The sequence below is a fragment of the Sceloporus occidentalis genome, unplaced genomic scaffold, assembly GCF_023333645.1.
Source record: "Sceloporus occidentalis isolate IW3139 unplaced genomic scaffold, rSceOcc1.0.p SCAF_2, whole genome shotgun sequence".
Lineage (NCBI taxonomy): Eukaryota > Metazoa > Chordata > Lepidosauria > Squamata > Phrynosomatidae > Sceloporus > Sceloporus occidentalis.
The window spans coordinates 253,659,080-253,730,263 of NW_028316982.1; the positions used below are offsets into that span (position 1 = coordinate 253,659,080).

General features: G+C 39.6%; 2 protein-coding genes across 4 annotated transcripts; both read left to right on the top strand.

The window, feature by feature from the left end:
• The first annotated feature begins 266 nt into the window (after positions 1–266).
• Positions 267–25,772, top strand: LOC149320008 (matrix metalloproteinase-27-like). Of its 3 annotated transcripts, XR_016279910.1 has the most exons (12): positions 267–388; positions 2,809–3,047; positions 5,313–5,458; positions 5,560–5,688; positions 7,498–7,614; positions 8,284–8,445; positions 9,231–9,351; positions 12,045–12,175; positions 13,725–13,884; positions 15,865–15,968; positions 17,294–18,245; positions 25,678–25,772. XR_016279910.1 is itself a non-coding variant. In XM_089508253.1 (11 exons), the coding sequence occupies exons 1-11, from the start codon at positions 287–289 to the stop codon at positions 17,392–17,394; spliced, it is 1,512 nt and encodes a 503-aa protein (XP_089364379.1). In that variant the 5' UTR covers positions 267–286; the 3' UTR covers positions 17,395–18,429. The 3 variants fall into 3 exon arrangements, 2 of the variants coding, with proteins under 2 accessions (XP_089364379.1, XP_089364380.1); XM_089508253.1 differs by lacking the exon at positions 25,678–25,772 and having other exon boundaries at positions 17,294–18,429; XM_089508254.1 differs by lacking the exons at positions 5,560–5,688; positions 7,498–7,614; positions 25,678–25,772 and having other exon boundaries at positions 17,294–18,429.
• Positions 25,773–30,922: 5,150 nt separating this feature from the next.
• On the top strand, positions 30,923–57,912 carry LOC149320009 (matrix metalloproteinase-20-like). Its single transcript, XM_089508255.1, has 9 exons — positions 30,923–31,089; positions 41,142–41,290; positions 42,997–43,122; positions 45,181–45,381; positions 48,786–48,912; positions 50,690–50,826; positions 52,888–53,044; positions 55,451–55,554; positions 57,812–57,912. The coding sequence occupies exons 1-9, from the start codon at positions 30,938–30,940 to the stop codon at positions 57,910–57,912; spliced, it is 1,254 nt and encodes a 417-aa protein (XP_089364381.1). The 5' UTR covers positions 30,923–30,937.
• Positions 57,913–71,184: the final 13,272 nt, after the last annotated feature.

Below are 71,184 nucleotides of genomic sequence, written 5' to 3' on the forward strand. Positions count from 1 at the left end.
ACTCCTAAAGTAGGAGTGCAAACATTATAAACCAGAAAAAATATTTTGGAAATCAAAATTACTTACAGGCTGCAAGGGATTACAAAATCAGAGTTTACTCGCATTGTGACACCATCTCCTGATGCTTATGCTTTCTGTTGCTAATCAGAGCATGATAAACTGTGAGTCAGTCCACAGCTGGCTCTATGAAACATAAAGCAGAAAGAAACTCAAAAGTCAAAATTACTTCAGTAACAGACCACAAGGCTTCCCTGCTTGCATTGGACAAGAGGATCCCCATTCTACAATGAAAAGCCTTCCATTTTTCCTATTGTGTGTTGGAGTTTCCTATGGACTCCCTGTCTTTTCACAGGAAAGAAGTTATGATCAAGATATACAGCGTGCACAGGTAATAATTCAGATGGTTGAACGCCTTTCCAATTCTATGATTATCTAATGCCAGGGCCACATTTTTTTCTTCAGACTGAGGATGGGGACTATGTTTTAAGATATTTCTGGTAGTTCATGGGGGGAAATGGCAAGAATTTCAAAGCTGAGAAGCAATTGGACTTATTTTGTTGCAAGCTAAGAGACTGAGCTAAAGGTATTTGGTTTGAGGGTTGCCTCTGTCACAGACTTGCTGGTTGGTTTCTGGTAAACTAGTCTTCCTGAGCCTCAAGCTAGGGTTGCCAGAGTCAAACTGGAGAGGGTCCCTATTGCCTTTAATGGTTGTAGAGAAGAAGGGTTTCAGTAGGTGTTGCTGTTACAGGATCCCACTCCAGTTTTCAATCTGGCACTTCCTCCAGTACTAACATGGAAATTAAGGTTGCCATGTGTCAGGGCACTGGCTGAAATCTAACAGAATGGCTCTGACTCTCTGGGCTTCCAGGTAGGAAGACAAGCTTGGGACATAGGACACTGGAGAGGCAACATTTGATTTTTCTATGTGAAGTGGCCTTAAAGTCTGAGGACCCATCTCCACCTGTCCCCAACTGAGCATAAAGCTTGGTACTGTACTGTATGTGGGTAATGTCACTACTTCAAAAAGCAAAGAATGAGGAGGAAGGGAATAGAGAGAAAGAAGATGGCCCTCCTTGTACTATTTGGAACAAGGCCAGGAGTAGAGCACTATCCCTGAAACTTGTGAGAGTTCTTGTTGTTTTATCTGGCAAGTGGCTTGGTTCCTGAAGGAAAAAAAACCTCTCTGGAGGCTGTTGTCCCCAACAACAACAGCATAAAGCCTGGGAAAACTCCCAGTGCATCACATTTGCTGTGGGTAAGGCCATATGAGTAGCAGGAGTGTGAGTATCTGCTGTAGCTACTGGGAAGATTTTGCTGCCTGTTGAGCTATCTAATATCTCTCTCCACAGCTCTTGCTCTGGGTTGCCATATAATCTAGCTAGCCAAATTCTCGGCCCATTTACCTGAATTAGCTTTATGTCCATTTCCATAGCATCTGAACCAGAAGCAGTCTCAGCTCATGAATTATCCATGTGATATCAAAGGACCCACCCCTGGTCTCAGATTTGGGCTCTGCATTTGCAGGGAATAGGATTTTGTTGATCTGGTAATCTTATTGGATACTAGCAATAATAATTTACCTGTAAGGGTTAGTGAAGCAAGTATGCTACACATGCAAAATACTTTGAATACTTAAAAATGCAATATAAACATAAAGAATTATGGTTGTTATGCAGGAAAATGTGGTAGAGCTATCTAGAACAGAATGTTAAGAACTTTGGTAAACTACATATCCAGAGCTTGGAGTTACAAATATTGTAACAAGTAATGAGTCACAAATATTATTGTTACTCAGAACTAGTTACTGCTGGATAATTAAGGTTAAGAATGATTAATTTTTAAGCAGTGTAATAAGTAGGTACAAAATTTCTTTATTGATGTCTAAGTCACAGTTTCTAATTATTTTCAAAAGTTATTTTAAGAACTTTTCAAGAATAATTTTGTCAGGTTTTGAATACTGTTGCTGTTGTTGTTGTTGTTAATTTCATTTATATCCCACCTTTGTCCCAATAATAGGACTCAAGACAGCTAGCTACATATTTAAAACAATACAAATTAAAAACAAAACAGAAGCATCAATAAAAGTGTAAATATTGTATAAGATTTTTAAAAACAATTTAACAATTCATGAGGTTAAAACATTTATCATTTGAAATAGTACAATCCATTAATAGACTATATCAAAACCTTAAAAATAGCACCACACAAAAGCCTCAGTTTAGTAATCTGGAATTCAGGCTTGATTTATTCTAAAACCCATTCATTTGTCTTTTTAGCAGTCCATGGCTTTTATAGAACTCTTCTTCCAAGATGCTTATCTTAAGAATAGAGAGGGAGGCACCTCCAGCCCTGTCACAAATATACTATTTTCTATTTTCATAAGCACAAAACTGCTGTAGTTACAACTCCAATATATTGCCAACTGTGTCTGTGTTTGCAAGCATGTAATAGCCACATAAAATGAAACCTGATATGAGTTAATAAGAATAAAATTGGTTAGAAAGAAATCAAAATATAGTTTTAAATGTTCAAAAGGCAAAAAGAAATTATTGCAGGCAGAAATAGAGACAGAACAAATATCCAGATAATTACTCCATTTTAAAAAAACTGATAGTTCTAATTGGTAGCTCCCCACAAAGAAGGAAAACACCTTAAATTAGTGAAAGCCAGTGCTTCTTGTAAACCATTCAACACATGGGACTCCAGTATAGTGGAGTTACAACTGCAAGTTCTTGTGTTAATAAAATTTATACTTTGTCTTTCATTAACTGTTATCCCCGCCTGTTTGTAATGTTCTATTTTTATCAGAAATATCTAAATCAGTTTTATGAGCAAGAACATGGACCAGGCCAGCGAGGCTGGAAAAGCAACAATTACTCCTTTGTGAACAAAATTCAACAAATGCAAAGATTTTTTAAACTGAATGTCACTGGAAAAGTAGATGCTGACACACTGAAAGTTATACAGCAACCAAGATGTGGAGTTCCTGATGTTGGGCAGTTTGTCTTGGCTTCTCCTGGATGGAAGAAAACCAAGCTTACATATAGGTAATTAATAATATGGTTCAATGATAAATACATTAAGGTAATCCTAAACTTCTATGCATTTATTGAAAATAAACACTCAACTCATAGAGAATTTGGATTTCCTTTGCAGTAAACAGGTATTATTGTTGTTGTGTACCTGCACGTCATTTCCAACTTATGGAAACCCTAAGGCAAACCTATCACAAGGTTTTCTTGGCATCATTTATACAGAGGCCTTCCTCTGAGGCTGAGAAAGTGTGAATTTCTTTTTTATATATAAATTTTTATTAAATTTTAAAACACAGCCAACAAAGAGACAACAATACAAAAAACATGTACATATACCATTCACATACATTACAATACATACACAAAATAACTTTCAATTAAAAAGACTTCCGAAGTCACCTAATAGCTGATTCATAAATCCTGTATCTTAGCTGTATATCTTTTTTTAACTTTGTTCATACCTTAATGCACACCCTTCAACTATATATGATCTTTTTAATGTATTTGTAATATTTATATCACATTCCATAATATAATACAAAATGATACAAGCTTCTCTTTCAAAGTCTTTATAGCTATACATGTTCGATATGCTTTAGAAAATATTACAAAATATTGCAGCTTCATCCAAATTTTGTTCTATTTCTCAGTAATTTTCCATGTGTTCTATACCAGAGTCTTTTCTTAGAAAGTGTGAATTTCTCAAGTTCACCCAGTGGGTTTTCATGCCTGAGTGAAGATTCAAACCCTAGTTCAACTATTCAAGTTCTAGTTCAACACTCAAACTGTTAAACCATGCTGGTTTTTAAAACAGACATAGGATACACTTTTTAGAATAATGAAATCTATGACTTGTGCATGGAAGACATGGGGAACATGTGGCCTTCCAGATGTTGATGTACTACTATTTCAATCATCTCACATGACTGGCTCTTTTGACTGGGGCTGATGAGAGTTGCATTTCAATCTGGAGGGTTGTACATTAGGGATGAAAAGAATTTGCAAAGACTCAAGAAAAGAAAACAAAACAGGAAAGGTGACTGGAAATGCTGACAAAGAGAATCCTCCTCAAGCCCCTTTCTCATTTTTTCCAGTTATAGACTCAAGGGCTACTGCCAACCCTACAGCACAGATTCATCTATTTTCTATCGCTTCCCAAAGTGGAGGAGACCAGCACTGCAAGGAAGATGGTTGTGGGTTGTGTTCCAATAGCCAGCACACAATTATGTTTTCTGCATTTTCATGAACAGTGGCATCACTAGGGTTGGCATCACTCAGTATGGTAACTCATAGTGTTACCCTATTAACTTCCTCCCATACCACACCATACAGAAACTTCAGCAATATCCATTCTCGGGACTTCCAAGTTGGAGCCATCTTTAAATTTGGGAAGCAGCTTGTCTCTGTACATAGAGATAGCTTTCAGAAATAACATCATCTTCTGCTCTGTTTCCAGACTGGCCCTGTCTGGCCAGCATATTTTAAGCATTAATGAACCACCAGGTTGTTGCAACTAGGGTCTAGGGTCTAATTTGCACTGCAGAAATAATGCAGTTTGACACCAGCCATGGCTCAATGCTATGTAATTCTGAGATGTGTAGTTTGTTGTGGCACTAGAACTCTCTGACAGAGAAGGCTAAATATTTCACAAAACTACAAATCTCAGAATTCCATAGCATTGAGCTGTGGCAGTAAAAGTGGTGTCAAACTGCATTAATTCTGCAGTGCACATTAGATCCTGGTGAAAGAGAAGATAAATCTCTTGTATAGAAGAAGTGATGGCAGATGTAACCTGGAGGAAAAGCTCTTCTACACAAATATTTAAGCCTCTTCACCACATGTACTGTGGCCACAATCCAGCTCATACTCACTATTGAGTAAAAATACCATTTGAAGGAACTGCATACTATTCATTCAACATAATGTGACTGTTCTTACCCAGACTATCTGTTCTTATTCACTGTCTGGATTCCTTTGACTATGGCTTTCATGGTGGAGTCATCACAAGTGGACGTTTTCAGTGGATTTTGATACACACACACACACACACACACACACGGTACTGTGAGTACATCTGTAGGCACTTCAGCCTACACACTGAAAAAAGTAATGACCTCAAATTCTTTGCATTGGTGAAAAATTAAAATCTTCCTCCTGACCACTTCTGATCTCTGATTTTGCATACAATTTCCAGGTGCATGGCCTTAGTAGTCATTACAGTGATGACAATGATGGAGGCAAGGGTAAATTTTTCACCCTTACATTTTATAATTTTAGGATCGTGAATTACACACCTGACATGAGACAAGATGATGTGGACACATCCATCCAAAAGGCATTTGAAGTCTGGAGTACAGTGACTCCTCTGACTTTCAAAAGGGTTCATGGGAGAGCAGACATCATGATTGAGTTTGCAACTAGAGGTAGTATCCTAATATTAACCAATTTTAAAATGTAAGGAAAATATACTCCTTATGTTGCTCTAATGTTGTGAATGATGAGTTCTCCCTGTGGTGTTGTTTAGTGCATGGCCACTGTCCTCGACATTTTGATGGGCCTCTGGGAGTTCTCGGACATGCCTTCCCCCCCAACCATCCCTTACGTGGCAATGTCCACTTGGATGAGGATGAAAAGTGGACTGCCAGCTTAGCCGGTAAGCAGTGATGCAGTTGCAGTGTTTGAAAATTCATATGTACATACACACAGTCTCATGTTGGACTCTTGCACTCAGTGCTGGGAAACATCAGCTTTTTTGTACTAAAGCTTCCCAATTCATCCATCCAGCATGGCCAGTGTTCATATTGGCTGGAGGATTCTGGGAACTATAGTCCAAAAGGAGTAATTTGTCTGAGTGTAAAAGTTCAACATGCAAGTGTGTATTATTATTATTATTATTTACCCCACCTTCCTGCCAGTACAGAGACTCAAGGAGGCTAACAAATCTAAAACAGTCCAAGTTAAAACACTATAAAATATGTGAAATACAGGTTTAAAAAACAATTAAACAATTCAAACAATTAAAAACATTATATTATTAAAATTTAAAGTTTAAAACTTTTAAAAACAAAAGCAAAACAGCATCCATGTCATGCTTGGCGGCATAAAAATGTATTTACCTGCAGCTGGAAGGACAGCAGGGATGGAGCCACCTTGGCCTCCCTAGAGAGGGAGTTCCAGAGCAGCCACTGAAAAGGCCTTTTCTCTTGTTCCCACCAAAAGCACCTGAGAGGATAGGAGGGCAGAGATAAGGGCCTCTCCCAATGACCTCAATATTCTGGGGGGATCATACAGGGAGATACGGTCCTTCAAATAGCCTGGATCCAAGCCATATAGGGCTTTATAGGTCAAAATCAGCACTTTGAATTGTTCCCGGAAATGGACTGGCAGCCAATGGAGCTGTTGCAACAAGGGAGTTGTATGCTCCCTGTAGCCAGATCCAGTCAACAGCCTGGCTGCAGCTATTTGGACCAGCTGAAATTTCTGAGCATTTTTCAAAGGCAGCCCCATGTAGAGCACATTACAGTAATCAAAATGGGATTACAGTGTAAGTGTGTGCACATATCATCATTATATAGTATAATGCCCAACTTCTTAGGATGTGCATGATTCCAGTCCTATAGTTACTGGGCAATAAGTTACCTAAAGTACTACTTTTTCCCATATCAGCCTGCCTGAAATATAAGTACTGACAAAGAGCCCTTTCTCTGTGTTTCAAGTATGTTGATGGCACAAGTGATCAAGAAAAGAAAAAAGAGCTTTCTTGCTTAGTTTTTTGTGGGGTTTTTGGGGCTATGTGGCCATGTTCTAGAACATGACCATATAGCCTGAAAACCCCACAAAAAACTATGGATGCTGGCCATGAAAGCCTTCAACTTCACAGCTTTCTTGCTGGTTGCACGAAAACCTTGAAAATCCCTGTCCCAAGATACTAGGCCAGTATTCTCTTTGTCTTCCTTTTCCCAGACCTGAAGATTTGGGTTTGATGTAATAGTGTATTTGTATCATCTGTTTTTATTATACTTTGTCATTTTTATTATATTTTATGTCACTGATTTATTTTTTGCTTTTAATCTCTATTAATCACACTGTCTGATCCATCAACACCAGAAGAGCAGAAGAGAAGTTTTTATGGCATTTAAAAAAAAACTGAAGTCAGTAGTGCTTGCTTCTGACATCATACATTCAGCTTGTAAAACACATTGAGCTTTAACAAAAGATCTTCAGCCAGCTGAAATGCAACAGTTGGCTGCTCCTTATAAATGCAAGCAATCTTGGAAAAGTATGTTACCACTTTCACTTCTAGCCTGAAGTAGGAACCTTATTGGAGAAAAAAGAAAGGAAAGAAGCAGCCATTGTTTGAGTTTTCTGCCTTCCAGTGTGAAAGTTCCGGAGTTCATTCTCAGCCTTCCAGTGTGCTAAAATGTCAAACAACAGTAAAACTTATTGCCTTTTTAATTGTCAGCTCAAAGAAGGACTGTGAATTACCATGGCATGCTAGCAGAAGATATCATCAATCCTACTGTAAAAAAGGTCCCAGAACCTCACTCTCCCATGTTCCCTATCCATTACACCACAATAGGTAAGTTTGGGGGGGGGGGGATGCTTTGCAGCAATTATAGTTTAGTGCAAACTGGATTGATATTGAAGACTGGTCAGTATTGCATAGGTATGTGCCTTCATGTCACCCGTTGACTTATGGAGACCCCATGAATTTCATAAGGGTTTCTGAGGCAAAGAATACTCAGAGGTTAGTTTGACATTGCCTTACTCTGAAACACAGCCTACAGCACCTGGTATGCCTTGGTGGTCTCTCATCCAAGTACTAACCAAGCATGACCATAGTGCTTAGCTTCCAAGGTCAGAAAGAATGTGGTGCTTTCAGGATATTAAGGCTTAGAGAAGCTGTATTACCACATTAAACAAAGAAGACAGGAGACATTCTATTGAGCAAAAGTGAAGTTGTGGCATTTTGAGCACTCTAGCTTAATATGTTACTAGTGGCTTTCAATATGGCACCAGTAGTTGGAAACCTGGGGTTTATTTGTCTGAGTAAATTGTTTTATATTCTTTTTAAAGTAATGTACTTGACTGTATGTCTCCTTGAGAAAAGTTTAAATAAATAAGTAAATATATTTATTAATTTTTTAGAATTTTTTAGGTGCATGAAACTCAATGAAGCTTGCTTCTGATTACATATCAGGGTCCATGCATAATATGTGTTTGTTCACCTATTCCCTTACCTATTTAGAGTTCAATTTATGGCTGGTTGCTGCTCATGAGATTGGCCATGCACTTGGCCTTGCACATTCCGATGACCCAAGAGCACTGATGTTCCCAAATTATAAACCCATTGACCCTGAGGATTTTCCACTCTCCCAAGATGATATTGATGGCATTCAGGCCATCTATGGTAAGAAGAAACAAGTACTGTACTTTTTAAAAAAAATGAAAGAAAATAATGAAGAACAAACATCAAAAGAGTCCATTACTACCAATTAAATAAGCATCTTTGTTACTATAAATTACCTTTGGAAGTAAATCTCATAGATGACCATTCCAGTCATAGTCTCTGCAAGTCTTCTGATTGGTACCAAGAATGTTCTAATGCAGAGCTCAACTTAATGGGAGAAGAAGCTTGAGGAAGCTAAAAAGAGGCAGAATTTGGAAATATATGCTGAGAGATCTTGTAGCACCTTTGAGACTAACTGAAAGAAAGAAGTTGGCAACATGAGCTTTTGTAGACTTCAGTCTACTTCCTCAGATGCTTTTACAAAAGCTCATGCTGTCAACATCTTTCTTTCAGTTAATCTCAAAAGTGCAACAAGATCTCTCTGCATACTGAGTCTACAGATTGACATAGCTATATCTTTGAATTCTACCAGAATTTGGAAATGTTGCTTGTTCTACTCTGACTCCATCTGGATGGATGATTATGGGATCTACAAAATTCTAGACTCTAAAAAGGTGTGTAAACTAGAGTCCTCCTTCCAGTTAAGTGGAAAGACAGAGAGGGAAGGTCTGATTTGGTGGGCATCCCATCTTCCTCATGCATATCACAGCTCACCTTCTGAACAAGGAGGAGGACCTGATGTGGGGAAGATGAACTAGGCCAGCCCAGTGGCACATGCCTAATTATGAATCCAAGCCATTGTTAATCAGAGAATAGAAGATTTCTCTTCATCTTCTTTTTTTTAGGACCATCACTAAATCCACCAAAGAAGCCTATGAAACCAACACTACCAAAAGCCTGTGATCCTAAGATATCATTTGATGCTATCACTACACTGCGAAGAGAAATCCTCTTTTTGAAGGGCAGGTAAGCACAAGTCCATTTTAAAACAATACTTTTAACACTGGAACCTAGATTGCTGTGAGGGGGAAACCCACTCTGTATCCTGCTATTCGCTGGCTTTCATTAGTTTGCCACATTTTGATATGGCAGGTAAGTTTTAGGAATAGGAGAGCATTTTTAAATAGTCAACTAGAAGTCATAAATAGGGGTCCTGGGAGCCTGAAGAAGTACAGAGGGCTATGTAGACCACTGGCTGCACTTTACCTGCTCCTGTTCTAGTGCCTGTTTACATTCTATGGTTGTGTTTTCTGCCCTGCCTGAACATCTCTTGCTTCTTTACATTGACTGCTAGATCAATACCTGTAAAAATGCTTCTACTGTTGCTTGTTATCACTGATACCGATTTTATGCTTATTACTAAATGGCCATGATTATAAAGGTCTGGAAACCATGTCCTATGAGGAGGGTTTTAGGGGGCTGGATATGTTTACCCTGGAGAAGAGAAGGTTTAGAGGTGATATGACAACCCTGTTTAAATATTTGAAGGAATGTCATATTGAGGATTGAGCAAGCTTGTTTTCTGCTGCTCCAGAGACTAGGACATGGAGCAATGGATGCAAGGTTCAGGAAAAGTAGTAAATATTAGGAAGAACTTCCTGACAGTAAGAGTTTTCAACAGTGGAATATACTCCCTCAGAGTGTGGTGGAGTCTCCTTCTTTGGAGGTTTTAAAATAAAGGCTGGATGGCCATCTGTTGGGGATGCTTTGATTGTGTGTTCCTGCATGGCAGAGGGTTGGACTGTTTGGCCCATGATATCTCTTTCAACTGTATGATTTTATGATTCTGTATTGAATGTGAGGGAGGTGACACGTGTGTGTTGCAAGCATCCCCAGAGATAGCCTATCACAGTGGTGGCGAACCTATGGCACATGTGCCAGAGGTGGCACTCAGAGCCCTCTCTGTGGGACGCATGCTGTTGCCCCAGCACAGAGTTTGCCAGAGTTCATTATTAGAAAGCCTGAAGGACATGGCACTTTGTGATAAATAAGTGCAGTTTGGGCACTCAGTCTGTAAAAGGTTTGCCATCACTGTCCTATCAGGTCATCAGTTCCCATGGTGCCACTCTCATCAGCTCTACCCAGCATAGGCAATGATGAGGAAGGAGAGAATTTTCTTCCCCTTTTCTCCACTATATCACTAGGATTTAGAGGTAATCTAATTAGGCACGTATTGATCTTCTCCTTTTGCAGGTGAACTGAAGCACAGAGAAATTCATGGGGCAGAGAAAAGTTGAACCAGCCACTTGAAAAATCATTCTTATTTGTATATAGTGTGTTGCATAAGGGAAACTTTAGACTTGTTTCAGCTCAAAATTATGTAAAGCAGAACCTTTTCAAATGGACCTTGGCAATGCTGAGGAACCTCTGCATCAGAAAAGGAGGATATACATTTGATAAATAAATAAAGATATTAATTTGTTGTTCTGTGCCTTCAAAGTTGTTTTTAACTTATGGCAACCCTAGGGTGAACCTATCATGGGATTTTCTTAGTAAGATTTGTTCAGAGGGGGTTTTCCAATGCCTTTCTCTGAGGCTGAGAGAGTGTGACTTGCCCAAGGCCACCCAGTGGGTTTCTTTGGCTGAGCAGGGATTTGAACCCTGCTCTCCAGGAGTCCTCTTCCAACACTTAAACCACTGCACCACATTGGTTCCTACAAGATTTAAATGTTGATTCTCAAATGCTACCATGTAAAATGTTTATTATACTGAAAGCACAGGAGAGGCAGGGTGGCACAGTGGTTTGAATGTTGGACTACAACTCTGGAGACCAGAGGTCAATTCCTAGCTAGGCCACAAACCCCACTGGGTGACCTTGGGCAAGTCACATGCTCTCAGCCTTAGGGGAAGGCAATGGCAAACCTCCTCTGAACATACAGAAAATGCCATGATAGGTTTTCCTTTGGGTCACCATAAAATGGAAACAGCAATAAACCACTGAATAAGTGATGTGCTTCATATTAAACATCTATAGCAGTGGTTCCCAAACTTTGGTCCTCCAGGTGTTTTGGATTTCAGCTCCCAGAATTTCTGGCTGTTGGCCAAGCTGACTGGCCCTTCTGGGAGTTGAAGTCCAAACCATTTGGAGGATCAAAGACTGGGAACCACTGATTTTATAGCATTGTGCTGAAAATATCCTAAAGTCACTGTTTACCTTTATAACATTATAACTGTGTAAGTTTCAATGTTCTGCTCTTGGTCATCCAAATTAATTACATGAGTACAGCAAATTAATAATACCAAATTAATTATATTCATGCAGTGAGCTCATGGCTTCCATGTCAGTAGGATGGTGACTCCACTCCAGATTCTAGTCTAGCCTTTAAAGGAGCTAGTCAAGACTCAAATTTATATTGGGAATAGGATTCCAAGCTTGGATAGCTCCTTTAAAGTACATATTAAAAATCAGAGTGGATTAAAGCCATGGGCTCACTGCATGAATAGTCAAAGTATTAGGTAGACCCTCCCTATCAGTCAGATTAATAGCAGATATGTCATATTGTTCAGATATGTTTTGTTCAGGGAAATCTTCAAAAACCTACTATAGGACTCTGGAAGACTGATGTATATTAACACCAAATATTTGTATTATCTAGCATCTTTTAAAAAGCCACTTCTATTGATATATTGCAATGCAAAATGTATTATATTAATTTCAGGCACCTCTGGAGAGTGTACCCTACTCACTCAGAAGTTGATCTTGAATTAATATCAACCTTTTGGTCTTTTCTACCATCCAACATCCAAGCAGCTTATGAAAATATGAATGATCAAGTTTTCTTTTTCAAAGGTAATACACTACTCTTTGTAATGTTTGAATCAAAGGTTTAAAAGAGGGATGGGCAAAAAAAAAATATTCAGCTGCAGGAGAGAAGTGGATAGATTCCTAAGATGTGTTGTTGCTCAGCAAAGTTGAGGTCAGGCTCAGCATGTACTGGGTATGTGTGTGTTAATCTGTGTACAGCTCCCTCATGTGGCAAACAATTAGACCTAAAGTTGTGTTTGCCATTAAAATATTGCCTGGCATGGCCTGACTCAGGAGTGTCATACAAGGCAGTAAATCAGAATTAAAGCAAGATATTGGTGTATTTGGCTAGTACTTAGCACACTGTGTTGTGTCTATTCAGTTGCTGTTTCATATTTCCTTTGATTCTATGATGCACCTTTTCATTGACAGGGAATCAATTGGGTCGTAACATCACTGCTGTTCCATTAGTTTCTCTCATACAAAAGGTCCCTTCCATGGTGGTAAAATTGATGGCTATCACATGGAATGAGGGGGCATTATTCTTCTCCTCTCCCCTCTCCCCCTCACTATTTCCAAGGGCCAAGGTTGTTTTTACTCAATACCTTTCAGATTTGTTTTGTTTTTGTTTTTGCTGTGATTGCATAATTACCCAAAAGGGTAATCAAAAACCCAAAAGGAATGGAGTAAAAACCACCTCAGCAGAGACACTCATGTACTGAAAGGCATAGAAGGCAGGTTACAGAGCTAATGTGGAAGGGACCATGGATTGTTAAAGTATCTTACTTGTGTGATTGAAGAGAAGTGTGATGCTGAATGATTTCAAACCAGTATGTTCCCATTTTCTTCACTAATATGATTTTTTTTTGTGAGAAAAAAATCTGGAGTTATAAAGTCCTCACTCTCCTTGTGTATATATCTATCAAGTTGCCTGTCACAGGGTTTTCATAGGCAAGGAACACTCAGGGGTGACTGGCCAATGTCTTTCTCTGAAATATAGTCTACAGCAACAGGTATTCTTTTGCAGTCTTCCATCCAGGTACTAACAAGGATTAATCCTGTTTAATTTCCAAGATCAGAATGAATCTGAATCATTCTGGGAATTTAGGCATTTCTGAACTGACTCTGCTTAATGACAAAATCCTGGGCAGAAGAAGTGTGAAGCTTCTTGTAGAGCCTTTCCTGAGCAGCAAAGTCATTCTCACTCAAGCTGCACAAGTATTTGTCTTGGGAAGCCAAAATGAAAGCTTAGAATGATGGAGATTATAAATCAACTCTCACTCAGCATCCTCCAAACGTGCCTTCCCCATCTCTTCTTAGCTAAGATGTGAAGCGTAGGGAGGTGTCTTTTTCTCCTCATCTTTGGCTCATTGCACTGGCTAGCAGCCTATCTGGGTACGTGGACTGAGAATTAGTCCTCCAAAGGTGTCCTATTCCTTATCTGTTTTAAAGCTGGAGTAAGTTGTTCCACTTAGATGATCAAAGACTTGAGTTCAGGCTGATCTGCAGTAAAGAGATCCACATGGAGCTTGCTAAAAGGGGGAAAAAAAGAAACTCTTTCACACAAGGACCTTTTATTTTCCTGTTTCAACAGATAATCATTTCTGGATGATTAGTGGCTTTGAGATGCATCCCGGTTACCCCAAAACTATTGACCATTTTGGCTTCCCACAAAATATTAAGAAAATTGATGCTGCTGTTTTTGACAAAAATAGTGGAAAAACCTATTTCTTTGTTGGTACCAAATACTGGAGGTAAGAGCTGGCATCCTGTTAGTTATAGTTAGCATTTGAACTGCTGGTTATGATATTTAAAGCCCTACAGGGCTTGGGTCCAGAGATTCTGAAGACACTATCTCCCCATATGAGCCTGGTGGAGCTTTAAGATCTACAGAGGAGGGCCTTCTCTTGGTCCCACCCTCATCATAGGCACATTTGGTGAGGACATGAGAGAGACCCTTCTAGGTGGCAGTCTCCAGGTTGTGGAATTCCTTTCCACAGGAGATCCAGTTGATTCCCTTTTCTGTGGGCAAGTAAAGATGTCTTTATTTAAGCAGACATTTAGTTTTTAATTAGTTGCAACAAATGCTGCTTTGAATGGGGTGTTGTGTTTCTATTTTATGATGCTTTAAATGTGCTTTTGAATCTAGCTTTAAATAGTATTTTTAACTTGTATGTTTTAAATAGAGCTCTGGTTTCTTTTTTTTAAAAATTGTATTAATAATTTTTAAAATTGCATTTTGTTTTTTAATGGAAGTGAGCCACTCTGAATCCCATGCTTGGAGAAAGCAGGACATAAATTAATCTAATAAAATAAACAGTTACTTTAATTCATGTATAAATCCCTCTTCAGAAACAGATAGATAATTTTGTCCAAAGTGGGAATCTCTATTCATCTGAAGAGTACAGCAGCAGAGTTGTACATGTGATGCCACTACACATTGTACATGCAGGTTCACATTGTGAATGTCATATGCAGGTGTATACAGTGTACTGTGTATTTCACATCTGTTTGCACATTTCATTATGCAGTGCAGTTTTGTTGTTGAACAACCTCACTTAAGTTTTGTGTGTAAAGTTATCTTCATCTCATAGATGAAGGCAGTTGGAACATTGGGTTTTGATAGAGTATTTGGAAAGATGGCTCAGCCACTGTAGGGTATATAAAATGTTAAGACACCCATTTCATCTAAAAATAGTGTAGCAGACCTACATCATGTTCAGCAGGTACACTTACTACAACAGATATGACACAAGACATGCTCCTCATGAGGTTAAAAACTAGCAGAATTAGTCTGACTTTGAGATAAATTTCATTCTGTAAAAAGAAATTCCTAGAAAATCTTTCACTGATGGTTTTCGTTCATTGGGGAGATGTTGTCAAAACTTCATTTTGAACTGACTAGCGTTTCTGAATAATAATAATAATAATAATATGATTTGTATTTCATATTATAAATTATATTATATTATATATCATCATAATTTTCCCAGCCTATGATTTTGGGAACTGTAATCCCTAAATGCATCTTTTACTACCTTAAGGTAAATGATTAATATAAGATTGCAGGCTTAGACTTCTTTCCATATCATTAATGAGTTTCTGTGGAAGGGCCAGTTTTTTGGAATATCTCATGCAAATGCCATCATGCCTTGTGTTTGATAATAATAGACATAGGGGCTCTACAGCCCGCTCCTTTCCTGGCCAGATCAGGACTGCAGCAACCTCACACCGTGGCCCTGATCCAGCCTCTGGAGGGCACAAAAAGGAGCCATAAAAAGTGACTCTTTTTTGTGGCCTCCAAAGGACATTATAGTTGTGACGGTACGGCTGTATGGCATCCCTTTGGCACTGCATCATTTGGACGCAGCGCCGGAGGCATACCATGATGCCGCACGGCATCTGGAGTGGCATGCAGCATCATGGCACCCTGGTGGTGGCATCATGGCATGTGTCATCAGGACATTGCACCCCAACTTTCAGGCCAGTCTGTATAGGGCCTCAGTTCCCCGATCACTGACATACAACATTATTAAGAGAATTGTGTTTTCTTGCCATAGTTGTGGAGGCAGGGATAAAAATGAGGATGAGAGGAATGGTGTCAAATAGCACCCTTTTAAAAATGCTACAGATACATTGTTCTTTCAGCATCATCTGTAATGTATGTTGAACTTAAATTTGGGCAATTCAGTTTCCTCAGTTGTAAAGTCACTATCTCAAATGATATTATTCAGGTATGATGAAAATAATCAATCCATGGATGTGGGGTACCCACGAAAAATAAAAGATGATTTTCCTGCAATTAGCCAGCAGGTAGATGCAGCTTTTCAGCACAATGGTAAGTGTAAACTGAATTTTCTTATCAGTTAACACATATCAGAGATTTGGATCATGGAGTCAGATCCTGCTTTTTTTCCTTCTTTCAATAGCAGCATAACTAGATCCAACACTGCAATGTCCCCTATGCACCAGCATAACAGAACATTTTCTCTCTTCTCCCCAAAGCCCGCAGGTCTCCACCTGGAAACTGGGTCCAGAGGGTTTTCCAATCTTCTAGACCAGTGGTTCCCAAACTGTGGTCTTCCAGGTGTTTTTGGACCATCTCCCAGAATTCCTGACTGTTAGTCAAAGTTGTTGGGGCTTCTGGGTACTGAAGTCCAAAACGCCTGGAAGACCAAAGTTTGGGAACCACTGCTCTAGACCAAGTTTGGGGGATGTACAAGAAGGTTACAAAGGTATCATACTCCCATTGGTTTTACTGATGGAATTAGTGGTAACACCATACATGATGAATCTGACAAAATGATGAAAAATGTCCTATCTGATTCAAGCTCTTTCACACACTACTTTATGGTAACTGAAAACATCACCACACAATGGCCCGAAACACACCGGCTAAATAAGGTGGCTTACACTTTAGGGGCGTGGCATTCAAATGACAAATGCCGCAAAGCAACTGGAAGCCATTCTGATGCTGCACTGCGGTCCAAAGGACTGGAGCAAAAAGAAGCAGGAAAAATCCAGCTTCTGGCCACACAGCTGGGGCTTGTGGTGGTAACCCACTTTGGAAGCAGGCCATGTGGTCACCACAATCCCAGCCCAGTCATGACTGGAAGGCACTCCTTCCGAGCTGTCTGTTCTGCACCAATGGGGGAAAAGCTGACCTTCTAAATCCATCAATATTTTCCTGTACTAGCTCCAAAGCTCAAAGATAAATACATCATACATTAGTATGAACACCTGGATCAGAACTGTGTATGTGTGAGTCTGTGTGTATGTGTGGCAGGAAAAGGAGAGTGGACCCAAGGAAATTAAACACATCCACACTTACATTTGTACCTTCAATTAGCACTGTCTAAACGAACCTGAGAAAAGTTTAGTTTCATTTTTACAAAATCCTGGCTCTGCTTTATACTCAAACCAAAGATTCCTGCTTGAAGCCCTGATGGTGCAGTGGTTAAATGGCAGTACTGAAGCCACTCACAGCCACAAGGTTGTGAGTTCAAACCCAAGCAGGACTCCAGGGTCCACTCAGCCTTCCATCCTTTCATAGTTTGGTAAAATGAGTACCCATGGAGTGCTAGTTCACTAATGTTCATTTAATGCAAAATCTCTCAGGAAAATAAATCTTGCTCTAATTAATGCAATCTCTTTTGTTTCTAGGATTATTCTATTTTTTCCATGGCTCCAAGCAGTGGGAATTTGATCCAAATGAGAAAAGAGTGATTCGTGCAATGGGAAGCAACAGCTGGTTTAACTGTTAGAATTTATACAAACACAAATACCTCTTTAAAACCCTCTTTTAAAAAAGGGAAATTATTTAAGTATATTTCTGTCAAGACACCAATAGCAAAGCAATCCAATGCCCTGTAGCTGCCAGCCAAAATGTATTTAAGTTGTCTGTATTTAATCAATACTTAGTGTATTGATCAGTTAGCAAAACTGATGTTTTCCTGGCCATTAAAAAAAAATTGGTACCAGATGTAGAAATGACATTAAAAGAATAGGGATGTGTTCCTAACTCACAAAAAGAAGAGCAGTTCAACATGTTTAGCAAATTCTTTATTCAAATCTAGCAATATGCACAGGTGAAAGGAAACACCCAGGTCAGGTAAGCTTTGACATAAATAAAAAGAAACATTTTGAAGCTTGCAGAGACCCCTTAAAGCTTCTTCCAAAATACATAATTTACTAGCCTCCACTTTCTATATGATTTCCATTTTGGTGGCCAGACCTCTAGACCAATGCTTCATTCACATGTTGGAAGTAGTTGGTGAGGCGGGCTTATCAGTTTCCTACTTTTCTCTGTTTTATTGCTCACATACTCAATAAGGGATTCTGGAGGCCTTGCCTATTGCAGGCAGACATATACAGCTACAAGAGAATCGGCTAGAGGACAATCCCACTTTTTCCCAGGTCAATCTTTGTTTATTGCATTGTTTACTGCAGACACACTGGTGGAACCTGACACCTGAAGTCTGTGTTTCTGCAGCCCTCCTTCCCCCAGTGTTGATCCTGCTTTTGCAAAGGCCAGCTAAAAAAAGGATGAGAAGGGAAGAAAAGACTTTATAAAAAGGAGGCTCTTATTAGAGACTTTGTTAACTGAGGTATTCCGGTACGTACTCAACAAAAAAACTGTGCCAAGATTTTCAGTATCTTTTTTATAACAGAATTAACACATTTTCTTCAGATGTGGAATGCAAATCTGTACATGGCTACTTAGGCGCAAGCCCCATTTAATTCAATGTGCCTGACTTCCATGTGTGGGGTTGCAGTTCTAATGTTTTAAGTTATGAATGAGCATGCAATAAAGTATCTATTCATTGATACAACTTGTGTTTAAAAGTTTTTATATGGTATTTGTGTATAGTGGGATGGGGCAAAACTGAAATAGTTAAATTCCGATCACATGTAACAGCAGGGGTGAGAGTGGTACAGCCCTTCATATATTGCTGAACTGTAACTCCCAGCATTCTTCACCAGTGGCTATGCTGCAGGGAATTGCAGTTCAACAACAGTTATTGCATGATTTCCATTCCTGCATTACACAGTAATTTTTAACATGAAGTTTAGCATCCATGACTAACATATAAGAAATGTTATCGGAAAAAGACTACAACTTATAGGAAGTTGTTTCTTGCGGTGACCTAAGCTATAGGCAGTAAGATCTGTATTAAGAAACAGTAGTGGTGAAGAAAAAGAAAAGGATGGAACTACAGACTACCATAAAATACTGTGTATTCCTGCATAGCAAGGGATTGGACTGGATGACCCTTGTGGTCTCTTCCAACTCTATGATTCAAACCCCATAACGTAGGCCAGGCTGAAATGCACTGACTTTCAAGGCTCATTGGGGAGCAGAACCCGGGTCTCTCAAGTAAGACTGAGTTAACGTGGTTGGGGCCCTGAATCAGTTCCCAAATTAGGGCCCCTTTCATGCCCATGTGTGAGTTGTTTTAGGAGCAATGGCACAAGAAATCAAATAAAACAATGCCAACAAAAAAATCTTCACACATTACCGTATATACTCATCTATAAGTAAAAAAAATTGTGGGGGAAAATTGACCCCCCAAAATTGGGTCGACATACACAGGTCAATATGGTAACTTCCCCAGCCCAAAGGGGCAGCCAGGCTGCGGAGGAGGAGGTGGCTCTGCCCCCCCCCCCCCCACAGAGCCTCATCCCCAGCCTAGCTGCCCCTTGGAGGACAACCAGGTTGGGGAATAGAATGAAAGCCAAGGAGGATGGAGAGCAAGTGTTGCCCCTCCCAAGCCTTGTCCCCATCTTGGTTGTCCCTCAGAGGAAAACCAGGGTGGGGAGGAGGGAGGGAGGGCAAGCACTTGCCTCGAAGCCTCATCCCCAGCCCAGCTGTCTCCCAAGGGGATAGCTGAGGAAGGGTGCTGAGAATCTATGTTTTATCCTCAACTTATCCCTGGTTCGTATAAAAATCCCTTATTTTAGCCCCAATACCTGCCCTCAATTTGTAGATGAGGCGGTAGCTTATATTCAACCTTGTAACTTCAGTGAGATTATCAGCCTGATCCCATATATTTCTACTCAGCTACTCAACTAGTATATAAAATGCTGGTCACAGAAATATTGAGAGATTCAGGAAATGACTGGGGAAGAAGAATAAGCAAGTGATACCTTTTCCTTTCAGCACTGAATCCCTGGCCAATGAAAAGCCTGGTGAATGATAGATAATCCAGACCTGCTGCCAAGTTCCAGTGCAACAGTCTAACCACTATGTCACACCAGCCAGTGGCGTTCCCATGTGTGGTGACACCCGATGCAGGGGGTGGGGCTTCAGGGGGTGGGCTTCGAGCCCCAGACTTCGAGTGGGGTTTCCAAGGCATGGGGAGCACCAAGGAACTCCTCACACCAGGCAGAGAAGGCCTCCAAAGCCTCTGTGCCAGGTGAGGAAGGCCCTCAAAGCCCCTGCTCCAGACCCAGGAGGCCAGAAATACCGATGTGTCAGGACTTGGTGTCACCCCCCTTCTTGGGTGTTGCCCCCAGTGTGGTCCACACACCCCGCACCTCTTCGGTGATGCTACTCACACCAGCTCTTTTGCTTTTAGATTGTACATTCTTTAAGGTTTTATATATTTTCCATGGGAGCCTTTAATATGCTTGTGACATTGTAAAAAATATCAATTATAAATCCATTGCTTTCAAAACGAATTCATCATCACTGACTGTATCTGGATTGGGCCTGGAGGCTGTAACGTGGAAACTACCTACTGGGTTTCGTATACTGGAGGGTGTTGGTTTTCCTGTGATTTTCACTGATTCATCTTAGTGTGTCCAGAGGGCACTGCTTATAGCACTGGGTCGGTTTATCAGTAACACCCACATTTACAACCTTGAGACAGAGATTGCTGATAAGTGGATGTCTGAGAGTGGGAGTTCATTGAACTGTCATCAGATCCTTGGGAAGGAAACTATTTCATAGAGGCATGATGGTATCTCCTATTACATTTCCTCAAACATAAAAGAAAAAATTAATACAGCTAAGGTACAGTAATTTCTAATTGCAAAGGGAAATGTCATCCTGCCCAAATACCATTGCTTGCCTTATGTAATCAAAGCTATTAGTTCATTTATATGCAGAGATAGGAAAGTTACTATTAAGGGATCAACATTTAATATGGTTTAATTACATATCCAATGAAAGGGGCACATTTTAACCATTTACTTGGTGTTACATTAATGCTACTTTACAATAGGTTTTTAGAATTATGGTAAAAAGCCGCATCCAAACATTCTCTTTCTCCAGTGCCTGTTTTGAGCTTTGAGAAAAGAAACAGCTGCACAAGGTGTGTGGTTTTTGTTGTTGTTGTTGTTGTTTTAAAAATCATTTCTCATCTGTTTCACAAATAAACCCTCATTTTGTTTTTCCTTTTATCCCTTTTTGGTGCTTTATAGACAGGGCCTTTTGGCAACTGTCGTTACGCGCGAGGGGTGGCGCTTCCTGATGCACCTTGCCCCTCACACATTATGAGGGCGTAAAAATGGCGGCGCCCTATACATGCCTAGCGTCTGCACGTCGCAGCGCCTTGATGATGCCACAAGTGCACCATTGGCGCCTTGCAGCATCATAACAGCACCGGAAAAAGAAGCTGATTTTTACGGCTTTTTTTGCTGCACAGGGGAGCCATGCAGTTTGTCTGCTGCAGCTCCCTTTTGGGCGGTCAGTAAAGCACCATAATCTCATCTCCAAAGTCTACCTTCAATTTTAGTTTTAAGGCCTTCAAAATTCAGTTTCCTGGGAGAGAAGACAAATTTCTATGTGATGTCTAGAACACAAAAAGACATCAATCTTCAAAGAAGGCCATTACCTATTTCTAAGATTATCTTACTACGCGTTGGTTTAGAATCTTTAAATCTTGAAATTAATAAAACAAATATACTGGAATCATGAACTAAAATAAACAAAGACTCCTTCATCAATTTGCTGCTGTTGTTGTGTGCCTTCAAGTCATTTCTAACAAAACCTATCACAGGATTTTCTCACCAAGATTTATTCAGAAGAGGCTGAGAGCATGTTTCATTTGTATGCCGCCTTTCTCCCAGAAAGGACCCAAGGTAGCTCACAGAGTTTCCATGACTGAGTGGGGATTCTACCCCTTGTCTCAATGCTCAAATTACTACACCACACTAGCACATGATAGCTATCTTTAAATATCAGAAGGGATATCCTGTAGAAGTTGGAGCCAGCTTGTTTTCTGATGCTCAAGATATTAAGGGTTTGTCTACAAGGACAAATTACCCTAAATTTCCCCTGGCTTCTTTGTGTCCTTTTTACATAATGTAGAGACAAAATCCTAAATCAGGTGTGGACTACCTTCACAACAATCATCCCTGATACGAGGCTTCCTCCTCCTAACCTGCATTTAAATAACTCACCTTTTGCTGCAGGTTTTCAGCTCTCGTCACAGCGATGACAATGGTTGTCTTCACTCAAAGTCCCTGTAAGCCACCCGGTGGTGGCACTGTGGGCGCAAATCACTCTGACATCTGAATAAGGCACCCCTAGTCAATAGCATGTCTGAATATCTCATTCTGACCTCAGCAGTGGTGCTGAGTGCTGAGCAGGTGGGAAGGCAGTTGCCTATTGTTCATTGTGATTGCCAAAAATCTGCACCAAAAGTAAGCAAGTAAAGGGAAAGTTGGTAGGGAGGATTTGGGGCCAGAATACTCTGGGAGCAGTCTGAAGTATTCCGGTAAATGCAGACTCACCCTAGAATGTGAAGCAAAGGATTCAAATCACAAGAAAAGAGATTCCACCAAACATTAGGAAGATCTTAACTGTAAGAGCTTTTAAACAAATGGAACAGATTGCCTCAAGGACTTCCCTTTTTTGAAGGTCTTTAAGCAGAGGTTAAATGGGCATCTTTCAGGAGGGCTTTATTGGTATATTCCTGCATGGCAGGGGGATTAGACTGGATGGACTTTGTGGTCTCTTCCAATTTAAGATTCTATGACCATGAAGTGTCATGTGATACAAACCAATTGTGAAATGCCCAGGAATATGTGACAAATAAGTAACAATACAGCTTCAAAACGAATCCTTAGTGTCTTGATAGACAATCTGAAAACAAACACCTGTCTTAACAATGCTTGCTAGAAGGCAAAGCACAGCTACGGTAAAGAAAACTGATATCATACTCAGTATTTTAATGGACAAAAGAAAGCAAGTTACTGATTTTCAGAAAGCTCTAGGGTCATCTAGGTGCTGAACAAGACTTGCCTTGTACAGTATGTAGATCAATGTCTGCCACCTAGTGGAGTTATAGATGTCAAAAAGCTTTATTATTTTGCATAGTCTAAAAAAAAAAACCCAGACTTATTTGGATAGTCTTGTTTTGTCTGAGGGAGAATTTACAAAAAAATTTATTGCTGCTTTTATTAATGATAGAGTTGGTTTTTTAACTAAAATTACTATTGCTGTCATGTTTTATTGACTGTTTATGGATGTATTTTAGGTTGTAATCCCACCTTGATCCAACTGGGAGAGGCAGTAAATATAAGTAAACTATTTATTTATTATCATTATTATTCTCCCCAATTCTCTCCTTCTTTCCTCCCCTCCCCGATCTAAACACCTATACTCTGGCATCAGAATAAAGCACATCATTTTCATGTGCTTAATTTTGTATTCTGCTTGATTAATTCCAAATAAAAAATCGGAAGCACTTCTGTTCAGACATTAGAAGGAAAGAGAAGAGGAGCAGATTTAGGGATTAGGGTTCTGCTCACCGAAGCAGGATCCTGAGTTCTGTTCTATTATTTATGCCCTGCCTTATTCCCAAAGCTGGAGTTCAAGGCAGGTTACCAAATAAAAAGGAATTCGGTGCACTTACAATTGAACAATACTAAGTTTTCTATAGAATTAGAACAATTTAAAAGTTTGGTTTAAAATCAAAAAGGGTGGTAAAAAAAGGTTCCTTTTGCTAAACAGATTTTTTCCAGCTTGACAAAAGGGACACTTTTACACCACATTTACAACCTTCTCCCATTCTTTTATGACCAGAAGAGAATGAAAGTGCTCCGATATCATGTGGAGACAGAAAGAGAAATACACTTCTCTCCATTTGCCTGACAGGTTTGTTTGTAATGCAATAAGGCAATCGGAGACAAAAATACACTCAGCCTACTTCTCTCACATACACAATTCTCCACTTCTCTTTGTGTCATAAATAGAACAGCTCCTTCCACTCATGTAGGCGGGCACATAAAAACACATATTACTCCATTTCTAATTCCTGTTCATCTCCACCTAGCCTCCCACACCTCCTGTAGTAAGCTAGCAATCTAGGACACACACCTTCAACCTTTCAAACATACTTACACAGCTATTGTTTAAGTCCAGCAATTTTCTTCTCAATCAGATGCTCCTCTCCTAAAAAGGCTCCCTTACTGCCCCCTACTGACAATTGTTGTTGTTCTTTATTTACATGGTGCCTTACAGGTACAACAGTCTACAGTGTGTGACCACTAAAGAATGAAAAAAAATTGACAGCTCTTGACTAGCTCTCGGACTCTTAAAACAGTCCACAGTACACCAAAAAACAAACAAATAAATAAATTCAGACAGCACAATATGTTACCTTTCTATGCTGTCATTTTTCTGGGACAACAATTGGAGTAGGGAAAATCTGTGTGTTGAGCATCACCCTTCTGCTCATTCTGCTAAGTGGGATCTCCAGCATCTGCCCCAAAGTCTTGATCTGGTTGTATCATCAATTTTGCTCACAGTATTAATATGAGTAGATAATTCTCTCTATTGCGTCACTTCCATGGTGCCCTGTTAGAAAGAGCAGATGTCAAGGGAAAAGAAGATATGATCAGCACTTTTTGTAAGTAAACAAAAGGGAGAAAAAGAAGAGATAGCAAAAAAATCTCACCTGTAATTAAGTCATTTTCTGGCTTGTAGGAACTCTAAAAGTTTCCCTGTCAGGTGTTTTCAGTGTCAGGTTTTTCTTACTTTTGCACTACGCACTCAAAAGCAAGTTGGCAGTCACATCCTTGATTCACCCCATAGACATGAATTCTCTTGTCCCTCAATGCAGCTTCATGCAATATATCTAGATGGCACATTTATAGCAGCTTGATTAAGGTAAAGGTTTCGCCTTTGACAAGGCTGTCAATTCATGTTCAACTGTAGGGAGTGGTGCCCATATGGATTATTCAGCCGAAGAGCCAGGATTGTCAAAGATGATTCTGTGATCATGTAGCCAGCATGACTGCACAGAAAGCTGTTACCTTCCCATCAAAGTGGTACCTATTTATCTATTTGCACTTTTACACGCTTTTGAACACAATTAAGAACTATTACTTCCTTGGCTAATTTTAAGGTGGAATTGAAGACACTTTTGTTTAGGGAGGCATTCTAAATTACTGGTTGTTAATCTGCTGCTTACTTTGTTTTTATTGTATACTGATAAGTATTATTTTAGAGACATTTTAATCATGTAATGTTATTCTTTTAGACTGTATGCTGTTTGGCAGGATTTTTTTTATTTTTCTTATTTTATTTGACCCTTACTATGTAAAGCGCTGTGCAAACTTTACAGGGCTCTATAAATAAATGTTAGTAGTAGTAATAATAATAAGAAAAATTCTAAGTGCTTCACTAAACTACAATTCACAGGATTCTATCAAACTGCTATAACACCAAAGTATAGATGCACTCATGGAAGAACATATATGACGCCTGAGGTCACAACCAGGATCCATGCTCCCAATTGCAACATACTATAGAAATTAGGTGTAAGGGTGCTTTGGGACTGTGGAAATCACTGCTACAAAATGCATTGATGGACACCAACTTGGACAGCTTTGAAGAAGAATTTAGCATTATAATAGATGACAAAGCTGCTTCTAATTTCCAGGCATGATGGTTGTACATTACTTCCATTATCCCAAAAACAGAGCACCAATTAATTCCATATAAATCCTCAAGTATTTTAACATTTTCACAGATGCATATTTCCTGAATTTTGACCTGTGCTCTCTAAATTCTGTGATGACTTTTTATGCTGCAGGAGCTTGATGAGGTGGTTACACTCAAGAACAGATAACAACAACAATGGCTCAGGTCCAGACTATCTGGCAGCCCACATCTCCCTGAATGAACCTGCCTGGGCCTTGAGATCATCAGGAGAGGTCCTTCTCTCAGCTGCACCACTGTCACAAGCATGGTGAGGATGTGAGGTGAGGCCTTTTCTGTGGCTGCCCTAAGACTCTCGCCTTTTTGTCTTCCCATCGGCAGGCAAAAATCTTTTTATTTCAATAAGCTTTTAATAAAATGGACTAAGAGGCGCTGCATTGTTTTAAATTCATCTGGTTTAAGTCTAGATCTGAACTGTTGTAATACTGTGATTAGTTTAATTCTACTTTAATGTTCACCTTTTTTGGGGGGAGGGCGTATTATTCTTTTTAAATTGTACACCATCACCACCATTATCCTTTCTGCCTTAGGTCCTCAATAAGAGGGGGGGGAACCCTAACAAAATAAAAACACACCTTTGAATCTTTTTGATCTTTACCTGTGTCTCTAAGAAGGCTCATGGTCATGAGAAAACCTGTGCTTTAGTAACACAAACATATGCGAATGTATAATTAGGATGCCTAAATTGAACCACTGTAGAAGATAACCTGTCAGTTCCTTGGCTTTTTTAAAGCTACACTAACTGAGGAGAGCTGAGAAAGTATTTAAGTGGTAGGATGTAGGCACCCACACATGGAGTATGAATACACCTTTAGATGTCAACAAGATTGCCCTTGAGGTTATACATAGCACACATATCTTAAGCCTAGACATTTTCCCTATACATTCCATACCAGTTAGAATATTTTTGCTATGAGAAAAATGAAAGATATCAGATTTCCAGAGGCACTTGACTTGGATCCAAAGAACAAAGAGGCGAAACAGAAAGATAAATATGATGATTGTCATGATGATCATGATACATTTTCTCCAAAACTGAGACTCAAGGCCAGCTGAGATCTGACATCCTGCACTGGAGCATAAAGATCCACCCTGGCAATACTACTCCTGTTTATCACACTATACTCTTAAAGTGCTACTATTCCACTTTGACTCCTCTAGCTGCCTCCTGTTGCATTCTGGGATTGGCAGTTTTAAGGAGGGGTATTTAGAATTCTCAGGCAGAGTGCCTGAGAATTCTAAATACCCCTCCTTAAAACTGCAAATCCCAGAATGCAACAGGAGGCAGCTAGAGGAGTCAAAGTGGAATAGTAGCACTTTAAGAGTATAGTGTGATAAACATTGTTTCCTCTGTCATCCTTAGAATCATAGAGTTGGAAGAGACCACAAGGGCCATCCAGTCCAACCCCCTGCCATGCAGGAAATCCAAATCAAAGCATCTCCAACAGATGGCCATCTAGCCTCTGCTTAAAGACCTCCAAGGAAGGAGACTCCACTACACTCCAGGGGAGTTTGTTCCACTGTCGAACAGCCCTTACTGTCAGGAAGTTCCTCCTAATGTTGAGGTGGAATCTCTTTTCCTGTAGCTTGCATCCATTGCTCCGGGTCCTAGTCTCTGGAGCAGCAGAAAACAAGCTTGCTCCCTCCTCAATGTGACATCCTTTCAAATATTTAAACAGGGCTATCATATCACCTCTTAACCTTCTCTTCTCCAGGCTAAACATCCCCAGCTCCCTGAGTCATTCCTCATAGGGCAAGGTTTCCAGACCTTTCACCATTTTAGTCGCCCTCCTCTGGCAAAAATATTCACAGATATTTCAAATTTGCTTCCACTTTCCCAACCCATATTGCTGGGGGTGACATTTTGAATTCATTTAAAGTAATCCTTTGATTATGAAACTTTAACCTCAAAATGCAAGTGCTTCAGTCTTACTAGTATCTTGTGCTCTTAGTGAAAATAATGTACAAAAACACATTGTACCAAGGGAAATTGCTTGTACTAATGCAGATCCTGGGGAAGAAAGGAAAGAAGGTAGGTAGGTGTATCTACTGGGGCAAATGAAGTTTTGTGAGGAATAAAACAGTTTGCAAACTGTTGTAAAAACAGAATAAAACAAAAGTCCAGGAGATAAAATTTGAATTCTATTAGCAATACAAAAAGTATTTCCTCTTTGTACTTTGTGCATTTTGGTTGTAAATAAAGATATAACTGTTTTATGGATTCGGGATGTTATTGTGGGTAGGATATCAAACTGTATCCAAACAGTAGAGAAGTGCTTATGTTAAAATTTTTGTAAGCAATTTATATGATTACAATTTGGGGGGGGGGGGGGGGGAGAAGCAGGGGATACATGAAAATTCAGGTAATAAGACAATAAAATATTTCATTAAAACCACTAAAATTTCTTCTTAAACATCCCATTGCTTAGTGTCTCATCAGATTCACAGGGCTGAATCAGGGATGTTGAAATGCTCTGATGGACCAGGTGTTAAAGGTAAGCTCACTGGGTCAGGCCCTTGCTCAGAACACAGAGGACTAGGAACAGCCCTTTAGGTTTTCAAATGGAGAGCTTCCTCAGCCTTATATAGGAATTTCAGGCACTGGACCTGGGAACCTTTTGCATGCAGCACATCTGCTCTGCTGCTGAGGTATTGCAGTTCCTCCTAAATATTCATATGTCACATAATAGCCAGAATCCTATTGGTTAGTACCAATCAGAGTAGAACCACCAAATGCACTATTGAATGAATACCAATACTTTCATGCAGATCTACTCTTCTTATGACTAACAATAGTGTTATCAACACTGAGATATTCTGAGATTTTGGTGTGTGTAGTTTTCCACATGACCCCAGATGGACCCTGTCAGGCAGTCCGCCATAATCCTCAAAGTAAGGGGACACGTACATACTACACCCGGGCGAAAAGGTCACCCTAAAAGGACCTTTTGAAAAAAATAACCCTAGATCAGGCTAAGCAGGTAGTTTGGGAGTTGCTAAATGGGACATTAACACCTCCATAATCAAAAGGATGTCTTACTGTATGAGACTGATGGGCTTAATCAAGCACTCATTCCCACCTTGAATACCACCAGACTATGACTTCACCCACAGAAGTAGGCTAGATTTGACCTATATAAGGTCCCTGAAACCTTTGCTTAGTGTGTTAGCTTGGATTCCATGGGGACACTCTGTCTCTGTGAACCCTGACTAGCTCCGGCGCAATCGTTCACCTCCACTGATCGGAACGGCCCTGTTCCACTCCATACCAACAAATTGGATCTGGAAGCAAGCCTCATGTTTGTATAAGTATAGCTATTAGTTCAGTCTACAAACTTTTCCAAGCTAATTCCCGATTTCCTGAGCCATATATGAATGGGTATATGTTAGTGATTTGCTATGTGATTTTCCTCAATAAAAGAAATATTTAATTATAAGAATTTTGCCTCTGCACAATTCCTTTGCATCTACCTTTCTCTTGGTATACAAAAGTGAAATGGTCTCGAGGATTATTTGTGGCCTGACCCATTCTGAGCTAAACTAAAATCCCCCTACATAGACTTTTGGCTACAATAGGATTTAGGTGATTGCTAATTTATAGAGAGTAGAATATTATAGTTTCTGGCTGGGTTCCAATGGCTCAACCCCATGCAAGAACACAAGGGATTCCTGGACCTGATCTCACAATGTAATTGCATTATCTCCATCAATTACCCCTCCGATTGAAGCCTCTTCCTGTTATGTTATGTTGTTCCAGAATATTCCACTGGTCCCTCAGAAGTGGCTTTTCAAGGGGACCAAAAAACAGGGCTGGAGAAATATACCACCAGTGAAGTGAAATTTCATGGGCACTGTGAAATGTTTTTTCCTTGCTGGTAGCTTTAATGAATTGAGAAGAATCCAGCTTTTCCTCTATCTAAGTATCAGTGTGCTACCCCTTCATCAAAACTCGGAGCTCTGTAATTACCTTCTGAGACATGAGTCACCTTCTTTCTTGGCTCCCAAACCAGCTTTCATCTATAAAAGGAGCATAGGGTCCTCTTGCCTGTTCTTGCCAAGTCACCCTTTGTATTGAGGAAGAAATGGAACTCTTGGGTCTGCTTTGCCCACCTTTACTTCTGATGCTTTCTCTGAAGTATGTAGCTGCAGCTCCTGCACTTTTTGCATTGTCACAAACGTCCAGCTGGAGGGACTTCTATACTGCTCAGGTTGGTGATGGCTTAGACATTTTAGTGACAGATTGGGATCCCACGTGCACTTTCTTGGCAATACGTCCTCCTGAGACTTCAGCAAGACAGAGCTTCCAACTGAAAGTTCAGAGCTGGGGAAAGTTCCTTTTTTGGACTATGGCTTCCAGAAGCCCCCAACTGGCATGACCAAAAATAACTTTCAAGCTTTGTAAAAGATGTACAGGATTTGGGTTATTAGGCTCAGATGCTAATGAAACTTACATGGGCATATGTTTTGCTACTCTTATATGAGCACTTCTGATGAAAAGAATAAAGTATTCTTTAAATCACATGTCTGCTTGTGGCTTTCCATAAGGCTTTCTTAGATAATGAATATTGAGAAGTAACTTGCTATTGCCTTCCTGTGAATATAGCCTCCAACACCTGTTATTCCCTGGCATTCTTGCTTCCAAGAACTAACCAGGACTGATCTTCCTTAGCTTCCAAAATCAGATAGTATCTGTTACCTTCAGGGTATTTAAGCAACTTCTTCTTAGATGGGATCTGCTAATGTTAAACCAATATTCAGTGATGCAGTTAGATGATTTTGGGTTGGATGTGACAGACGTATGTGGTTTCTGGAGACTTTTTAAATGGTACTGTGTATAACTGCCTTAATTTCAAATACTGGTAAGCCAGCTCTGTTTTGCTTGGCAGCTCTCCTGTCCACTGGACATAGTGGGGACATGGATGTGTGTCAAGAAATCTTACTGTCAGGATACAATTGCCAATACTTGTGGTAGTGATAAAGTGTGATGGGAAAGTGTACCTTTTATTCCTTGATTCTCCAAGGTTTGCACCCATAAAATATGTCAATTCTACCCTATCAAGCTCATTATCTACACTCAGTATGTAGGATTATATGTGATGCATGTTGAGTAATATTGAAAAGACCTGTGAAGACAGATTGACAGTCCTTCACTTCAGATCTTACCATGTTGTAAAGCTGTGCCAATACTAATCGCCCATAATCTCTGGCCATAGATAAGCCCACTTCTTCTCTTTTGCTGATATATTTGTCTCTATTTTTAGGACTACTTTGACAAATATTATACACCAAAAGGTGGACATCATGTTGGAGAAATTACAAGTGGTGGCAATTCCATGACAAAGAAGGTTCAGCAAATGCAGGCATTCTTTGGGTTACAAGTCACTGGGAAGCTGGACTATAGTACCATGGATGTTATAAGGAGGCCTCGATGTGGTGTCCCTGATATAGCAAACTATCGACTCTTCCCAGGAGAACCAAAATGGAAAAAGAGTACATTGACATACAGGTAATGAGATCAGATTGACTGAAAATTTAATTTTTTTCTTTTCGTCTCATTGTTCAGATGAGGGATATCCACATCTGGCACTTTCTTTGGTAGCGGAGAATTTTGCCCATTTTTTAATATTGATTCTGGATGCACTCATCATCTACCCTCAAAATATAGGATTGGCTTTCAATTCATTATTCTCAGTTCCCAAACTAGGGCTGTTGCCACACTACAAAATTAATGCAGTTTGACACCACTTTAACTGACACAGCTCCATCCTATGGAATCTGGGGATTTGTAGGTTTTTGTGGCACCAGAAAAACCGAGAATTCCATAGCATTGAACCTATGGCTGTTAAAGCAGTGTCAAACTGCATTAATTCTGCAGTGTAGTTGCAGCTTATATGTGATGTTAACTGCTTGCTGAGCAATATTGGTAAGCATTAAGAGATGACTGAGCATAAAGAAATTTTTCATATCACCTTTTCATACCAAACATTAAAAGGAAGCTGCTGGCACATTCAGGCATAAATGAGGAATAAACCAGACATGATGTTCGGCTAGTGGTTAGAAACTGTTAGCACATTTTCCATCAGTAACAGAACTTCTGCAGAAATATTAGTCTGGGACATCACATTTGCAAATGCCCTTGTTTACTTTTTAATGAAAATCACATTTGTCACTAATAAAGTCTTCTGAATATGCTTTAATTCCACAGTTAGCATCTTGTCTGTCTGTTTATCTCTATGTCATTTTTAATCACAGACAAGTATTTTCTTGTACTTCAAAGAGTATATGTATTTTTGTAAATCCTATATGGGCCTCTTTGTGAAGGAAAGGAAGAAATAAAAGTATTTTACCATGAATCCACTCTAGAGGTAATTCCTTCAACAATAAGCCATGTCTTTATCTAATCTGTCATTCTCTAACCAAAGTTACTAAGAATTAGAGGAGTGTAAATGGAGGAGATAGGTTTGTCCTTTCATTCATGTTCTAGTGGAACAGTCTGTACAATAAAGTGTGGGAAGGAAATATTTAGAGCTTCCTAACCCCTTTTACTGAAAACTAAACTATTCTATTATTGTATTATTGTTTCTAGATTTTATTGTCTGTAATTTTAATGGATAGAATTCTTTAATCCTTTTTTAAGGGGGGGGGCGGAAATTGTATATATTGTATTTTTTAAAGGTTGTATGCCGCTTTGATTGTGGTAACAAAAAGCGAGATATAAATTAAACTTTTATTGTTTATATTTTTTATTAAACAAGTAGCAGGAATGTTTCTTCCCTAGAATTAACCCATTTTTCCAGACACAATAGACTCTTGAATATAGGGGAGCGGGAGCAGAACTGAGCATTCCTTTCCCCTACATCTAGGGCAAACACACAGTTCAAAGGGCAGATATGGAGATATGCATTAAAATTGTATTGCTGTTGTCTTCCTGAAGAACTAATTATTTCAGACCAGAGGAAACTGCTTTGTAAGAATGCATACTCTACACATTCATCCACACAAAAAAACATTCTGTATCCTATCTTTCTATAGCCAAGTGAGATGTGTGTGAAATCATCAAGAACTTATAATCTGCCTCTGAAATTCAAGATTCAGGCTGCATCCATACTGTAGAAATAATCCAGTTTGTCATCAATTTAGCTGCCATGGCTCAATGCTATAGAATTTTGTGAACTGTAGTTTTGTGAGACATTTATCCTTCTTCCTTGCTGGTGCAACAACAAACTACAGTTCACAGAATTCCATAGCATTGAACCATGGCAATGTCAAAATGGATTATTTCTGCAGTGCAGATGCAGCCTTAGTCATTTAGGCCCTGTGCAGACCAACCTGGGAGCATTCCATTTTCTTCGTTGATTTTTTTCAGCAATCATTCCAAGTCTTTACTATTTTCTGCTTGTAGTATGGTGTCATCTGCATATCTTAAATTGGTATTCCTTCCTCCAATTTGCACACTTTTTCCTCCAAATCTAATCAGATCTGAAACAAAACATGAACAATAGGAGTTGTGCAGTTTCAACAAATGTCATGCTTTTCAAATGAGACTTCCTTCACCACTTGAGGGAGCACTTTCTCCAGAAATACAATTTCTTTCACATCGTGTCACCTATAACAATACATATGAAACATATACATATACACTCAGACCTCCACATTGCTGGTTTGACATCCGTAGATTTCATTATTTACAAGTTTACATCCACCACCCCTTCTCCCAAAGCCCAAAGCTGCTGTGTGGATATTCACACAACATGGTCTGGCTTCAAGAGATTGTAGTAGCCATAGCCTCTCCTGAAGTCTGAGGCTGCCATGTGAATGTGCATATGGCTATGATCAATAGTGTTCCTCCTCCCAATGTCTGAGGCTATTCTGTGCATATTAACACAGTAGCCTCAAGCTTTGGGAGTGGATTGATGACAGTGGCAGCAATCATTGGTGCTCCTTCCTCCTTATGTCAGAAGCTGTTCTGTATACATTCACACAGTAGCCTCATGGCCAAGATTCTGCATAAGGAGATATAGCTAGAATGACATAGAGCTTTATTACATGTGAAAAGAGCACAAAAATAGAATGCGAGAGCAGGGGCTTTCTCCCTGCTTCTCTGCATGAAGTCATAGCACTTCCACTTTATTCTTGAGGGAAATGGTCATAAAAGCATGTCTTTTGTCATGCTAAAAAATCAGTTTGGCAAAAGGCACACTTTTATGACCATCTCTCTCAGGAAGTAGAAGAGCTACAAGAGCATGCAGAGAGGCACAGAGAAAACCACTACTCTTCCACTGTTTTGGCTTTCTTTTCTCATGTGATAAGGCTCATAGATATGATAACTTAGTTGCATCTCACAATGCTACCCCCAAATATCTACCTTTTAAGCCATGCAACCACCATTCCTACCATCTCCACAGAGTTGGAAAGCATGGTGGTGAGTAATAACACATCCAGTCTTCTTCTTCTAGCAGGGCACATTGCAACAGGCAATTGCAATAGGATCCAGCAAGGAGAGGACTAATCATATCATCATATCACCACCCTGGAAATTCCTCTGTAGGGGCGCAGCATGGCTTGAAAAGTAGGTTTGGAGGCACTTTGTTCACTGTGGCCCAGTATAGGTAAGAAACTGAAAGCACGTAGCCAAGCAGCAAACAAAAAGAAGACATGCCCCATGTGCTCTAAGATGGTCAACTGTTTATTTAGTGTTAGTTCAATGTTTAAAAAGCCCAACATGTTCCAGCCACATGAGGCCTTCTTCAGGCTCTATAACAGTGGTTCCCAACCTGTGGGTCGGGACCCCTTTGGGGGTCGAATGACCCTTTCATGGGGGTCGCCTAAGACCATTGGAAAACACCTATTCAATTACAGTTATGAAGTAGCAACGAAAATAATTTCATGGGTTTGGGTCACCGCAACATGAGGAACTGTATTAAAGGGTCGCGGCATTAGGAAGGTTGGGAACCTCTGCTCTATAAGGATATTTGTATATCAGAGATTGCTGAGTATTGTCCTGTATTTTTAAATACTATAGTTTAAGTGTATTTATATTTGTTTTCAACCCTTGAAGAAGGCCTAGTGTGTTCAAAATGCACCGGGCTTTTTAAACACTGAATAAACAGTTGATCATCTTAGAGTATGTGGTGCTTGTCTCCTCACTGTGGTTCAAAACAGACGAACAGATGGGGCAGCTTCTGGCCACTCTGGGAGCATGACGTTAACATGATGCATGCCCCAAGAGTATCCAGAAGCCTCCCTGGGGCTGTGCTGGAGCCTCCTAAGGTGGCCCAAATCTGAGCCCAGAAGGAGCAGATCTTTTCTGCACCTATTTGGGGTTGCAGCAGGAGATACTCCCAGGGCCATGCTGTGTGTTCACTGTGGCCCCAGAGCAATTGGACTGGGGGCAGCTTTTGGCTGCTCCTTTCTGCCCATCTGCTTCAGCTCTGTGATAGTACAATAATGTAAATGTAAATTAATATAATTGCTGTGTTGTAAGTCAGGCTTGCAACATCATAATTAATGAACAGAGTGCCAGCCAGTATCTGTGTATGTAACTAACAGAATTCTAGTCAAAGCAGTTTTGTTAGCATTCATTATGTTAACTTTGGGAAGTGACTTGGTTATATCCTTACTGACTCCCCCAGCTCCCAGGCCCCAACTCACTGCAGGTAATTAAATTATTTGTCAATTATTACTTCCAAGTGAAGATTATGCCCAATGTGTAATTTCCATTTTTACAGTTTCTGTGCACTAGTTCAATATTTTATCAAGCTCTCATACCACAATCCTAATAACCTTTTCTTAGTCATTAACCACAAACTCAGATTCTGTCAATGTCCACCTGAAGTTTGAACATTCTGCCCCATCTTGCAACCCTTTAACAGTCTTTGCCATTTTAATGACCATTTCCCTACTTGAAGTAGATACTTTCAAAATTAACCATGATTCATTTTTCTTCTGACCACTAAAGACTTTAATTTTGTCAGAAAATACAGTCATATCGGTGTTCAACCCTTCATTCTAGGTCATTTTTGAACAAATGGAAAAGAACTGGCTCCACTACAGATCCTTGGGACCCCATGGTTTATAATTTTTTTCTGTTGAGAGAACTGACCACTTACTCCTACATCCTGCTTTCTCTTCTTCAACCTGTTAAAAATCTATGCAAAGATACTTTCATTTGTCCCATAAGTAGTCCATTTGCTCAAGGTTGTTGGGAAAAGGACTTTGTATAAAGCTTTTTGAAAATACAAATAAATAATCTTCATTTGAATATCCCTATCTTCAGATGTATTGACATTCTGAATACATTGTAAGAATTTACTGAGAGACAATTTACCTGTTGTCATGTACTGGCTAAATGCAGTCCAGAAACACAGAAAGCCAATGAGATTCTAGGCTGCATCAACACAAGTATAGTGTCTAGGTCAAGGGAAGTAATAGTGCCACTGGATACTGCTTTGGTCAGGCCTTGCCTGGAATACTGCATCCAGTTCTGGGCACCACAGTTCAAAAACGATGTTGACAAGCTGGAGCATGTCCAGAGGAGAGTGGCCAAAATGGTGAAGGGTCTGGAAACCAAGCCCTATGAGTATCAACTTAGGGAGCTCAGTATGTTTAGCCTTGAGAAGGGAAGGTTAAAAAACGTGATATGATAGCCTTGTTGAAATATTTGAAGGGATATCATGATGAGGATGGAGCAAGCTTGTTTTCTGCTGCTCCAGAGACTAGGATACAGGGCAGTGGATGCAAACTACAGGAAAAGAGATTCTACCTCAACATTAGGAAGAACTTCATTACAGTAAGGGTTGTTTGATAGTGAAACACACTCCCTTGGGGTATGGTGGTGTCTCTTTTTTGGAAATTTCTAAACAGGGACTGTGTAGCCATCTGTCAAGAGTGCTTTGATTGTGTATCACTGCATGGCAGAGCGTTGGACTTGGTGGCCCTTCCAACTCTTTGATTCTATGATTTTATGATTCTCTTCAGAAAACTGAGTTGATCACAACATAACAGTGTTGTCAGGACTGATACTTTTTTAGTTACACAGCATATTAAAAGCACTTAACAATTCAAACATTTTTGTGCTCTCACGCCCCATTCAGCTTCAAACCAACATATTCCTTTTTTCCCAGGACTGCCCTCCATTCTTCTCCATACCAAGCATTCTCACAGAACTAACCTTGTTGCACACAGTTCATATGTTCTCCCTTCACAGCTGCTCATTACCCAACTCAAGGAAGAGAAACAATTTTCCATCCAGCATCACCAATAGTGTAGAATATCCTATCATCCAGTTTTACAAAGCATATACAGAATACATGATAGCAAAGATGGCAGAATATAGAGCTAGCAAGCATGGCAGGAGCTATGATTCTGATACCTTTGCAGAAGGCCTTGGTGACTTTTTCAACACTGTTTACTTACTATATGCCTACGAATTTGATCTTCAATACTATTTCCATCAATGTATTTGGAAGCTAACAGGCTTGTGATATCCCACCTAGTTTTTAAACATATGTGCTGGAATTCCCTGGCATTTATCCATTTACATATAAATCAATATCAATGGGTATAAATTAAATTTGACAGCATTGTGATCACTGTTTCCAACTCCTACATTTCCCAGTAGATCCTAAGCAGCACATCAGTTCCAGGGTTGCTTCCCTGCTGTGGGTTACTTGTGAGCATCATTAAAGGGCACAGTCATTAAAGATATGTACAAATTTTGGCCAGAATCTGTTGAGGCCTTACTTCTTTGTAAGTAGACTTACATCTGCATTGTGAAGCTGTGTGACATCTGTATTCAGTAGATGACTGCTGTTATATTACTACATAATGGAGCCAGCAAAATGTACGATGTGCATCGGGCACTCTTGCCAGTGTTACACACCTTCACAATTCACTAACAGTGTTTCTTAGCACCTCTGCTATGTAGCTAATATACATAAAATTGCATAATGTAACAAGTCATATTGGATTCTGGTCTTTCTTTCTTTCTTTCTTTCTTTCTTTCTTTTCTTTCTTTCTTTCTCATAACCCCAAAAATACCATTAATCCAGCCAAGATGAGGGCAGTTTAATTCTTTCCACTTAGAATGCTTCCCTGATTTCAATATTACGTATATGTCAAAATCACTCCAAGAATTTTGGTCAGGGGGATAGTAGCATTTTCCCAGTACTACATTGCATATGGTGCCTGATACTGTCACCTACAGTGTTTCTGTAGAAGCCTTAGCCCCTCCACAAGTTGTTTCAAGTTTGATATTTGCCTAACTTGATTTTCAGAGAAGCACCACCTCTATATACCCTTCTCTGCCATCCTACAGCATTTGTGTCCAGAGATTACTATATTCCACTGGTTCTCTCCATACCACCAGGTTTCCATCAAGCTCACTATTATCTACATTTTCCCTGAAAACCAGGCACTCCCACTTAAACACTTCTACCACAGTAGTGGCAATTGGGCAGCTCAAGGCCCATATAGACCATTGTGCAACCTCTGGGTTCCTCCTTGACCCCTCCTCTAATCTTGACCATAAAGTGAAGAACTATGTCTCCAAAAGCCACCATTATGGCATAACGCATGGTACTCCACTGCATCTTTTCAGTAGGCTCAAATCCCATTTTTGAAAATCAGAAAGTGACCTACTGGTCAGTTTCAGTTTTCCTCAAAGAGCAAGTATGGTATTGAAGACCAGAGTGGGTGGGAAATAGGATGAGATGGTCTCTGGATTCTTTTTGACTCCCTAGCTTTCTTCTTGGCCTAGAAACGCCAAAATACAGTGTCCCTTTTCATATATGTCTTGCACAAACAGTAAATCCTCTTGACTGACTAAGAGGTATTCCATATGCTCTTGGCCTGTTATCACTCCATTCACATTTGAGAAATGAGAAGTATTTTCACTTCATTCCGAAATGGATGATTCAGCTCAATCCAGCTGCTTCCCAACTGGTGTAACTTATAGTCATGCATATTACATGGGGGATAGCCAGTCAGTGGCATCACTGGGAGTGTAAGGGGTTCAAGCTGCACCAACTGACCTACTTGGGGGGGGGGATGACATCACTGCTTCCCAAACATCTGCCTTTTGGCAGAAATAGACTGTGGCAATTACCTGCATCCCTTTAAAATGCTGAGGAGATGGTGTGAGTGGGGAGAGGCTTTGTGGGAGGATAAAGGAGAGGCCTAGGGTTTTTTTTTTTAAATCAAAAATTTAAATTTTTTATTGAAAATTAAAATTTTTATTCTTTTCAAATTTTCTTTAAAAACATCAAGTCCCAATCATTTCACTTGCTATCAGTAAACAAACAGGTAACATAAAATAAGATAATGTAAGATGAACTGAACTTTGCAAAGATGGTAAAGACAGAGTTGAGAATTATAAATATAAAGAACAATGTTAAATTGTAAATATAAATGAGATATATAAAGTGACAACATATTATTGAATGAAGTACAATCTGGATGGAAAGTCAAGGAAGAACAAAAGATGAAAATTCAATTAATTATAAAATGTAACGGACGCAATATGATGTATTTTAATTTGTGAAAATTTAATAAAAATATTTTTAAAAACCAAGAAAACATCAAGTCCTACCAAATTTTCACTTTACCTACATGAAACTATGCACATTTAGGCTACATATAGGGGTATTGTAATTTAAAGGTATAATTTTAATTTTGTTAGTTGTTCAAGTCACAGCTGTTACCATTACACTTGGGGATATATGGGAATTAGTATTTATGAGTAACATTAGTACGAAAAACATCACTAAGGATTCTTTATGGTATAGGAAGAAGTCAATGGAAGGGTGCTGTCACCATTAGGTGCCTGATTATTAGATCTGGCAGATATACTGAAAACACATTCATTCCTCAACCTCAGTGTGACAGATGCACCATGAGTTACTGCACCAGGTAATGCCAACCGCCACTGCAGCAAATCTGTAGGGGTTAACTGCAACATCAAAGTGGACTGGGAGCTGAAATCACTATGTTAAGTGCTTATCATGTAGAGCAGCAATGTCACTTATGCAAGACAAGGGAAGACAGTTCCTCCCCATCCTTATTGTAGACCACATTCTTCAGGAACACCTGTATTTCTGACTGGTTCACTGATTTTTGTTGAAATCCCCACTAGGGGCCCACTGCTAACTTCTGGAGTCCCATGATTTTGGCTGCCCAGATAAGCAGTGACTGGAAGACAGAGAAACAAAAGCAGTGTCTGCTCACTTGCCCACACTGTCTGGGTCAGTGTTCTTTTAGCTGGAATTAGAAATGGATTGGAAACTCAAAAATTGGAGGGGAGGTATTTGAGGGCCAAGAATTCTCCAGTGAGAAGAATTGTTTGCTGGCTTAATGAGAAGCCCTGGCCCTGAGCTTTTTTGTTTTCTTTTTTCCCTCCCAACACCATCATGCAGTGCCTGGGGAGGTAGGGCACAGCTGAAGCTAGCCCAGCTATATTATAACAGCAATACCAATAACATTTTTATTTAGATTCTGGTTCATAGTGAACTCAGCACTCTCTAAGCAGTTTAAATCTGTAAGCCAATTTCCCCCAACAAGCTCATTTTACTGACTTAAAAAAGGATGGAAGGCTGAGTCAACCTTGGAGCCCTGGGATAGGACTCACAATGCTGTGGCTGCACTACCTGCATTTAACCACTGCACCACCAGGACTCCTTCAATAGCAAGATACACAATGATAATGTTATTCTCCAGGACTGACAGAGGACTTCCAGGAGTACCAAAGATACCTTCATTGTCTTCTCAGCCATTCCATGCCCTCCTTCAATCACTATGTGGTCATGCCGGGGGGGGGGGGGGGAGGTGTTGCAGGTAACTGAGGATCGGCCATCTATCAAAACACAGCCAGAGGACTCGTCGTTATTTCCAATTCTCCCAACATGGTTATGTCTCCTCAGCTGCCCTCCATCTTCCATGGCCACCTCACAGTCATGTCAGGAAGACAAGAGGCAGATGAGAAAATCCAGGTGTGCTTTCAGAACTAGTGCATGATAGTACGGGCATCCTTTAGGACCTCCTGGAATGCGGTACTTTTATGAGAAATGGTCTTCTTTTCTAGCTCTTTTTTTATGGGTGTTCATTTCTTGTTCCACAATCTATGAGCAAAATACAATATGTTCTCTTCTTTAAAATTTATTAATAACTTTATTCCCAACTAGTTTGATTAAAATCCAGTGGCTATTGCAGTATCTATGGCCTGGGGCCAAAATTAGGGTTCAGGAGAACGGAGCAACTGCACGCTCCTGAACCCTAGTACATGCTGGCGGCACCATCATGGCTCGGCCTCATCTACATGGGGGCCACCATGATGATGCACGTGCTGCACAGCCTGCAGATGTCACTGGCAGGAAGTGGCATCATGGTGGTGCCCTTTCCCATTTACGGCACCACAAAAAAGAAGCCGCTCTAGGCAGCTTCTTTCTGGCAGAACATTATTGCCGCATTGTTTGGTGGCTACGATGTGGGGCAAAGATGGGCAGCACAGAGCCACCCATCGATCGAGCCCCTATATATCCTGAAATGTGCCTTTTCTCTTTCCAGAGTGAAAAAATATACCTCCAGTTTAAGTCATTCAGAAGTGGACAAGGCTGTGGAGATGGGTTTGAAAGCATGGAGCACTGCTGCCCCTTTGAACTTTGTAAAGACAACGTCAGGAGAAGCAGATATCATGATCTCATTTGAAAGTGGAGGTAGGTCCTTTAAGTGAAGTCCACCATATTTGATGCCAAATGTTTTGTTATTATGATTATAAGGGTAAGACTATTTGTCTGCTGAGATAAGCTTTGTAAACCAATGGCATTCATACAAAGGAAAGCATTTACAGTTTTTTGTGGGGTTTTCAGGCTATGTGGCCATGTTCTAGAAGAGTTCTAGAAGGAAGAAACTCTTCTAGAACATGGCCACATAGCCCGAAAACCCCCACAAAAAACTATGGATGCTGGCCATGAAAGCCTTCGATTCCAGATAGCATTTATAATAAATGAGCATTAGTTGCCAGACATGGAAGGGAAGAATACTAGGAATGTGGGGGAAACGTAATTTACAGACTTTTGCTCCTGTTCCCAGTCCTATTCAAGGTTTTCCCATTCTCAAGAGATGATGGAGAAAAGCAATAATTTTTTCTTCCTGAAACAGAGAAACTTTCTTTTCCCCACAATGATGGAAAACAGCATAATCGTCTAAAAAAAGCTATGGAGCTTCCCTAAAAGTGGCATAGTTTTCTGAAAGGCCATGCAGCTTTTCCACAAAAGCTACAGAGCTTTCCTAAAGAGGAAGCGTAAAACTAAATGTTGAACATCTTTAAACATTGCATAGCTTTAAAAGTTTTTTCTCCTCCTAAAAGAAGGAAAAAGCCCAAAATGGGATGATAGGCAGCTTCAAAAGCTATGGAAATTTTGAGAAAGACAGCATTATGAACAGTTAAAAAGCCAAATGGTAAACTAGAGGGATATGGTTCTAATTCATAAACTATCACCATGAATGAAAATGACATTGTCTGGCATCCTGTTAGGAATTTATAGAGTTGTAAACCAACTTGCAATAATGTAGTTCAGAACTGCAGCTTTGCATAATGGTAAAATTCCCAGGAGAAGTGTTGTTGTAGCTGCTCCATTGGGACCATTATACAAACATTGTAAGTACTGTGCCAATTGTACAATAGTTGATGCACAACAGTACAGCACTTTTTAGGACAGGCTCCCCTTATGCAATGACAGCACAAGGAGAAGACGGGCAATGGCACTCACCAGAGACATGGGGCACTGCTAATCCAGAACTAAGAAGAATGGAAAGTTGTGGGCCAGGAAAATATTGCCCTTTTGCAGTGCCCCTTTTTGCAATGGGAGCCCCCACTGCATAATGGGACATCTTGCATAGTGTATATCATATCAGTGATGTAGCATTACCATATAGTTACACATCACAGCTCATGATGAAAGGTCTTGGCCAAAGCATTCTTTGCATCAAATGATAGACACACTTGGGCAGCACTTCCATAACAATTACCAAATTTCATGCTATCAGCCAGCAGTTTCAAGGGTTAATCTTCTGGTCAACAGTTCCCAGAACCATCCAGTTAGCATGGCACAGGCCATGCAAGTTGGGAAATTCCAGGAGTTGTAGTCCAAAAAACCAGCAACTTTTCCAAGCTCTGAAAACACCCATGTTGTGATCTTGAGGCATTCTAAAACCACAACTGTGAGCATCATGCAGTTTACATTTTGTTAATCTAATTGAATTCTACACTGTAGAAATAATATAGTTTGACACACCACTTTAATTACCATGGCTCCATCCTACAGAATCCTGGGATGTAGTGTATATCCACCCCAATGGCTACTATGAGATACCATGTGCTATGAGTGTGACATGACATTATCTTCTTCTTCTCTGTTAGATCATGGAGATTCTTATCCATTTGATGGGCCACGGGGGACTTTAGCACATGCTTTTGCACCTGGGGAAGGACTGGGTGGAGACACCCATTTTGACAACGCTGAAAAATGGACAATGGGAATGAATGGTATGAGCAAAACCATTTAATGACTTAAAATTTCCAGAAGGCACAGTTTGCATGACTAATCAGCTGTGGCCGAAATAAATGAGATGAAGTTCAATGTGCATAAAAAGGTGGGCATATGAAGAAGGTATATCTTGAGGAAATCATCACTCAAACTCTTGAGTCTTCACCCTTGAGAAATAGCATTGTGTATGGAATTCAAGTCGCTTGTCTTTTCCTCAATACTGGTACTCAAGGAAACTTACAAATTACTAAAACCAGTAAAAAATATTGTTATAGAATCATAGGTCCATTACACACGGGACTTAAAGTACGGACTGGGTCCGTACTAGGGTTAGGAAGGGGTGTCCCTTCTGGACACCCCTAACCCTAGTACAGACCCAGTCCGTACAAAACGGCAGCGCCCTATGTAGACGGCGGCGCCATTACGGCGTCACGAACATGCCGCCTCTATATGGGCCGGCGTGGACATGACGTCATCACGCCGTGCCAGGGCGCATAGTGCGCCCTTTCCCCGGCCGCAGAAGGAGCTCCGAAACGGAGCTCCTTTTGCAGTTTGTGTCGCTGGCACAGCCTTCAAATGGCTGCACCAGCGACACAGAGGAGAAAGGGGCCGAGTGGCCCCTTTCTCCTCCTCCCCGCTGCCGCCGGGTGTCCTTGGGGCTTGAAGCCCCAAGGACACCCCTTTCCAGGCCGCAAGGAAATGGCCTTTTGCCGCTTCCCCATGGCTTGAAAAGCGGCGGATTGGGGCCTCGGAGACTGCCGTTCTGGTAGCTGAGGCCCCGATACACCGGGGAAAGGGGTGGGTGCAGGCCGCCCCAAATAGGCGGTCTGTAACCTGCCATAGAGTTGGATGAGACCACAAGCACCATCCAGTCCACCCCCCTGTCATGCTATTATTATACTGATATTATATTATATTACATTGTTATTATATACAAGTAAACAACACCCAGAAGTAAAACCATTTAAAATCTATTTAAAACAAACAAAACAGTACACTATCAAAGGACATAACAGATTCAGGGATAGCTCAGGAGTGTTCAACTGCCACAATACACCCCCTGCACATCCCAGTACTTTCATTTCTCTTCAGAGTCCCTCTCAAAATTGCATTTGTGGTAGTATGGTTTGGGGGCTTGGTATGGGTAGGTGGAGATGTTCCTGCCTGTTTCCATGTGTTTGAGAATTTTTCTGTGCAGTTTAGGGGCAAAAATTACATTATTATTATTATTATTATTATTATTATTATTATTTTGGCTTGGTTTCGTTTGGTTTGGGTTGGGTTTTGTTTTGTTTTGTTTTTTTAGAAAATTGGGGGTTATGGGGCTTTGGAAGACTGTCAGGAAGTATTAGGGGCCATAAAAATACAGGCTGAGTGTCTCTTATCTGAATTACTTGGGACCAGAAATGTTTTGGATTTTGGATTTTTTTAATTTTATTTTTAAATATTTGCATATACATAATGAGATATCTTGGCGATGTGGGACCAACGTATAAATATGAAATTCATTTATCTCTTGTATACATCTTATACACATAGCCTGACAGTAATTTCATACACAATATTTTTAATAATTTTTGTATGAAACAAAATTTGTATACGTTGAACCATCAGAAAGCAACGGTGTCACTATCCAGCCACCTATGTGAACAATTTTGAATTTTGGAAATCCAGATAGGAGACATTCAGCCTGTAAGGTCCAAGTGCCACATGCAGCCTACACACCACATTTTTTCTATTCCTGAGCTAGAATGCAAATTCATTGCTGGCTAAACCTCTTCTTGCTACATACATATTGCTGAACATTGCTTTCATCCCTAGTCTAGTTGATAATACATCTTGATTTGAATTAAACACAATCTATCATAGATCATTGCACTCATAAAGAAAATAACCATTTATCATTACAGCGGTACAGCAATCCATCAAATTGTATACAACAATCATTTCATAGTGTGCCACGATGGGGGCATAACATCTATAGAAACTACTGATGTTGACAATATGACATAAACCTCATGTGAATTATAGAACCCACATTGTTTTGTATTACATAGGATTTAATTTATTCACTGTTGCTGCTCATGAATTTGGCCATGCACTGGGTCTTGCCCATTCTACTGACCCATCAGCACTGATGTATCCAACATACAAATATCAACATCCATTTGGCTTCCATCTTCCCAAAGATGATGTGAAAGGAATCCAGTCACTGTATGGTAAGAACATTTTAAAAGTTTTTTCTCCCAAACCCTTCTGTGCCCTAATTCTTTAAATTCCTTAGATTTATCCATCCTCTGTTCCTTTCTGTCCTGTATTTAATCCTCTTGAACTTTATGCTCTTCTCTCTAAAACCCATGGACAAAAAAGAAATACAATAACCACCACTGTGCCTCGATATATGCATAGATTACTATATTTAATTGCCTAGAAAACTGCATCTCCATGATATGTCCAAAGTCTCAGTTTAGTCATCTTAGCTTCTAAAGATAATTCAAGTTTCATTTCCTCTAGGGCCCCTTTATTTGTATTTTTGACAGTCCATGGTATCAACAAAAATCTCCTCCAGGGCCACATTTCAAATGAGTTAATTGTCTTCCTATCAGCTGTCCGGCTTTCACCATCATACCGAAAAATCTGAAATACAATGGCATGGACAATTCTGACTTTGGTAATAAGTGATATAACATTACTTTTGAGGATCTTGTCTAGTTCCTTCAGGTCTGCCTTTCCAAGTCCTAGTCTTTTCCTGATTTCTTGACTGCAATCTCTATTTTGATTAATGACGAAGGCAAGATATAGGATATTTTTGACTATTTCAATGTCTTCAGTATCTGCTTTAAAATTATGTAAATCATCTGTTGTCATTATTTTTGTTTTCTTCACGTTCAGCTGTAACCTTGCCTTTGCACATTCTTTTTAAAATTTCTTCAATAGTTATTCCAAGTCTTTTCTGGTTTTGCGAGTAATATGGTGTCATCGGCATGTCTTAAATTGTTATGTTCCTTCCAAGACCCATCCAGCTTTACATATTATATATCCAGCATACTAGTTAAACAGATAGAGTGGTGAGATGGATCCTTCCCTTTCAAATACTTTTGACAGCTAGAAACACATCTTTAAATTTAAACAAAATATGCTTTAAAATGTTCATACTGTGATACATGGAATGAGAAGAATGGGGAATGCCTAATGAGATTTGAAAATACATGTTTATATTTGTATTTATATTATGATATAGATATTAGTTGGAAATCAGCTGAAGTTTGCAATTTTTCACTTTGTGTGTCATTTAGAAATATGCTTTGCATTATTCATCAAAGCTGGAGAAAAAATAATAGTGCTTCTGCAAAAACAATCATATGATGAACTTATATGGATGATTCAAAGTGTTCATACTTGGTTTTCTTAAGAATACCAAATTTAAGTTTCCTTCCGTTCTTGAATCAAGTTTCCTTCTTTCTTTTTAACCTGACCCAACTCTGCTCTCACTCACAACTGTCCTTACTTGCTCTCAGTGACATCATCACATGAGTAGACAGATCTGATGACTGCGGAGTGCGGTGATGTCATCCCATTCATTTTCTCACCATTGAGTGTCTGGGAGCATTGCTGTGAGAAATCTAGGAAAGAAAAGGACACCGCAGCCACACAGTCAGAGGGAAAAAGGAAATGAAAATGTCAGAGGGGACTTTTGGTTTTTGTTTTATTTGGGGCATTAACAAACACCAATGCAATGCTTTAATCTGGGGCATGAGTATATTTTTTGTATAAAAATAACCCATGTCTGGAGGAGCATTTGTAGGTGGAAAATCTAGGCTATTTTACAACATCCAATCATGCAAAGCCAAAAGAGACATATTCACACAAAGTGTAACAATTGTTTGAAGTATCTGTCACCTGTCTTTGCTTGTAAAAAGATGTAACCAGCATGAATGCAATAGATATCATGACAAATTTTGTTCTCTCCTTCACCCCAAATTATTTTTCTTTGTTCAAAAAAACTCTCCATGTCAGGCAGCTGAAACTCATGAACAACTCTTCAGGTACCAATGTCACAAAATGCCTAGCTTGAAGATCTAGTTCTATATACATTCTGCAACACAACATGGCTCTGGCTGCATCTGCACTACAGAAATAATCCAGTTTGACACTACTTTAACTGCCATGGCTCAATGCTATGAAATACTGGTAACTGTCATTTGTTGTATAGCACCAGAATGCTCCAAAAGAGAAGGCTAAAATTTACACACACACACACACACACACACAATACAATCCCCAGAAATCTATAGCATTGAGCCATGGCATTTAAAGTGGTGTCAAACTGGATGATTTCTGCAGTGTGGATGCAGCCTCTAAGAACTAAAATATCCCATCTATCAAGGTGAATATTGAATGTTAATATTTCAATAATCTCACTTTTTTTCAAGAAAAAAATAAACAATTTTTTTAAAGGAACAAAAATCTATGCTAACCAAAAATTATTTTTATCCTGGGGATATTTGGCTCAGGCATATATAAAATAAAGTACCACCGAGTATATATTAATGTATAGGAGGATATTCATAAATAAAAAGAACGAAAAGGAAGGAGGGAAGGAAGGACGGAAGGAAGGAAGGAAGGAAGGAAGGAAGGAAGGAAGGAAGGAAGGGAGAAAGGAAGAAATCATGCATGGATTAACTATACGATTCAGTGGTGGTAGTTGTTATGTGCCCTCCAAGTTATAGTGATCCTGTCCTAGAGTTTTCTTGGCAAAATTTGGTCAAAGGTTTTCCATTGCCTTCTTTTAAGATTGAGAGAGTATGACTTTTCGAAGATTGCCCAGCGGGTTTCCATGGATAAGCAAGGATTCAAACCATGGCCTCCCAGAGTTTTAATCCAACATTTGAACAACTACATCAAATTGGCTCTACACAGTTCTATACATGTCTAGACATAGGTGATGTAAGTTTCCTTGTGTTCAATTGATACTGCACCCAGGTAAGTGTAAGAGCAAAGAGCTAGCATGGGTACAGTGGTTTGAGAGTTGGACTACAACTCTGGAGATCAAGGTTCGAGTTGCAACTCAAGTATAAAAGCCCACTGGGTGATCTTGGCCAGGTCATAATCCCTCAGTCTCAAAGGATGGCAATGGCAACCCCCCTCTGAAGAAACTTGCCAAGAAAAATCTGTGATAAATTCACTCAGAGTCACCATAAAAAATGAGTTGTAGGCACACAACAACAAAAAACCTTTGTATAACTACTTATATATATGGACCATTGCCTTCAGTGACTTCATGCTCAACTAATATTGCATGACATTAGAGTATAGGTGGGGAAAATATAGTCCATAAACTGCAATTGGCCCCCAATGTGATATATTATAGGGCCTCACAGAGCACTCCTATGCCCAAAATTAATTGAAAGAGAGTTTATTTGCATAAAATAGGCTGCCCTCAGCCACTGCCCAAAAATCTAAAACCTCAGCAATGAAAATGGCAAATCAATTTCTGACCAGTTCCATCCTTTAATTTTAATTTTTCACTCATTTAATTTTTTGATGTTTCTAGGACTAGAAAAGTCTCCTAAGTTGCTCACCAGAGCTGCACTAATTTTCACTGCCTGGTCAAACAAATCTGTGTTTGGTATTTCAGGCTCACGGCAAAGTGGCTCCAGAGTACCCCAAGTCCCACACCAGCCTGTACCAAAAGCACCAGCACCAACTAATCCAGACCATTGTGACTCCAGATTTTCATTCGATGCTGTCACAATGCTGGGAAGGGAACTTCTTTTCTTCAAGGATAGGTAAGATTTCCAGTTTATGAAATCTGCCGTTGCTTGCTGGTTTCATTTTCTGAAAGATATATAGGCTTTAATGGTTCGTTCAAAAGTAGTTCCTAGATATACTAACCAAATATGGTTATTTAGTTCGGACACCATTTTCAGGGGGGGGGGGACACCAGCTGCATACCTTTGTGATGCAACCATATTGCTTCACATGTAACTTGGTTCTGAAGAACTGAACTTTGAGCGTTCCCTTTATGTGCTTCCCTTTTTGGAATGACTTGGCTCTTTTGCCAAATGGGGAGCTTGCTCATGTGTGGCAGAGAACTAGTATGATATAGCAACACACATAAGCTTTGCTTCTTCATTAAAAAAAAAAGCTTGTATCTCCATTATTTGTTGGGGCACTGCTTACACAATATTTTGCAGGGAATCATTAACAGATATGCAGCTATCAATTAATACTAGAAGTCTATACTGTATTTTACATACATGTGCCTTTGTACCAGTACAACCAGAACTTAGAAATGTTGGTTTTTGCTACTACAGTTCCCAGAATCTCCCAGCCACCATGGATAGCTACCCTGCTGGCTCAGATTTTGTGACCAGAATCTTATCAATGGCATACACCACATTAAATACCTTTACATTGGCAGTTTCACTTTGTAGGATGTTGCCCAAGGGTCATATCCTAGTTATGGTTGTGCATATGAAATCCATCAGCATAACTGTTTATGAAAGTAGGTGTGCTTTTCAAAGCACTGTAAGGAGTAATGACTGGGGACCTATCAGCTGTTGCACAATGGAAATGCACGTTTGCATGATGGAAGTTTCACAATTGTCAGTGCAATTGGACACTCCAATAGACAGTTAGTGTAGCACACTTATAGCATAACTACACTGTTGTAACTTAATGCCACATTTAATGACTTTTGACTTCGAGCAGAAGTAACATTTTCAGGTTCTGGTACAAATTATAATGTGGAGAACTATCCTTATACACTCACCTTTTTTACTTATTCAACCATTTATATTCCACCTTTCCCTTTTTAAAAATATTGAAGGAAAGATAGTAACACAGGCTCTGAAGCACAGCTTATAAGCAGAAATGCCTAGCAGTTTTGCTAGGTCTGGGGCCCAGCCCTACTGGCTTCAGATATGTAGTTTTAAAAGCAACATAATGCAAGTCAAGGGTTGGAAACAAGATTGGCCCCTTTCTTTTCTGTCAACTGTACTGGAAAAGAAAAACAATCTGAGCCTAGAATCAGACATGTGTGTATGCTTTCTAGCTGCTTATTGATTTACAACAATCACATGAATTTCATAGGTTTTTTGGGGGGCAACAAATACTCAGAGGTGGTTTTGCCAGTTTCTTCCTCTGAAATGTAGCCTACTGCAGCTGGTATACATTGGTGATCTCTGATCCAAGTACTAACCAGAGCTGACCCTGCTTCATTTCCAAGATCAGACAGGATCTGGTCCCTTTAGGGTATAAACTCCTATTTAACCTGTACATAGTCATTACAGAAGGAAGTGCCCAGTACATCCCTGCACAACCTCCAACACCCTCACACTCACAGCTGACAGGTTGGCTGCACATGTCCATTTCACAGTCAGGAAAGAACAGGTTAGGCTTTGTGTAATCTCACACTCCACCAAGCTGAAATAAGAGCAAAGCCTGTATGTTTTGTTATTTTCCCCCTGGAAACAACAATAGAAACGAGTAATTTTACTATTTCAAAACAACAAGAGAAATAAACCTATCCTATTTTGTTTCTTCTTTCTTCTTCTTAAACAGGCTGTTCTGGAGAAGGCAGGCTCAACTCAAAGCCAGCGTCCAGCCACTCTCCATTAGAAGCTCTTTCCCTCAACTCATGTCCAATGTAGATGCCGCCTATGAAGTGCCTGAGAAAGGAGTTGCTTATTTCTTCAAAGGTTGGTCACTTTTGAAACCATTTGTGAACCCATTTTGGAGTGTGTGCTTTGTACAAAAGAAAAAAAAAGGCTGGGCATAGCAAGGATTGTTTCTCATTTGTGTATAGACAATATGTGTTGAAATTCTTGTTCATCCGCCCTATATACCTTGTTGCCTTTTAGTCCTATTACCAACATCGAAGAAAGTTTCACTACTGGCCCAATCAGTTTCTGTTTGAGGAATTAGGAAGGATGGCATCATTTTTACCTCCAGGTAGCAAAGTGTATTGGGATGTATTTGCACTGAATTGCAATGCCAGTTTTGAACCTCTTTCACTGTCATAGCTCTAGTCTAAGGAATTCTGGGGTTTATAGTTTAGTGAGGCACTTGAAATTCTCTGTAGGCAGGCACTCAGAGAGAAAGAGAATTTGAAATATCTCACCAAACTACAAACACAAGGCATGCAACCATGATTTTAGTTAAAGTGGTATCACACTGTAATAATGTTGTAGAGAAGATACAGCTTCAGGGTGGCCCTGCTGTCACTGTTCAGGCAGTTTCGAAGCTTGCTCTTCACACATGAGGTGGAAGATTAAACAATACCCATAATGAATGCTACCCTACAGGCGAAATTCCTTACAAACAGAATATTAATGTGAGGAATATGAGGAGAAAAAGAAAGAGAACGATGGAGAGGGAGAGAAAAAGATACAGAAATGAGGAGATGGAGAGAGAGGGGGGAAGAAGTGATGATGAAAGTAAGTAAGGCACTAGAGGTATAGGGTTTCCAGAACCACTTGTTCTTGCCACTATTTCACAATCATGAGAAAGTGCAAGGGCACCAGTCACACTGCAAAAGCACCAAGCTTATTACACAAATAGGATTCCAACCTGTGAGTCTAGGGATTTTTTTAACAGAAGAAACATTCAGATATGTCGTTTCACCACCTGAAGTGGAAAGTGGTCCAGTCCATTCTACCACTTTTTCATTCTTCCAGTTCATTATGCTCACCTATGAGCAGTGCAATATCAATAGCATGTACATTTCAATATCATTCATGAGATCAAACTCACAACCTGTGGCTGCAGTACTGGCATTTAACCACTGTGCCACCAGGGCTCCCTATAATACCAGACTCAAATACTGTACCACAAAAGATCATACTGTCACAGATTGGGAACATTCAAAGATATAGCTGTGTTAGTCTGTAGAATCAGTACATAGAGAGATCTTGTAGCACATTTGAGACTAACTGGAAGAAATAATCATGTGGAGGTGAATCAGAATTTCATGAACTGATACCTGCAAAGATCATAAGCCTATTAGCCCCAAACAGGCCACCATCAACATATTCTGGTCTTGCCGGTGATGATACTCTTTTTGTGTGTGAAACCTCAGGCAAGAACCAAAAGCAAATTTATTGAGAAACCCACATCCATAGGACCACACCTTGACTACATGTGTCAGATATCAGGAAATTCATGCTATAAGTGTGTCAGAAGGGAATATAACATTTTCTTTCATTGGAAATGAACAATGTTCAGCACATAAAGAATTAAAGATGTCTTAGGGCTAGTCTACACAATTAAAATACTCCTCATTCCAGTTGAAGATAGAGCCCCACATTATTCACAGGAGTTCAGGCTTTTTGCAGGGAGAGTGGCAAAAAAACTCCTTAAACTCAGTAGGAAAAATCTTTACTAGCCCTTGGAGATAGCAGCAGTAAAATGGTTAAGTATTTTTAAGTAACCTAAAGTCTCCTACGCTCTTATCCACCTATTCTAACCTCTGTGAGATGTAAACCAATGCTCTTGGGGATCTTTCCATCTCCTCCCATTCTGCCCTACTTATTTTTTCACTGTTTACTTAAAAGTGAAACTAGCTTAGTTCAATGTTAGCATAACGCCCTGAGATAGCTTCCTACCTTTATTGGAGCTTATATAATAATACCTTTGTTTGTTAATCAATCCATCGGGGTCTTTACTCCTTAATCAAAATTACTTGATGCTACACGCAGACACATGTGCATGCACAGAAACACACACACACACAATACCATATTTATTTTTTGTTTCCCCAGGCCCTCATTACTGGACAACTCGTGGTTTCCAAATACAAGGTCCTCCACGAACCATTGCAGACTTTGGGTTTCCTGGGAATATACTACACATTGATGCAGCTGTCCACCTGAGGGATGAAAAGAAGACACTCTTCTTTGTAGAAGATGAATATTACAGGTTCCTTTATCCTTACCTCCCATATTACACACACACACACCACACACACACCACACACACAATACAAAATAGGGAGAAAAATGTGATGTTTTCTGTTTCTCATACTAAGTCTTGGATCAGTCCAGGATTTGAAGCAACAAATTCTAAGTAATATACTTGCCAATGACAAGTTAGCAGGAGAAGCAGCAACAGAGGGATTGAGTGCATAGCAATGTTTTATTTCAAAAGTAACTAAAGCAGGAACAAGAATACTTCACTGGTATAATTAATATTATTTTCTAGTTATTTTTAGAAGTTACTTTTCAGGACATCTTAAACAACATCCTCCCCATTTTCATGCTGCCCTCTTAGGAATCCTATGGGTTTCCTTTCTCCCCCAAGGAAAGGAAACATAATAATGAATGCAATGAATAATGTAGATAACCCATTTTTATAGCATAAGTAACATTGACAAATCACTTTTTAAACAAATAATATAAGTTCATTAAAAAGTAACTTTCCAGGCCCTGAGATACTTGATAAAAGTGACTGAGAAATAATTAGCTATAAACTCTGTATTTTAGCTGATCTTTCCATACATTTAGTAAAGAGAGAGAGAATAATATGAATAACTGTGCAGTTATAAATAAAAGTCATCCAGATTGCTCAGGACTATTGGACTGAACTTAGTTATCTGGTCATTAGACTATATAGATTGGACATAACTACTGTCAATCCAATAATTTCAATAGATCAACACAAAGTTTAAATTATTCTGGTTTGAAACTATTATTTTTCATACATACACTCACATACAATAGATAGATAGATAGATAGATAGATAGATAGATAGATAGATAGATAGATAGATAGATAGATAGCCTCCTATATGCAATGAATTTGTTGTTGTTGTTTTTTACATGTATGAAACTTACCTTGAGTAAAAGTTCATCCATTTCTCATGCTGGAGCTCATTTTGTGCATGCACTGAGATACAGATTCTTTAATCTTAATCAGCATGCAACTATGAAACCAGCCATGCCTGTTTGGGCATTAAATATTCTGCTATCCAGGTAATTCCTATAGATATTTTTAACACAGAATTGGGCAAGACGGCACCAGAGCTTAATTTTAACTGCTGTTGTTGCTGTTGTTGTGTTTCTTCAAGTCATTTCTGATTTGTGATGACCAAAAGGTGAACCTATCATGGGGTCTTCTTGGCAAGATTTGGCCAGAGGAGATTTACCATTGCCTTCCCCTGAAGCTGAAAGTATATAACTTGCCCAAGGTCACCCAGTAGGTTTCATGGCCAATCTAGGAATCGAACCCTGTTCTCCAGGATCATAGTCCAACACTCAAACCACTACGCCATGATGGCTCTCTTTAACTGACAATGATAAGTATGATAATTAAAGTGGAAAAAACCCATGATTCAAATGGGCACAGAAACTTACATGCATGGCTTACTAGCTAGAGAGCAAGAGAACTCAGGAATATGACACGTGGAAAGAACTGTGCATATACACATTCCAGATTTATTGCAGACATTATCAAAAGGCTAGAGTTAAACGTGGGGACAAAAATTCTCTTTAATACTGGTGGCACATAAAGATCCACTTGTATACTTAAGTAGACAGAGCCAATGGCAGTGGCAGCAGAAGTGGTGGTGTGACTCGTAGCTTACCAACTCTTCAGGAGGATATCCCAGGAAATTTCTGGTGGCTGTTTTAGTCATGGAGTTGAAGGGCACATCTGTGCCCATGTACCACCGAATTTCAGCGCAAATGGTGAAACAGCTATCAGATACCTCCTTATTTGAAGGGATTCCTGGGTACTTTCTTAGCCAGTTTTCATACAAATAGCCTTGTTAGTCTGTTGAAGCATAAATAGGAAAAAGGGGAGTGGGGAAGGAATCCAACAGCACCTTTGAGACCAACTGATTTATAGTTTTCATTGATATAAATCTACATCTTCAGATGCGCTGATAGAGTAATAGTAAAACCACAACTATGCCATAATTACATAGTTGTGAAAGTGGAAATAGAAACAGTGCAGGAAGACTGGGAAGAGAAACAACTGGACTGAATATTTCAACCTTTTTGGTCATATAGTAAGGTCTCAGTCCTTGAACAAGAAAATTACAAAGGAAAGCCAGAAAGAGAAACAGATGGATTGAATTATATACACAAATTCCAATCCATTAGTATGAACAAAGATAATATTTTCATTAGCACAGTACATCAGTGCTTACACATGCTCAAAAGTAATTATGAAACCAGGCTTGCAACTCTATTGCAATCATTACAGTGAAATGTTTTTTTCAGGAACATCTTGCATAAATAAATGACCAGCTATAGCTATAAATAGATATCAAGATATATATAGTTACAAACTTCCTGTTCATGACTCTCTTTTCTCTCTTAAAAGCTATGATGAAGTAAAAAGGAAAATGGAGAAGGATTTCCCAAAGAGTATTGAGGATGAGTTCTCAGGAATCAATGGCAGAATAGACGCGGCTGTAGAAGTGAATGGTGAGTATATTCCACATAACCAAGTCATGTCTCAGGACAGTCTGATCTTTACATCATGGAATAATGAAATGGTATTAGATATAAGGCCTCAGTTCTCACTGTAGCCAACCCATCCTTCATACGACTGATTGGACTGCCTCCAACACTAAAAACCCAATGACCTTCTTGGACTAGGAATGATGATTTAGCTATTTCTGCATCTCAGAGCATCAGCTTGCTCCCAATGCTATTCCTTCTAAATTAGGCCCAAATAAAATATGATATCATGTTCTGTAGTTATCACTTTTGAATATCCAGATCTGAACTCTCCAATGCTTAAGAGTGGAGGAGATGCACCAGTCCCACCCTTCTCCCATCTCAGGGCATGTATAAACTGGCAAATTACACTAATTTCCTCCTGCCCTCATCATGATCTGTTTACATGATACAGGGCTAAAGCCCTGATTCAAGTGTAGACTATCTTCACAAGGGAAGTCAAGTTCCACACTAAATCCACCCAAACTACCTAAATCATATTTTAAAAATTCATATTTTGCTCAAGGTTTGGCAGGAAAATTTGGAGCACTGTGCAGCAATGCAGGACGCATGTCTCCACACAAATCCCACTGTGCCACCCAGTGGTGGCAGGGTTGGTGTGAGCTGCTCCCGCTGAAGGCTCAACAAGGTGCCCAACCATGTGGTTGGTATTGAGCTACTCGTTTCTGATCTCAGAGGGAGTGACGTGAATCAGTAGCAGTGGCACTGGGAGGCACATCAGGATGCATGTGTAGACAGATCCTCACTCCAGATTGCAGAAGTAATAGGTAGAATCCAGGGCCAGAATATTCCAGGAACAGCCCAGAGTATTCTATCTGGTGTAGATAAGACCTCGTTCTGTCAGTGCAGCTGCCACTGCTCTTTAGAGGTCCTTCCTCAGAATCAATCATCAGAAGACGGATGTCCTTAGAAAATGCCTATGCCACTGAAAAAGAGGCAATCTCCTGCAGCAGCATTAGTGGTAGTACAGTTGGCTCTCCACATTTGAGGCTTTGACTATTGTGCCTTTGATTATTTGTGGTTTAGATTAATATGTTCTCTCTAGGAATCTCTAAATGCTCTAGTGCAGTTCTGCTAGAAGCTGACCATAGAGTTGTGCTGGAGAACCTAGAAATTCCTAAAGAAAAAACTTCTCTAGGCATTTGTAGGTCCTCCAGCATCACTCTATGATCAACTTCTGGCAGATGTTGACCACAGAATTGCACTGGAGGACCTGGAGATTCTGTTAGGTGTTTTTTACTTGCAGTTTTTCCACATTCATGGGGGTCCTTCACCCCTAACCCCCAGCGAATATAGAGGGACCACTGTATTGGTAGCTGTTGTAATGTTGTTATTATTACTGCTGTTATAGCTATGGTTATAAATTCAATTATATTCCATCTTTCCCCAACATTAAAATTCTCAAGATGTCTTAACAAAAATTAAAACAAATACAGATCAAAATACATGCAAAAAGACTAGTAACAACCTAGAAAGGTAGTGTGGGGACTGATATCTTAATAAGAAGACCTATGCCCATAGTGGGATGAATATGCAAAAATCCTTGGGAAATGGTAAAAAGGGGAGCTTTCAAGTGTTGAAACCTAGATGAGAGGAATCCTGGATTGATAAGAATTTTCATAGTTTAGAATTTATTCTATGCAAAATTCACACACGGCTGTTTTGCACATAAAATAGCATTTTTCTGAGCTAGAAACAGCTTTTGGGGGGCAGAAAATTATATTACTGTGCATAAAGAGTGTTTCCACCACAGAAAATGCTGTTTTCTGCACAAATTACCATTTGAAAATTTTGTGTAGGATATGTCTCAAACTGCTAATAGTTTTAGAAAACTGCATAGTTTTTAAAGAATTTCAACAAGAAGAAAATTGTTAAAATTACTCTTTTGAGAAGCAAATTAATGAAGAATTACATCTCTAACCCCAAGCTGTTGTTGTTACATGAGGGAGAATTGTCAGGCAAAGGGAGCACCTTCCATCATCTCCTACTGTATAGGTACAGTGGCGTAGATGTAGGGTCTACCAGTGCAATGTATGATCCTAGCCTTCATGTTTGTGCTGCTACTACTATACCTTTATAAGTAGGTACATTTGAACAAAACAAACACGGTGTGAAATTCACCTCACTAACTAAATGGAAGTGTTGAGAAAGAACTTTGTAACATATCCTATGTTCTTATTTTTAATCCTTCCTCTTTCTTTCCCTCTCCCTCTTTCTGTAGGATTTATTTACTTCTTTTCTGGTCCTAAAGCCTATAAATATGACAGAGAAAAGGAAGATGTTGTTCATATTGTGAAATCCAGCTCCTGGGTGGGTTGCTGAACTAAAGTAGACATTGGACGATCTTCTAGATGAACAAACTAGAAGATACTGAAACAGTGGATCACGTCAGCTGGAACCAAAGACTGGCATTTCTTTTGAGGTTGTCATCAGTTAAACAAATACAAAACCATATGTTATTGCTCAAAGCCAGAGGAAAAAAAGAGAAAAACACATTCACATAAATGTCACAATCACATTTCAGATAGCTTAATAAATTCTTCCACCCATAACTGTTACGGATACGTCCATGTTATGCGAGTAACTCTTTAAAGATCTGTCCATTGAGCTCGGGGATAGACAGGACATGGACCCTTGAACAAGGGGAATCAGGGGTTCAAGCTCCCCTAGACTAAGCTATGGGGAGGCTAACCTCATCCTAATGATCTAGAAAAATTGGACCACCAATTTATTTAGTTGCGCCTCCTTAGGTATTATCAATCAGAAGTGTCCTAAATGATCAGACACTGAGAAGTAGTGATAGCTGTTACAGGTGAGCCCTCCTAGGAATAATAAAGCCTTCCCACAGTCTATCCTATACTTACTTGGGTGTAAGCTACACTGAATATATAAAGGGCACTTCTTCTAAGTACAAATTGTGCTTGCAAGGGTTTTCATATTTAAAGAAGCTTGAATGATAATGGATGGGGAAATTAATTTGCCCTCCCCTTGTAAGCATCTGCAAGTAAGGGTACGTAATACCAACCTGCCTGCCAACGTTAAGCCTCCCCAGCTTTACAAACTGTTCCAGGGTCCCTGGAAAAGAGGAGATCCCTCCCAAGTGCTCTTCTCAGCATGTGAAATTTTATATCTCTATGCCTCTTCAAACCAATGTTTCCTCATTATGTTGTGAGATCTTGTAGCACCTTTGAGACTAACTAAAGAAAGAAGTTGGCAGCATGAGCTTCCATAGACTTAAGTGTATTTCCTCAGATGCATTTGGTGGAGTGGTTGGCCAGACTTATTGTGTAAGAATGTCAATTCAAATTCAGAATCCTTTGTGTAAGGAGATGAAGTGGCTCACCACAGGCTACTTCCAATGCCAAACTGGATTTGCCACTTCATCTCCACACAAAAGCTAGTTTACAATGCCTTTCTTCACAAATGACCATTGTTAAAATTGGGTCTGCCAATTCATTTGCATACACAAAGGATTGTGAATTTGAATTAACATCCTCACACAGCAAGGACATATATCAGTTTGTCAATGGCTTACCACTCCACCAAAAGCATCTGAGGAAGTAGACGTAAGTCTATGAACTTCTTTCTTTAGTTAGTCTCAAAGGTGCTACCAGATCTCTCTACATACTCCTTCTACAGGCTAATATGGCTATATTTTGAATTCCTCATTATGTTGTATGATTCCCCACTTTGCCACTAAAGCAATGCTAAGTGGAGGCACAACACTGCTTTGAGAAAGCATGAGGTCGGGGAGAAGGAACTGAGGCAGCAATAAGAAAAATAAGAACAACATCCACTTCCTTTGTGACTCAGTATGTTCCTATTCCCAACTCTGAAATGGGAAAATATCACACACACCTTTCAAAATATTACCCAGCTTACCATCATTGAATAGGGTAGAAAATCTACAGAGGTTATTTCACCTACAGCTCTTCCACACCACAGAAATAAAGCAGTTTAACAGCACTTTAACTGCCATGGCTCCATCCTGTAGAATCCTGAGCTTTGTAGTTTGGTGAGCTATTCAGCCTGATCTGTCAGAGAACTCTGGTGCCAAACTACAAATCCCAGGATTCCACAGGAGAGAGTCATGGCAGTTAAAGTGGTGTCAAACTGCTTTCTTTCTGCAGTAAAGATACACCCCTAGTTTCAGAGCACAGCTGAGTGTTTCTGGTTCTCCAGATCAGCCCATGTAAAGCATGGAGAGTCTTCAGTGTGCTTTTCTTCAACAGAAGAGTTAAATACACATATTAATAAAGGACATTTTCTCTATCCTTGGGATTTCAGATTAGTTTTGCTCTGGGTACTGGGATTACTTCCCTAGAGAACCTACCAAGGCCCGAATAATGTAGAGCAGTGACCAAAAAAGGGACCCCTTGCTGAGTGTGCCTCATTCTAGGAATGAGGAGACAGCTATTAAGTGAATAAATGGACAAATAAACCAAATACCTAGTAGAATAGATAGCAACATGTCTCATATGTGATCGCATTCAGTGAGACTAACAGGTTTATTCCCTAAATTTTTACTCAGTAACTCAAGTCACAGTGTATTTTCACAGTTACACGAAAACAAAAATTAGCATAGCTATTCTGTAGGGCTGCAACCCTGCAATCCAAGCCAACTGGTACAAATGCCTGAAGCATTTGTACCAATTGCACTATTGATAACCTGGCCTTGGGATCAGGGCTTTTCCAGTGGTGGTTATGGAGGCACGGAAGACTTTCACTCAGGAAGACTGTAAATCTGTTGATCTAAGCAGAAAATGACTGCTCTATGAGCATCTTCAGTAAAATAGTCATTCCTGAGTTAACAGGCCTACTTACACGTGGGAGCCAAGAGTCTTGATCTCTCCTCCTTCACAAGCAAAGAGTCATAGTATGGAAACATTCCTTTTTTCTGAATATAGAAAGAATAGCTGTCAGAATCCTTTATGACCTATTACATTGTGTAACTTTATGTATACTTAGCTATGTAGCAGAGGCGCTGTGAAAGTCTTACTGAATTGTGAAGGAGAGTAACAAGAGAGCAGCAAAAATGCCCAATGCCCATCGGGCACTTTACCAGCCCTGCTATATAGGCTGCCTCCACATTGCAGATATAATACAGTTTGACACCTCTTTAACTGTCATGGCAGAATGCTATGGAATTCTGGGAACTGTACTTTTGTGAGAGATTTGGCCATCTCTGTCAGAGAGCAAACCACAACCCCCAGAATTCTGTAGCATTGAGCCATGACAGTTAAGTGATGTCAACCTGGATTATTTCTGCAATGCAGATACATAGTAACATAACAGTAGCCTCTACTACCGTTATGTAGTACTGCACAATTCTGATTCCTGCAGATGTAAGTCCACTTACAAAGACATAAGACTCCAATAAAATTCCAGCAAATATTTCCAGGTTCTGAAAAGTATTCCTTGCAAAATGAGAGAAAAACAGGAAGAGATTTTCTGAGCTATTTTGCGGGGGTGGGGGGTGGGGGTTGTTTCTGAGCAGGATAATTCACATTTTGAATCTTCTATCCGCTTTTTGAAGTGTTTGTTTTCAAAACATTGCCATTTTTAACTCCTTGTTCCATCCCTATAACAAAAATTAGCCACTTAGAAGATGAGATTTTTGTTTTATTCCAACAGCTATGGGGTGCTCTTCTTTGAGATGTTCATTTACGGTGCATTTCTCTTGCCTTCCTGGTCTGTTTTAAAAACAGACGTATGGACAAACAGATAAATAGACTTTGGGTGCATCTACATTGTAGAAATAATGCAGTTAGACAGCACTTTAACTTCCATGGCTCCATCCTACAGAATTGTGGGATTTGTAGTTTTGTGAGGCATCAGCACACTTTGGTAGAGAATGCTTGTAAAACTACAAATCCCAGGGTTTCATAGGACAGAGCTAGAGCACTTAAAGTGGTGCCAAACTGCATTATTTCTACAGTGTAGATGCACCCTATCTTTCCCCTCTTTAGGAGTTCATTGGAAATACATTTCTTGACAGGTGCTTGGAATTTGTTTTAAAATGTTTGATTTTGTTTTACATTGTTTTATTTGGGGCTAAAATTAAATTTATTAATCCTCTTGGGAAATGTTGTTGTCAAAGGCCAGTATATAAATACTGAAAATAAAGTAAATGAATAAACAATGTATCACTAAAACCAATGGCACTTAAAAGTATTTCATTTGAGCTGGATAATGTCTACAATGACTGTTACTTATGAATAATTTAATATGCTTACATGCATGATGAAAGTCCCAGCTTTCTTTTTTAATTAAACAAGGATAGTTTTTAATAATATTCTTGCAGTTACAGGTTGAGTCTCCCTTATTCAAATTGCTTGGGACCAGGACTCTTTTGAATTTGGATTGTTTTGGATTCTGGAATACCTATATTTCTATATAAGTACATAATGAGGTATCTTGGAGACAGAACTCAAGTTTAAACATAATTTATGTTACATACACAGCCAGAAGACAATCTTATACAATACATTTAATAGTTTTGTGCATGAAACAATGTTTGTGTACACTGAACCATTAGAAAGCAAAGCTCTCAGCCATCCAGGATATATTACTGGTTTTTGGAATATTTTGGATTTCAGAATTCTGGTTAAGGGAGACTCAGCCTGTATTAACATAAAAGTATTGGCTGATATCCTGTTAGTCAAGTACAATGACTTAAGTTCCCATGACTGCAGGTGACCCTGAAACCCACCTTATAAGGCACTGAGCCATCTTGAGCGATGGTGGTCTCTACTGCTGGCCAGTGGGGTACTGCAGGATGATAAAACTACCAGCAAATAATGCTATGATGGAGAGCTGCAAAGGGTCCACTGCTTCTGCTCCTCACAGCATCACTCACTTCCAGGGGGGTCTTCTCACATCATCCTGCAGTGCCCTGCTCACCAGCAACACAAACCTCCATAATTCAAGATAGCTGACTGGATTTTAAGGTACGTTTCAAGGATAGAGAGAGAAACTGTAGCCATGAGAATGTGGCTACATGTTTCATGAAAGATCTCACCCATTATTTTTATGTGATAGCATATATATATGTATGAGATAAAATGCTAGATTCCTAGTCTGTTGGTATAGGTTTGTAGGTCCTTAAAGTAATCTAGTCCCTTAGACTTTTCAGTGACTATACTGAGAACAAATGTAGTGGGTCCTTAGCATCTACTGCAGTTTGGATCCAAGACCTCCGCTGGATACAAAAATCCATAGACGCCCAAGTCCTATTAAATACAATGGCATAGTAAGATGGCGTCCTTTATATAATATGGCAAAATCAAGGTTTGTTTGTTTTTTAATTTATGCTTTAAAAAATTCTAACCATGGATGGTTGAATCCAGTAATAAAGAATCTGTGGATACAGAATGCTGAGTGTATTACCAGAAAAATAGTAAGATGTGTTCAGAATACAGGCCTATTCAAAATAATAATTCTAAACAGCCTTACCACACAGTGTTCTCAATGACTGCAGCCTTGATTGCCATGCTATTTTTAAGCTCAGAATAACATTGAGCAATCCTGTTGAACAGCAAACACTTGAAAAGGGAAAACCACAGCACAGGCTATGACTGCTCTACCCAACTCGGATAGATGCACGCATTCATACTATCCAGGACAAATGTACACCCTCTATAACCCAACATATTTAAAAAGCAAATCAGAAGAACCTGGTCCTATGAACATTTACCCATAAGTAGTTACACTGAGTTCTATAGGGTACATAATTCAACTTTTTGCAACCTTTTTCTGTTGCCTAACCATTTTTAAGATTCTGGAAGTCCTGGTGATCATGGTAGAGCATTTCATAATGAACCACAGACCTCTATTTAAAGACAAAGTGTGTGTGTGTGTTTTTAAGTATTTCCTGATCTTGGGGCTCATTTGTGAGATATTTGGAATGACTCTCTTATCACTTAGTCAGACTGTTGTGTGTTGTGGAATGTTTAGTCAGTCAAGTACCTAAGTACGTGTTGGTTTGCAGGTGTAAAGAGGGCGACTCTGAAGAAATGGTCAGGTGAAATTTCTTTGCAAGTAATGCACAAGTGGACCATGCTTCATAATCCTGCAGGATGGACCTCATTCCTGCTGAGGATTCCAGAAACTCCATTAAACTTTCCTCTCTCCTTATCTCCTTCTAGTTCACATGCCCATTTGTTGTTGTTGTATGCCTTCAAGTCATTTCTGATTTATGGCAACCCACACACAAAACTATCATGGGGATTTCTTGCAAGCTGGTTCAGAGCGGGTTTGCCCTTGCCTTCCTCTGAGGCCTAAGACTTGCCCAAGGTTACCCAATGAACTTCCATGGCTGCACAAGAATTTGAACCCTGTTCTCCAGAGTCCTAGTCCAACACCCAAACCACTAAACCATGCTGGCTCTCACACATGTCCACTTGTCCATCTTGAACTCCAGTTTTTATGTCCACCAGGAGTGCTCAATCTAGACTGGACTGATGTGGAGAGGAAGAAATTCCCCCACCCATAAGACTTTCTCTCTCTCTCTCTCTCTCTCTATATATATATATATATATATATATATATATATATATATATATAGTGTGTGTGTGTGTGTGTGTGTGTGTGTGTGTGTGTATTTCCCACTGGACAGTGAAAAAAGCTGATAGGAAGAAAATCAGCTCATTTGAAATGTGCTACTAGAGAAGAGTTGTATGGCTACTGTGGACTGCTAAAAAGAAAATAAATAGGACTTAGAGTAAATCATACTTGAACTCTCCCTGGAAGCCTAAACTGAGACTGTCATACTTTGGCCATATCATGAAAAGACATGACTCACTAGAAAAGATAATACAGTGAGCCTTCTATATCCACGGATTTTTTATCCATGGGTTTAACCATCCACATCTTGAAGATATATATATATATGGGGCACCGTATATAACCAAACCCCATTGGATACCAAGGGCTCACTGTAATGCTTCATAAGGAAGAAAGCAGTAGGAAAAGAGGAAGACCACATTATACCTGGATAGACTCAAGGAAGCCACAGTCCTGAATTGGCAAGAGCCGAACAGATCTTAAGCTAACATATTGTCATCAACAAAAATGTTGATGACAGGGTAATTTGAAGGTCCTAGGGCTGCCATAAGCTGAAGTCAATTTGATGGCATTTAACAACAACGTCTCATAATAAGTAACCAAGTTATTTGGAACTTATTATTTGCAAGACCCACATGTGTTAAAATTTTGCTATTCACTGCCTTGCATCTGTAAGAAATATCTTTATTTTGAAAGAAGTTTGGGTCATCCTTTCAGCATGTATGACAGCCCTTTAAGGTTACTAGCAATTCCCTTCCTTCAAAAGCTCTTGATCCTTTTTGTGATCATCTTGTCATTCCCCTAACAGCTCTCTGCTCATAAATGGATTTCAACACATTTGGGGGGGAAAAACATGTTAGTCACCCTTGGGAAATGCACATTAACTCCATTAAAAGCTGTGAGACAGAATCAGAGAGATAAACCATCACCAGAGGATACGAAGTGTACGTGGGTACATTTCTCCATTTTGTCATGCTCTTGGGGTTTTTTCTCTCATTGCTTGCTGTTGTGAAATGAGCTAAGAACACAGACCATGGTCTGGTTTCAATCTCCCAGGAGCAGGTAAAAACAAAATCAAAGTAAAACATAAAATATTCATCTTACTCCAAGACTGTCAAGCACTTTCCAAAATTCCATTTTTCTCACCATTAGAATCATAGGATCTTAGAGATGTAAGGGACTACAAGGATCACCTAATGCAGTGGTTTCCAAACTTTGGTTTTCCAGGTGTTTTTGGACTTCAACTCCCAGAAAGCCCCAGCTAGCTTGACCAACTGTCAGGAATTCTGGGAGCTGAAGTCCAAAACATCTGGAGGACCAAAAATTGGGAATCACTGATCTAGTCCAACACCCTGCCATGCAGGAATACACCATCAAAGCACTTCTGAAAGATGTCCATCCAGTCTATGTTTTTAAAAAAATCTCCAAAGAAAGAGATTCCACTGCACTTCAAGGCAGCGTATTCCATTGTTGAATAGCTCTCATTTTCAGGGAGTTCTTCCTAATGTTTAGATGGAATCTCTAGGTAGAATCTATATGGGGAAATTGTCTATCCATCCATTTTCTGTTTGAAATAATTATAAGCGTATCTCTCAATTGTGATTTCCAAAGTGGCTCAGTAGAGCAGACAATTGATTCCTTTTTTCATTTACTCATTCAGTGTTATACATTTGTATGCTTTACTTAGAACTAACTCCCATTTTGTTTAAAGATGATGAACTGTAACCCAGTGGCAATACACATGCAAGGCTATTAACCAATAAGGACTATTGCCTAAATTTTATTGCTACCTAGCTGGAGTAAACTTGTTGAATCAAGGGGATTTACATAAATGCTGACATGTTATTCAGTCATTGCTTCAATGTTGTTATTGTTGTTGTTTTCTTATATCCCAACTTTCTTCCAATATAGGGACTCAAGTCTTAGCAATTGGATTTTGTGGCTACTCTCGCAGTAGCAAAGGGTGCCTCGCCTAGGGGCCTTTCACAATACACAGTTACACAGTCTACTTATATGTATATGTACCATACATAATCTACTTTAACGGTCATGGTTCTACCTCAAGGAATCCTGGGATTTGTAGTTTTGTGAAATATTAGAACTCTGTCTGAGAATTCTTTATGCTCCTCCCTAAACTGCAAATCCCAGGATTTCAGAGGATGGAACCATGGCAGTTTAAGTGAAATAACAATGTTACAGTTGGAAAAGCAGATGCCGTGTAATCCTTCAAATCTGTGCTGTGCATTAAAATAATTTGTAGGGGGCCATACATCATATGAGGAAATAAATAGCTTCACAAACGTAAGGTTAGAAATAGCAAATAACAATAAGATAAGATATATAACATGCTATAGTACATAAATTAACATGTGTTAGCAATGTGAAGGAAATGACAGAGTGTTATGTACGGTATGATATAATGAAGAGTTAAGAGGATAGATTATGTAGAATACACAGAAGGAAAATTATGTAAGAAGCAAGATTATATATGTTGATGTTAGTTTTGTTTTATAATTAAGGTTTGTTTGTAAAATTAATTTTAAAATGTTTTAAATTGTAGAGTGAAGTGGTCTGTTTACTCATTATGCACAATAAAAATCCTAATGTACAATAACATAAAATGTTGGAAAATGTTTAGAAACCCACAAATGCTATTCTGGGCTCTCAAGGCTACCCAGCTGTGAAACTATTAAATTGCACTGTCTACAGGCAGAGATCCCTGTTTCTTAACCTAGGCATATGAATGACTGGAACTTAGGACAGGAATGTTTCAGAGCTAATGTTATTACTTCCCAGATGCTCCTGGGCCATTTTAATAACTGCTGAAAAAAGTGGACTGACAGAAGACAACTTGGGACTGTCCCTGCCAAATCAGGACAATTGGAGGGTATGTGCTAATTTTAACAGTTAGGCCTACAGTAGCAGTGAAGCTCATGCTCCCAACAAGGATATTGGAAACATGTTTTTGAGCATTGATAGCGGAACAGTTTCCAAAGTATTTTTGAGATGACATGGAGGAGAGCTGTTGTTCTAAAGCAAGTGTAGACAATATTTTTCAGCTTCAAGGAGTACATCTTAAATTGGCTAGGAGTCATGACTCCCTACAAACAGACATGCATATGTACTCATATATCACCCTCCTTTCCAATTATCCTTCCAACGGGGAAGCTGCTTCAGGTTTGCTCACTGAGAAAGCTTCCAATCTATTTGGTGCTGCTGAGTCAGACTGTAATGCAGAAGGAGAAATCCTAATTGGCCAAAGAGGATTTGACAGTGCCGAAGGCAGGAGGGCATACAACAAGCCTTGGGAGGGCACATGCAGCCCATGAAGCCCAGGTTGGGCACCCCTGTTCTAACAAAACAAAAACAAAAAATTGGGAGACCCCCATCTGCATTATTTCTACACATCACAAAATTCAGTGAATTTGAGTGCCAAAATTTGACCTCTTGGTTTCATGTTGGCATGGATAGTGGTCATACAGACCTGTTTACCATTTAGAAGATCTAAAAAGTAGTGCCAAAGGAAGGAAGGAAGGAAGGAAGGAAGGAAGGAAGGAAGGAAGGAAGGGGAAAGGAAAGGAAAGGAAAGGAAAGGAAAGGAAAGGAAAGGAAAGGAAAGGTCATCTAGGCTACATCTATGGAAGACAGATAGAAGTAAAGGACCCATAACCAAAAAGCTTGTCTCATGGTTTTAACTTGTCTATGCAGCATCATATTCAACCACAAATCTACTTGCCAATACTAACAGTCTTTCCAAGTGTGCTCTGCTTTGATTGAGCACTGAAAAACAAATGACAGCTTTTAAAACTTCTGTGGGTTTCAGACACCACTTTATTGCAGTATGTATGTAAATTCCAGAAGGGGGAAAAATACACACATACAGAGAGAGAGAGGAGACTACCCAAATGCAAGACTATTAAAATGCTTTCTGTACATCCCTCGCAGTTTACTATTTCAACCCAGGTATTAAAAGCTGCCTCTATCAATGTTTATATTTGGTTCTGAACTCTCCTCATTGACCTAACGCCAGCAGAAACCATCAGGTTCTCTGGGGTATATTCCAAATGCAGACATATAAACAGCAATTTACCCGGCGGAACCTCAGGAAAATGTCTAGTGATCTCATTGTTTTTCACACTCCTCTGCATTTCAGACAAGCTTCAGCAAGATGTTGGAATAAACCAGACTGCTACTTTTGTGATAACAGGAGATTGCTGTGATTTTTTAAAAAACACATTTCAGTCAACATCCTGTTAATGACATACACAACCACAGGTTGGGCTATGCATGCAGAGTAGTTTCAGGTGGGGGGGGGGGGGTTGACAATGCACAACAATCGTAGTATAGGTGGAGTTGTGCAAGCCATATTTAGTAGTTAATTTATATCCTGTATTTCCCCTTGTAAAGGATCCAGGATCTACAAGCAACTAAAAACAGGATACAGCTAAAAATATACAGTATATTTGTACAAAAGTTAAAAAAACAATTACTGTAAACACAATTGTGTTATAAACCCAAAATTAAAATAATATAAAACACAATTAAAACATAGTTGAAAAAAGGTAACAAGCTTGTGTGGTATAGTGGTTTGAGTGTTGGGCTAGGATTCTGGGAAAATAGAGGTCAAATTTCCTCTCAGCCATGGAAACCTACTGGGTGCCCTTCAGCAAGTCACACTCTCTCAGCCACAGAGAAAGGGAAGGGCAAACCCAGTCTGAACAAATGCTGCCAAGAAAATCCTGTGATTTGGGGTCCTCACATATCAGAAATTACTTGAAGTCATATAATGACAACAACAAAAGACAAAAGTGCAACTCAATTAAAAGCCTATTAATGATAAGCCAAAGGCTTTCTTGAGTACGAAGATGATTTTTTTCTGCGAACAGAAGGAAAGGAGAGAAGGGGCCAAGTGAATCTCCCATGGAAGGAAGGTTCACAGCCTGAGAGCAGTTACCAAGAAGGTTTTCTCCTGTCTCTGTGATGGTGGTGGATAGACAAAAAGCTTTCCTCCAAAGATCTCAAAAATCAGACATGTTCACAGAAGAAGATACAGGCTGCATCTGTACTGCAGAAATAATCCAGTTTGACACCACTTTAACTGCCATGGCTCTATACTATGGAATTCTGGGGAATGTAGTTTGTTGTGGTACCAAAGCTCTCTGACAGAGAAGGCTAAATGTCTCACAAAACTACAGTTTTCAGAATTTCATATCATTGATCCATTGCAGTGGAAGTGGTGTCAAAGTAGATTATTTCTCCAGTGTGGATGCAGCCGCAGTCTTTCAGACAGTCTGGATCTAAGCCATATAGGACTTTAAAGGTCATAACCAGCACTTTGAATTCATCCTGGAAACAAATTGAAAGTCACTAAGGTTCCAAACTGTTTCGAAAGGCAGCCCATGTAGTGTGTGTTGGAACAATCCAACCAGGATGTAAGTGGTAACGCAGAGAAACATGTGAATGTGCATTGTCTCTGCATATTGTGCATGGTAATTACACAGTTGGTTGTTAGCCATGTGCATTGATTCATTATGATGTATTTTATAGAAGCATTTTTTAATGTTACTCCACAAGGGGATAATTATGCTACACTGAAGTGATGTAGCATCTGAGCCTCCTTGAATCCTATTTTGGGAGAAAGGCAGGATATACTTTCAATAAATAAATAAAAAGTGAGGTTTATAAGAGATCAAATGGAATCCCACTGTGCCCTGCCATTTTAATTCTTATTCTAGTTTCCTCCTGCGTTTCATTTTACACCAAAAGAGTTCCACAATTTGGGAGCAACACAAGAAAAAGAAAAATCTTCTACACTCACCACTGAGTGGGTTTCCACACTGAGAGTGTCCCCAGAAGGGATTATCCTGACATTTAAACAGGTTGCCAGACCTTCAGATTGCCAGACCCTGGGCTACTTTGGGCTTTAAAAGGTTACAACCATCAAACTGAAACAGGCCAGGAAAACAGAGGGCAACCGGGACAAGCCTTTCAATAACACAGTAGTGTTATTTGTGCACCAGTGAGAAACTTTGCTGTTGCTGTTATGATCCTTCAGCTCTGACTTATGGTGATGCTATTACATTGTTTTCCTGGAAAGATTTCTTTGGAAGAAGCTTTGTGTTCTTGTGTATCTTCAAGTTATATCTGAATTATGACAATCCTAAAGTGAACTTATCACAGGTTTTTGGGGCAGACTTTGTTCAGAGGGGGTTTGCTCTCGCCTTCCTCTGAGGCTGAGAGGATGTGACTTGCCCATGCTCACCCAGTAGGTTTCCATAGACAAGTGGGAACTTTAACTCTGGTCTCTCAGAGTCCTAGTTCAAACCACTACACCACATTCATTCTCTCATGACCATAGCACCATTGTCACTGGGTGCCTTCAAGTTGTTTTTGCTATATCTTCAAACATATAGTGCTATACTGCCAAAGAAACGTTTAAAAGAGAGTTAAAAGGAAACCCTTTGGTTCCATTATGTCTCAGAATTAAAAGGAAATCCACTCAAAAGTGGGAATATAGTTGCTTCTGGTGCCAGGAACTGCTTGAAAATAGATGAGGACAACAGAAATTTTATTTGAATTTTTTTCCTGAGAACTATAGCAATAAATATTGCAACTGTCTGACATGTTTACTCCATCTGGACCATGCTACTGTTTCTAGCATGGGAAATAAATTTACCCGAGAGCCATACATCCAATTTAAAAGACACTTGTATATACAATGCAATGCAATACACATTCTTCAATAATAATTTATTAAATGTTTCATATAATTCTGAACCAATGCTTCGTAAGGTTGCTTTATGAGGTGTGTACAATTCCTGGTAGGCCATAAAATCCACTGGGTGACCATGGGCAAGTGACATGCTCTCAGCCTCAGAGGAAGGCAATGGCAAACCTCCTCTGAACCAATCTTGCCAAGAAACCCCATGATAGCCCCATTCACACTACAGAAATGACCCAGTATGAAACCAGATTATTTTCACAACATTCCCACTGGCCACAAATGCACCTGGCACTGTTTGCAGGGGG

Coding starts and splice junctions, on each gene's coding strand:
- LOC149320008 (XM_089508253.1), top strand. CDS start 287: ATGAAAAGCCTTCCATTTTTCCTATTGTGTGTTGGAGTTTCCTATGGA. Junction 3,048..5,312: donor AAAACCAAGCTTACATATAG/GTAATTAATAAT, acceptor TTATAATTTTAG/GATCGTGAATTACACACCTG. Junction 12,176..13,724: donor TCAAGTTTTCTTTTTCAAAG/GTAATACACTAC, acceptor CTGTTTCAACAG/ATAATCATTTCTGGATGATT.
- LOC149320009 (XM_089508255.1), top strand. CDS start 30,938: ATGCAGGCATTCTTTGGGTTACAAGTCACTGGGAAGCTGGACTATAGT. Junction 41,291..42,996: donor GATCTCATTTGAAAGTGGAG/GTAGGTCCTTTA, acceptor CTTCTCTGTTAG/ATCATGGAGATTCTTATCCA. Junction 45,382..48,785: donor TTTTTCTCCCAAACCCTTCT/GTGCCCTAATTC, acceptor GTGGCTCCAGAG/TACCCCAAGTCCCACACCAG.